Here is a 72,089-nt window from a genome sequence, read left to right on the forward strand (position 1 = left end):
GGTCCAAATAGAGAGAATTGAGTCTACTTCGTTCTTATAAACCACTGCATTTGGAAACTCTGCTTTATTTATGAGGATTTGCTACTCCTTTGGTTCATGCTTAAATCTACATCTCTCTCTTTAATTGTTTATAGTTTGAAATAGTATGAAATAGCAGTATGTTACAATTATTATTCTACGCAACTTAGTATTAAATAATTTTGTGTTAGGCAAAAAGCACTTTGAAGCTCTCTCTTCCAATCACAGAAAATTTCTTACACAATTTTTAAGCTCCTTCATATTCAAAGCGGTTGTTTCCAACTCATTATGATATTTAGCATTTATTAATTATTCCAGTTAATTCTATTCCAGCTGCTAGAAGGATCCTGGATTTATTTTCCTTTTAAGTCTTCCTTCAGAAACAGACTTCATGCTCTTCTGCCTTTACAGATAAGAACAGCCCAAGTTGTTCAGAGCTGGTAGTAAATGTTCAAGACCAAGGGCAAACATAAAACACAACAAGGCAGTCCCCTCCTCTGTAAGCACATGGTCAGGTACACCTACCACAGCTTGGAGAGATTCCAAGGATTGCCCATTACTGGAAATAAACAGCTGCCCTTACGCAGCAAAACTGACACACCAAGACAACAATAACCTGTGCACTTCCAGAACCTGAACTACAGAAGCATCACATGGGAGGTTAAATGGTGCTGTAGTTTCAATTTTAGTTTAGTTTTAGGAGGCTTTTTTGTGCTCTTTTAAATAAGGTACAGATCAATTTTCAGAATAGCAGGAAAAAAGCATGTCTGCATTCAAAAGGACTCCCATTCTTCCCAGGCTGCTGGAAGGGAAATGAAGGTCACTGCTGTGGGAAGGTGTGGCCTCTCAGAGACATCAGTAGATTATTACAAGTTAAAACCACTATAATTTGACCAAGGTCAGGCAGAAGAGCTTATTTTTTTTCAGTAGAAAAATATTTTATTTGTTGTGCTACATACCACACAGTTTAAATCTTTTCAACCTTATTCCAAGCGTATTTCTTTGGCCATATTTTCTATTGTAATACAGTTAGTTATAGAGATTTCTTTAAGAATAAAATGTCCTTGTCTTCTTCACAGAAAGATAACTTTCACTTAAAAAAAAAAAAAAAGCCCTTGGATATATTAAAAAAAGATATTTTCCCCCTTCAGATATTGTAAGACTACAACAAATGTTTCCTGTTTTAGCTTGTTTTAACTTATCAACAATAATTGATTAAGGAGAAAATATGAAGAACATTATTTTGTAGTTCTTTAACTCCCAGATGATGCTTTATGGAGTCCCATCTGACCTCTTTCTTTTTGTCAACAAAGTGAGCTCGTGTACATTGTGTTGGTTCGTGAGCATACATAAATTGCTCTGCACAGGGAATGACGAGAGAGTGCACTTTTTTAGGAACTAGCTGAAGAAACTGTGGGCCTTTAACACTTGAACAAAGAAACTCAGTTTCTGAGTCAGCACTACGTGAAGTGTGGATTCTTGGGTTTTACACAAGCCTTTAACTTGTGAGTTGCGGTGTAGCTCATGGAACTGAATTAGACTAAGATAAGGTTAAACGTAATTTTCTCATCCCTACAAACAGATTTGCTAAATCTGAGGACTAGGCAATGCCAAATCAGTGTTGTGTCCTTGGCAAGAAATGGTAACAGTAGGAACTGGATGTGAAATCATGTCATTTTTTGGTTTTACACCTGAGGCTGCCACCTGATTTCCCAGAGACTGCTTTGATGGAGGTGTGAAGGCTCCCCTCCCTGAGCATCTTCAGAGCAACTCCCCAGAGATTCGTATACATCTCCTACTTCTGTACATGGCAGCAGCACCAGCGCTCTTGCAGAGGTTTTGTGGTGGAAGAGTAGCCATGGGGGTCTCCTTGTTCCCTCCTCTGCTTCAGTCCAGCTTCCCTAATGACTGAAATTGCTTAATTTTAGAGGCCTGAGGACAGCTCTGCCTGATGGTGCCTGTCATCTTTGCATTATGAACAAAGAGCCGTGAATTCACCAATACAATGGTATCTGTGGGATCTCATTAGAGAATGTGTAAGCTGGTCGTTAGCTGAAAATAAGACCCCTAACAAATTATCCGTGGGAAAAATCATTATATTTTCTTGAGTTTTTTCTGAGTGCTAGAGCACTTTCCATATCATAACTGAAACTTTGTCGCAGATTCCTTTCACAAGAGATTTAACAATAACATAAGCTTCAGCTGAGCCCTTTTATGGCAGATATAAGGTGCTATACATAATCTTCTTAGGGAGCTTTGCATGCACTGCCTCATACAGGAAGCACAAAAATAAAAAAAATAATAATAAATACTCTGACTTGCTGGCCAAGAAGGAAAAGTCACTACAGCAAATTAAATATTCTCCTAAATAAGCCTTTAATTAGCAAAAGAAGATACAGTAGTAATTGTTGGTCAATTAAAGATGTAATAATTACTCACGATTAGTTGATGAGAACAGGATAAGTAGGCAATTACCATAAAAAGCTAAAATGCAACCAAAATCAGCTAAAGCATATATTGTGTGGAAATAAGTAAGGGTAACTGAAATGCACCATCAAGTCTTCTGTTCATCTTTTCTAGTACATGTTAAATTTTTAAAAAATAAAGTCATTATGAAATGATACGATGGAGCTTTTATTATAATACATAGATAAAGAATTTATATAATAATATAATATTATATTCCTAGTACAGAATAGTACAGAGCCTCTTTTCCCCTCACTCTCCACTTTCAGTTGTCCCAACTTTTGGAAAAACAAGATAAAAAAGTGGATTTCCAGATTGTGTCACATTCATCTCCTTGAGAAATTCAGGCTGTAATGGAGGTATATTTTATATAAAAAAAGATAAATTAATATTTATTAGAACCAAGGAAACAACTTACAAAAATTAACATATTCAAGAATGTCTGTTCTAATTCTGTTCATAAATTTTCAAACAGACTGAAAATAAGGAATTCATTCTTATTCAAAATTACTCAAAAAATAGATTGTGCAAAGGTAGACTAGCTGTTCATTACATCTTTTTATAATGCTTACTTAAATCATATTTCATTGTTCTTTTATTTTTATTAGATCATGAAAAAATTCATAAATCTGTAAAAAGCTCATCAAAGATTTTCTAGTGTTGAGTTCTTGAGGCTATCTCAGGGTCTAACAAATACATCCATTAATGAAAAATAAATTAGCAAATATTTAATCAAACATCACTGACAATAATTTAACCCTTCTCTTTGGACAGGAAATGATGCCTTGATTAGACAAAGTAATTTTTACAATATTTCAAATAATGAAACACTGACTCTGCACTGCACTGCAGTATATTTTTTGTCACTCAGCTGCTGTACAGAGATTACAAAATAAACTCCATCTGCTTTAAGGGATAGCTTTAAAGCATGTTCAGAAGTGAGTAAGTACTTTATACATCTTCTAAGGCTTGGTTTTCAGGGATCAGATTAGGGGTGAGTGGTCACAGCCAGAGCACTTTCACAGGCATCGGGGTCACGGTGCAGCCCACGCATGGCAGGTTTTGAGCTGCTGTCTCATTTAGATGAGGAGCATGGACTCTCCCAAGGAATGAATTCTCCCCTGGAGAAGGCTGCCACGTGAATATCTTTGGAGGCAATACTGGCTTAAATGTTCTTATCTCCAGCCACTGTCCCCTGCCCCTCTCGGTGCTGTAGTGGTACCACTGCATCCACAGCTTAGCAGTGAACTGGAGAGGGAAACTGATTCTTTTAAAAATCAGTCTTTTTTTTTTTTTGGTCAGGGGATCACTTGCCATTTTTTAACTTCCTTTTCTCTCTGCTCTAACATCTGAAAATAATGGATGCATATATTGCTTCCTATTCTTGGATGTAATTGTAATTCCATCATCATACAAACTTAAGTTATACATGCAAAAATATTTTCTAACTGTAGCCAAGTCTTCTTTTGAAATGAGGTTCAGCTCATTTTCTTATTTAATTATTCTTACTTTAATTCAAATGTTCAGCATAATTATGTAGATCAAATAATGACTGTGAACTTGTGAAATTATGGATTCTGAATTCAAACATCAGACACATCTATTGTTTTATTATTTTCAATTCACCACATGCACCTTAAGAGAGGAGACATTGATTATGCAGCTCTTTCAGTTCTCCAAGATGTTCATCCCTTTTCTTTGTGAAGAAGCAGCAACTCAGACCCAATATTGAATTTCTTCAGTCATTACCCACTGCCATGGGAATAGAGAACACCAGAGGCGAGTCCTTTGTAACGATTATCATTTTGTTGGTATAGGAGATGATGCATTATAGACATCATTGCATTAGATCCTGCCATTACTTATCACCTTCTTAAAATAATTATACCAAAGGGTTCTGGGAAAGCTAAACTAGTCAAAGGTCAGTATTGGGAGGAACTAATTTTATTTTCTTAACAGGAAATGGAAGGCTCTTTCATTCTGATGGTGCTAGGACAGAAAGTCATTCAATGATGCATTCATTACGTGCATAGCAATCACTTTGGGTAAGTATACACAAATTCATTTTGTTATTGTATTTTCTTCTTTTTTCCGGTTTTTGGGGTTTTTGTGTTTTTGGTTTTTTTTACTTAAGCATCTGACTTTCCTAAGTTTATAGGAGTCCAAAGCACAGACTCAAACATCTGCATGTCTTTTAGTGCTATTTTGCAATATTTGATTTCCTGTTGGCGAGAAATTTTACAATAGCAGGCTATTTTCTTTTAGTTTTGTAGCTTTGTTTCTTAATCATGTCTAAACCACAAATTTTATGAAAGCGGGATGACTATGAATTGAGAGTTTAGTCTATGTTCTGCTGCACCGGTAGAAATTCCTTCAACAATTGCTCAAGTTAATGACAGTAAAATCTAACCCTGTGAATTTGGAACCTCAGGAGAATAATATGAATTCATTGTATGCTCATTGGTATGTTTTAGAAACTGAGACCTTTTTTCTTCATTCATTCTCTCTACTGTAGCCAGTTTCTCTCATAAATTGTAATTTGAAATGAGAACCAGAAGATTGCTGATGTTTCTAATACATCTATTTCTTCAATGCATTTCCTTAACAGTTTTCAGAAATTTTTGAGGTGCAGTTTTTGTTATTTCATAACCCTAGAGATATGGATTATCTTGCCAATAGATCAATTCAGTTTTCATTCCAAAGAAACAAAAGGCATGTGTCCAAATATTTGGTAGAAATGGTTAATTCAATAGAGAGGTGACTATTTAAAACAGGGCCCATGCTTTTAGTGCAGAAGTCAGTGGATGAAACAGTGGATTACTCTAGCAGTGCTTAATTCTCTCCCCCAAAACAAAGACACTTCCAGCTCAATAGCTCTGCATCAACAGCAGTTTTTTTGGAGGAAGTTTGAGGACATAGAACTTTTTAAATAACTCCTAAAAAGGAAAAACCTTTTTAGGCTTCTGCAAGGTCTACCTGGACAATCTCAATCTGCTGTTGGCAGCTAAAATGAATTGGAATGACTTTTGTATTCCCCTGGCCTTTAACCATTAGATCAGCTGGCACCCAGCATTGCCAGGATCCAAGCTCACCACGCTCTTTTTTTCTGAGCAAACTTGGCTACAGTGGGTGAGAGCCTGGACCAATAAATCCTGACACAAGAAATCAATCCCTAATTCAGCAATAATACCTAATTAAACAGTGGTAATTTAAATAGAGGATGTAGGTATTAAGGAACATTTTCCTAATCAATGTATTGGCAAGAAAATTCTCTCAAGGAATGCCAGTTCTTTGTGTTTTGAAAGCATATTAAACATATATGTAATTTGTTAATGTGACTCCAGAGAAACTTAACATCACATGCTCTAGTAAAGCATTCTGCGCTGTAAAATCTTTAACCTAATGGAAGTTGGAGTACTTGAAAAACAAAAACAGATGGAGAAAACTGTAGGGAAGCCATGAAGAAAGGTACATTTAATTTCTATGGTTCCAGCAATTTAGAAATATTGGAAGACATTTAAATCTTCATAGCCTTAAAATCATATCCAACAATCCCAATATAACTGCTTTTTGAGAGTCAAAGTTATGTTGTTTAACTTTATATTTACTAAAAGACAAAAAGCCCATAGAAAACCACCCCTGACAAGTATATATGGCCATGGTTGTAGAAAGGTTAATGTGTCAGGAGTGAGATACTAAGTCTAATGATCTTCTAAGTGTTATAAAGCACAGTCATTTTGCATTTTTTTATTAAGTCAATAAGTGTATGACTATGTGAGCAGTTTTTTTGACACAAATACAATGTTTTCTTGTGCAACCTGGATTTTCCATAGTGGGGTCCAAGTCATAGAGCATATCTATTGCAATGCTACATAGAAGATTATTAAACTGTTTGCCTTCATCATCATCAATATTATTATTCCTATTAGCAGTAGATTAAGAACTCTGTAAGCTCAATTTATGCTATTACCAATAACTATTAAATAACATAGCAGTAAGGTTCTGCTATATTTTATTTTTTTGGACATTGCATGGTCTTTACCTGTGCTTTCCTGAAAAAACATGTATTCTAATGGTTGCAGTGGTCTGATCATTCATATAAAATTGGGAGCAGCATTCTTCTCAAACTCAGAGTTATGACACAAAATAAATTCTGTTTGTGTGCTCTTGCACAGAAAGAGGGACTTTGGCTAATGTTGCTGCTATTCTGTGGTTCCCAGTGGATTTTTCTGTAAGAAGAAAGGTTTGTGGAGTGATAGTCATGACAGCTACAGAGTGTTCTTGGATAACTCAGAGTTTTGTAGGAAGACCTGTCAAAAGCCAGACAGGTTGAAGTATTTCACAAGCTGTCCATGTTTAGTAGAGAACTTGGGAAGTAGTAGCAATAAAATTTCTGGTTGAGAAAGAGCAACCTGCTGTGTAGTCTCATGGCATTTCAGATCTAATCAAGGAAGAGAGACATTGTTTCCAGTTGTATTTTAAAGAGATGAGAAATCAATAAAATGAGCAGACAACTCCTTTCTTTTGCACTCTAAATTATCATATACTTTTGGGGGAAGGGAATATTAGAGAGAGAATGTGTGACTCTATTGTGTGTGTTAAGATTCCAAGAGCCACTGTAGCTCTTTCAGGTACAACACTGAAAGAAGCTGTGCAGAGATAGAGACATGGAAGTTTTTATTTTGTTTTTCCAGGTGGGTTTTTTTGGAGATGTTTTATCCAGCACCTGACTCAAAGCAATTTCAACCCTGATTCCACTCTGGAGTTCAATGAGGTTGCTCAGGGCCTGGCCCAGTAAAAATCTCCACTGCATATTCCAGCCTCTCCAGATAACCCCATGGCTCATCAACAACCAGACTGCAGAGGTGTGTGGGAATACTGAGCCCCAAGTGCAAGGCTCTGTGCTTTCCTGTGTTGAGCTTCATGAGGTTTTTCCAGCTTGCCAAGCTCCTTTTGAGTGGCAGTTTTACCCTGCAGCTTTTTAGCCTTTCTCCTGATTTAAATAATTCCATATTTCACCTTTCATTTAAAGCCTTCATAGAATATTTTATGAAGAAGGGAATCATAAGAAAGTTCAGGAAAAAGAGAAAAAGTAAGACAGAAATGTGGCATGAAATGTCCAAGGCGACTGAACTGTGGTAATTGTACTGCATAGTCAAAATGGAAATGAAAAACAGTTTCTTGTGTGTCTTTTGTGGTCACAGATTGTACTCGAAATGAGTACCTAGTTTCTGAACTTTTGGCTCCTAGGCAAAAACTCAATTCAAATATCACTGCTGAACAGTCAATGTCAAAATGTGCTAGTGAGGAGAAGGACTGTGGAACAGAGATCTATAATGGAAACCTGGGGAGGAACATGAGGGCTCAAGCTGCTTAGAAACTGTGTATTTACCGACTTTTAGACAATTATTGTCTAAGTGTCTTATTCATATTTATCACATTCTGTGTCCATGTCAGACTCCACTAATATGAACTATTTAAATAAGAGATAATATTTTAAAATTGAGCTACTTTTTTTTTTTTTTTTTTAGATACCCAAGAGTGCCTTAACTGCAGTGCAGCAACATCAAAAGAGATGATTTTCTCTGGGTGAGTGGCAGGTTTTTTAATATGTCAGTCCTTTTGACATTTTCTAGGCTGAGCAAGGCAAACATGTTTTGTTTTTTTTTTAATTAAAAATATAATTTTGTATGTAGCCCAGTATATTTATTTATCAGTATGCTTCTATTTCTACACAGACCTATAAGAAAGTCCTTTCTTTTGAGATTTGATTTTTAAAGCAACTGATAAGTGTTCTTTTTTAGATTCTCTTTTATACGGGACTGTTTTGGAAGGTTTACTACTAATCCAGTTAAAAATAATTAACAAACAGTAATTAAAAAGCAGTAGTGCTAACAGGCTAATCAAGAGTAAGCTAGTTACATTTAGGATGAAAAACTAAAAAGTGAAAAACTAAAAAGTAAAAAACTGCCAGTTTGATTATTGAATCATTTTAGGTCAAATTCTCCTGTGATAGATTTGATAGAAATGCATTGAATACTTAAACGTAAAATTTGAGGTGAACACCACAGCAACCAAAATAGCCATTAAGCATAACTTTTATGGAAGCTGAAGTACTCTTTAATTCTCTACAGACTTGTATGTAAGTGAATTCTGCAAATCTGTGCTGATCAGAGAAGGAAATGTACTATATTCCACAGCTGAAGTGCTTATGCAAATAGAGGTTGCAATATTGCATCTGGGAGACCTGATATTGCTGCAGGAGTTTTAATATATCACAGTAACATACATAGTCACATACACCACACATATTAGGGACCAATGTGTCATTAAAACATAAAAATGCTTCTATTAATGGTGCATTAATATGCTCTTGAAGAAAACGAAAACATAAGATTCATGGATATTAAATGTAGGAGGGAACATTATCTAATTTATTTTTAACTCTTCAATATCAGAGGTATTACATATCACCTACTTCCAGGTCTTTTGCCCAAAAACCAGAGATCCTGATTTGCATTTGTCTCACAGTTAATGTCCACTGCTTACAAATATATACATACACAAGCACATGATTACAGTTTCCAAAATCGCAATCTGAAGCCATAAAGTTTAAAATCACATCAGCTAGTGCCCCTCTCTGAGGCAATCATACATTTCTTTGCATGGTGCCCAGGTTTGGTGGACCTTTCTCCAATAAATACGAAAGAACCTTTCAAAATTCAGTATTTTCTTGTCTTTCACATAGAAGTCTATAAACAGGTTTTGCCCCATGCTTTGGCTGAAAACACCAGAGACTGAGACTTTTTCTCAATCTAAAAATTTTGTCTATTATTTTTGACTTGTTATTTTCATAATTTTTCAGCTGCTTTTTTTCAGTGTGGACATGAGATCAGAATAAAATATTCAAGCATCTATATCTCCAGTGCCATCTAAAGGATTATTACCACCTAACTGCTCCTGTCCATTATTTCTGAGTTTAGAAGACTGTAAAACGGCTTTATTTTAATTAATTTTTGTCCATATCTAAGTTTGTTTATCCAATATAATCTCCACAACAGATGTCTGTCCTTAGGAGCCTTAGCTGAGTCCCCTGTACCACAGGTAGGACTCCAATTCCTTTTTATTAAGATGAAAAGAACTGCATTTTCTTCTTTTAGAACTGATCTTGCTGTAATGAGCCCAGAGTATCAAGGGTGAAGGGATTTTAAGGAAGACACAGACGCTTTCTGCCAACACTCCAAACGCAGACAGCAGCAAAACAGGATCTGTGCAGTGAGAGCAGCGGGGATGTGAGCTCAATGAGCTAATGAACAGTGCTGAGAGTTCAAACACCCTGGTTAGGCTGCCTGCCTTTGAATTGGAGCCTCAGAGCACAGACAGACCCAGCACAAGCCATATAAATATCACATAAATATCACCATTGTAATCCAGATCAACCCCTATAAATGCAAGGCACGATTATAATTATTTACCACTCAACCAATCCTTGCCTCAGCCATACATTTTATCAGCAGTGATTTTGTGCTTACATCCAAATCATTGCACAAAATACTGAGATGCATCTGTCCCACAGCCATCACTTTGAACACTGCCCAATGTTTGGAGTGGATGAATCAAGTTACTTAAGAAATATGGAACAATAACTGAATAGAGGTTATAAGCCAATATATGTATTTATATATGGTTGTAAGCATTCTCTAAAAGGAAGAGAAGCTTGTAGACAACTATATATAATTTGCTCAATGATAAATTCAGACAAATCACATCTAAGAACCCTAATGACACTTTCCAAAAAATGTGTTGCCATTTTTGTCATTAAAAGACTGTGAAAAACAGGCTCCCAAACAAAGGACAAAGAGACACACTCAGAAAACAGAATTAAAATTCCTGTCCTGAAAGCAAAGAAGTCTGCATACGGGGTTATTTACAAATAGCAGCCTGGATTCTGCCATCCATTGGAGAGAATGAAAAGGAAAACATGAGATTATAAAATCCTAAAGATTATATATTCTTTATGATTCCTCTAATTTATGGTCTCAAGCAGTGATTGGATCTTTAGAAGAATGCCATCTACTTTGGTCACTCCTCCCCTCTCCCCCTGGACACTCATTTCATTGAGATAATTGAAATACTTGTTTACCACTCAGGTCTTCAATTATGGGGTCAGTATTCCCAGCTGGCCACTTAATCCAGTTTTGGGTTTGTTTTTACCAGTATTACAGCATAAAAGTACCTTTCATGCAGCTGGATCCTGAGTATATTTTTCAGAAAATCAATTAACTATTATTTGCTAATTTCATTACTGCTGTTTAACTGATGACTTTGCAATCTTGTTCTTTATAGTATATTAAGAATATGCACCAAAATCAAATCTCTGTCTGAATAAAGAAACCCACTGGCCTGAAATGTAGAAGGAAGAGTAATATGAAATAATAGCTGTTTTGTTTATTTTTAGTTGTACACATTTCTGTCTTTAAGTATCTACTTAGGAACTGTATTTTATCTTCAGATCTACCACCAATGAAGTATGGGGTAGTTTTCTTAGGGTAGCTCTTCCAACTTAACTTTTCTTGCACAGGTTTGGATTTTCAGCAGCAGTGGCTATAAGACATGGAAGGATAAGAATATCATTAGCTCAGTAATTCAGATCACATTAGAGTGACCTGGTTGTCCTAATTTTAAAGGTTATTTTAATTTTATGTAAATCTTTAGCTGCCAGTCACAAAAAATCTGCATAATGTGCCTTGCCATTTTAGTTTTACTTGTCATCCACTTTTGTACAGGAACATGAGTTAACTCATTTTTTTGTGTCTTTTGGTGCACCAGTGGTACTTCTGGTATCTCAACTGAAATTTGAAGAACTTAATTAAAACGGAAGAGGCTTTAATTCCCCCTCCTTACAAAACAAAAACTTGTAGTTTTCCATTCTTATTTCTTTTTTGTCTGCCAAATAATTTTCAAAGTTATGTGCAGGTAGAAGAGAAAAAAGCTGACTGTTTCAGATGTGGAAAAGAATAATCTGAACCCAAGAAAATATTCAAATGCTTAGGCTAGACTCTGACCCCAATACTCATATTAGTGAATTAGTGAAGGGTTATTCACCTTATTAAAACTAATCCCATGTTCATGTCACTACCTGCCCCAGAAGGTATTTCTTTATTTTAATATTTATTATATTCCATATTCTGTCTTTTTAATTAAATTTTATCTTTAATAAATCCCCTTTTGCTTTGTTTCACTCCCTTCTGTGATTCACTAGAGAAGCTGTGTGATAGGGACTCTAATTTCCTGATTGGTTAAGCCTACTGCCTACTCCCAGAACCAATCTCTAAAACTGAGTGACACATTTTTTTACGCCACCAGAAAGTGAAAGAGAAAATAATCAGCATAAAAAAAAATGCTCCCACCTCAACACCAGCAGATTATACCCTCTGCTCTCTGTACTTTCAAGCTATTTTTAATGTTTGGTGTTGGCATTGGCCTTGGCTGAAATAAACATCTAAGCGCAATCTCTGAAATTATCCACTACTCTTTTCCCTATTTGGTAAAATAAAGACTTTTCATGGGAAGACATGCAAATATGCAAAAAAAAAAAAAAAAACAAAAAAAAAACCACAAAAAAATCCAAAGCAAAACCAAAAACCAACAACAAAAAACAAACTAACAAAAAAAAAAAAAAAAAAAAAAAAAAAAACAACCATATGCTTTTTTGGTTTTAGACAGAGGAATGTAAGGAGGCATGGATTTTCACATGATACCATGCCACATGACAACAGGTATGAGATTCATGGCATCCAGCCTCAGCTATGTAAGGACTATACATCTACTTTTAATGAGCCTCCTGATAATGCAGAGAGGGTAATAAAGGGTAATGAAATAAGGCTGGAAGCCTCTATAAGATAATTGGGACAATCACTGTTTGTAGAACTCCGTCTGTCTTCAGTAGGGCTAAACATCCAAAATATTTTCCAGAAGAATAGAAGGACAATTAAATGAAGATCATTACTTTCTGTCACTAAAACAGTAAAATCAAGTATTACATCTTGTCAAAAACCTGAATTCCAAAAACTCCTCTCCAGGTGAGGACATGCACCTCAGATACTCAGACCAATAAATTCACCTTTCTGTCTATACAGCTGAGATCTTTCATTTAGTTTGAAAGTATCTGAATTTTAGTTGTTCCTGGATTTTAAATGTCCTGAAGCCCACAGCAATTTTCCCCTGACTGTGCTTATCTCATTTATTTTCACATCACACCCTAAATTTGTTAAACCTTCATCTCCCTTCACACCTTTGTTCTGACTAGAACATAGTGATAATGAACTCATCACAACAGCAGCATCATGTTAATCTTTTATCTCTTGCTGTTGATTCTGGACGCTACCATTTCATAGTCCTTTTTAGTTTAACTCTCACAATGAGTTTGTTCATTGTTCTCATTTCATGTTCAGCAAGGCTCATCAGGAGATGAAAAAACCTTGAAGCATGAGAAACATTACAGACTGTCAATTAATATCTCATTAATAAAGAAAACGACAACAAAATGAACAAATAAACAAGGAAAATAGGCTAAGTGGAGAGGTGTTAATTGAGGAAGATCTGAAAGGCTTGAAAGATCTAAACATGAAGAATTTAGAAAAGAGTGAGTTTTTAATGTGAATTCATCTGCTTAGAGGCTTGAATTGTTCCTGCATGGCTGTGATGTTGGGAAACAACATGAGGAAACAACATGAACAAGAGCAGGAGGATTGGAAATAAGCAAATGGACAGTCTGGAGTCAGGGTTAGCCCTGATGGAACAGGCACTTGGTCAAAATATTTCACATTTTTAGACATCATTAGATAAAAATATTCCAGTAATTTCTACCAGCTGAACACCAAACCAATGACCTGAGGCAAAGAAAAAATACTGAGAATTCAAGATTCCTGTTTTCCTTGAAGGACTGGCTGTGAGTGATGCATGGCACATATTGGATCCTTGGAACTCCCAGTCTCCCACAGTGGTCACTAAAAATTTTACATGGCTCTCTTGACCTAAAAAAAATGTTAAATGACAAAATATATGATCAAAATTAGTAGTCCTATTTAGTTGATTTTTTGGGGTTTGTGGGGGTTTCAATGGGTTTTTTGTTTGGTTGGTTGTTTGATAATTACTAGGAGAGTTGAGAATAAAGGAGGGGCAGGGAGGGAGAGACAGAATCCTTCACATGCAAGTCACGTATCAGCCACATCTATATAAAAAACAGTTAGGATAACCAGTGATAAATATGAATTCCTGTGTATTAACTTTCAAGAAACATGCTGATATCTCCATTGGAGATTACAGGCAAACAAAGAGTCAAACTAGACCTCTGGCAACTGTATTGTTTACCCTTGTTCAGTAGCTTAATTACTTAAAATATTTAATTTTCTTTTAAGAAACTTGTTTCACACTGTTTTTTAGGTCTAGCTGTGATTAAATAGAAAAAAAATAAAATATGAAGATATTTTCATGCATTATGATTAAGAGAAATTTTACTTTCAGCCTTCTGTATGATTTCTGTTAGCATAACCATCTAGTCATGTGTTATTTTTCCTCCTTCTTATTGTTACTGAGACAAACAAAAAAAGCAAAGATCTTGGGATGTTAGTATTTTTAAACCTTTTTAAGGGAGCTTTTTTAAGATGCAAAAGACTAGCTGACATTGGCACAGAGATGAGAAAAAAAGCATTATTGTTTTTAGAGTTGGTCTCTTGGGCGGGGTATGGGCATTTTAGCTGAATGGAGAAAATCTTGCAGTTCCAGTATCATTCTTTCTCTTTTTGAATAGTTTAATTTCTAAAAATGCCAAGTTAAACCATTTTATCAAAACTAAGTTGCACAAACTAAAAAAAAATAAAAGCAAAACAACAGCAAAAGCTAGATCTTCTTTATTAACCACAGTGAATAAGGTGTACAGTGTATTTTCCCCAAGACCAATTTATTCTGTGAACCATGCATGCAAGCTATCAAAAGCTGTAAATTAGTGGTCACCTCAGGCATTAGAAATAAGACCTCCTTTACAGGAGCTCCCATTGAGTCGGTCTTTTTCATCTTTGCTAATTAACACTTTTTTACCATTGCCTTGTAATAAATAATTGAAACTATCATGTAGGACATGATTCAGAAAAGGGAGAGCAACAACTCCAAACTAGATCATTTTCAAAGGAATCTTTCTCTGATTGGCTTCTTCAGTAAAACCTGGAATAATGGAAAATAAACTGCTTTCTGGCTTTAAGAAGTCTTTGAAACTTTCCCCTACGTGAACAACTATAAGTTATGCGCATACCAAACATCTTACTGGTGCTGAAATCTAAAGACTTAATTCCCTGAAAAATGCATGTGAGCCATAAAATACTCACAGAAGCACAGGACCACATCGGTGTACCCTGCAGTGTGCAAGAACGCTGCAGTACCATCAGATCTTCCACAATGAGGAAGAAACTTTTTGTATAAAAAAGAGGGACTTAATCTTAAAGCTTTTGGATTGGGTGGTTTTGATCCTGAATGAACAATTAGAACCCCAGCCTACCACACAGGAAAGGTTTTGCTCATCTTTCTCAATAGCTTCTAAAGCATCCCAAATTCATATTAATTCCAAGCTGGCATGAGCTCAAGCAGCACCAAAGGCAGCAGTTATTTGCATATTTTGAGCTACCTGTGGTAAGATGATCCCAAAAGAACATTTTTCAGCACTGGCTTTCACCTGCATATTTTGTGTGTTTCAAGTAACTGTGTAATAACTAAACACACATCTGCATAACCCTCATTTGCAAGAAAAAATTCTGCCATCCTGTGATTGTCACTATGAAAACTGGTTTGATTAAGCTGTGTTAAGCAAACATTAAATGTGCCTTTCTCAGGATTGGTTCATACAGCTTCACTGCAAGGAAATGCTCTATGAATAAAGGTAATTACAGAAAAGGAAAACCTAAAGGTAATTTGATAACCCTCTGCAGAACTTAGCAAGGTGTCTAAAAATGAAATGTTGACATTTCTATGGTTACTTTACATATAAAAGAGGTACCTTTCATGAAAAGCAAAGCACTTACTTAACATTCCTCAAAGGTGGAACTGGTATTCTTCATTAGCTAAGTTTCAATTGCCTTTGTCAAGCTTGTCTTCCCAGCAAAGGTCTCTGTCAACTGTGAAATCCACTTAAGGTAATTAGTATTCTGTTAGATGGAACAGTCTGTGAATTAGAACTGTAACAAAAGAGAACGTCTACTTGTTTCTTCATTATCAAACAAGTGGAGCTTCCAGCTCCTGTGGTGGCTGAACCTGACTCTTTTCCTTGACATACAGGCCACACTTAGCATAAGGATTAATAGCCCTGCTCAATAATTTGATTTTCAATTTTACCAGAATTTATATTTCTAGATGTTTCTATTCTAATTCATAATAAAATTAAACCTCATTAATTTTTACAGTGGGGAAACAGTTTCCTTCTAATCAGTGCAGCACTTGAAATTTTTTTGCAGATGTTCAGATTTTATTCAAGAATTTTTTTCTTTTGAGTTTTACTTATAATCTTCAGTCTTTTATGCATATATATATATATATATATATACACATCTATATATTTGATTATGTCACAGAAGCAGGGACCATGTACAAATGTACAATGGTTATAGACTTCTGAAACTCTGACATGAGACAACATCTGAAGTGTTCTAACGTATTCTTTATTTTTGACATCTGTCACTGACTGTTTGCCACTTATTGATAGGAATATTTTATATTTTCCAAGTCAAAACCAGGCTATTTTCTAAAAAAAAAAAAAAAAAAAAAGCGGCATACCGAAATAAACCAGGATGCTTTGTTAGCACCAAACTTGCACAGACTTGGAAAAAAGAATCCCAAGAAACTATAAGCAGATATAAAATCTGGTCAGTAATATAATCGAGGTAAAGACTGGGTTATTCATTGTAGAGTCATAGAAAAGATAAGAAGGAAGATATTGGATCAATTAGCTGAAAATCTCACTGTTTGCATGCTAGTGCCAGAAATAGGATGATTCCTCTGTCAGGAATCTGTTACCCCAAAGAGTGGCTCCTTTGCATTCCTCAGCAGCCCAAGGGTGTGTCCCCATCAGGTTTCTACTATATTACACTTACACAGGCAGGCTCTTCTCATTTCCCATGCTAGCTAAATTCAAACTAGAAGGGATGTCTGCACTGTCATCACACCTTCAGTACATTGTGTAGACATAGTTAGAGATTAAAGTGTTTTCTGTTTGTCTTGTAGTGACATGGTTTGACACTGAAGTATGAAATCTCTTCATTGCAACACAAATAAGAGACATTTTGATGCAGAAAATCTGCTTCAGTCACTAGGAAGGTTTTGTCTACACGAAGGCACTAGTGAGAAACTGGGAAGTGTGTGACTTGAGAAACAGCAGCTGCTGCAGACTCACTTGCTTTTTGAGAAGTCTTAGCAGCTACTTGCAGATTCTCTGTGATTTAGCCAAAGGCATTTAGAAAATGTTTTTAATATGTAGCAACAGACACACCAGGGCTTAGAATACATCCATGACCCAAGTCACTTCAGAAAACAGAGTTTAAGGAGAAAATTTTTCTCTTATTATGGATTAAACTCACAAGACCATGAAAACTTGGCAAAGTTCCATACTTTTAAGTACACAACTTTTAAGTGTAAGTCTGAAATTTTTAGTTTTTAAATTTTCCATTTCAGGTGTGATTTAATACGCTAAAAAAAAACCCCGAAAAACAAACTTACTAAAATAGCAGCCAGTGCTCCTCCAGGCAGAGCTTTCACATCCCCTGTTGTCCTGTGAATGTCCTTTGTACTGCTAAGTCACGCTCTTGCAGGGTACTGCTCAGGGAAGGAATTATTTTGGTCCATCTCATTTGAGTGTTCACGTAGCTGCCCTGTGGCACACTTACTACTGACAGAATTCTTCAGACAGCTTTCACATCTCTGCTGACATATGCATATAGCCTGCCTTACTATCTTATTTATGTATATGTTTTAGTTTTAAATATCCCTTTACTTTTTCCTAAGTACCTGCTATGGTTATGAATTGCTCAGGGAGTTTTCCAGAGCTGGGCTAATGGATACACATGGGGTGGGAGAGAAAGAGCAAGAGAGACGGAGTCTAGCTTGCCATCTTATTTATGTATTTATTTTCTTTTAAACATACCTATATTTTTTCTGAAGTGCCTGGAACAATATCTGCAATAAAAAATATTAATCAATAAATGTGCTCAAATCATTTGGTTCCTTCAGTTCAGTGCTGTGAAACAAATGTGAGAAACTAAATAGACCTTGTAGAGTGCCCTGTAGTTCAATAAATCCAAGGTCTGGCTGATCATGGAGACAAGGTAATTTTCACAATTGACATCTTCAGTACTCTCCCCCCTTTCCTTTTATCTTCAACTAGAGAATTATGGAACATTTTTTCCCCCTATTCAATTTTTTTTTAGCTGTTGGGACATGAAAAAAGAGGATAAATAGTTAAAAAGAAGTAAATAGAAAAGAGTCAAACAGTTTTAAGCCTAGTAGAGTACAAAGAGATTAATTTTTACTGAGTAAAAGAATCCTGGAGAAAGAGGAGAAGAATGAAAAAACACTTAATAAAAATATCAAGAAAATACTGAATTCCAGAAGAAAACTGGGGAAGAAGAGAGTTATACAAAAAGAAGGAAGTGCTAGGCAAAATTAAGTACGGCTGCAGGTCTGAAATGTTATTTTTTTTCCTAAGTGTACTTTCAGTTTTTCTATATACTTTATAAAGTTAAAATCTCTATTTAGTATTAGTAACTCTTATTCCTGTAAATCTGGGAAATAATATGAAAGCAATTTCATCTTGTCAAAAGCTGTGAACCAAAGACCAAATATTTTTTTTCAAAACCATGGCTATAACAAACACCAGTTACTATAAAAATAAATTATGCTGAGAATTTTCACTGTTTTAGGTCGTGAACTTAGCTGCTGAAGTTTCAGAATATTTAATGGAAAACCACCAGTGTCAAGAGATCCTTGTTGCAGGAAAATAAAGAAATTTACATAGACATTGTCTGTTTGGCATCTGCGTGGACTAATAAGAGTCCTGATACAACAGAGAAATTAAAATCTATAAAACAAAAACTCTAACAAGTGAGGGAGCTAGAAGTGATTATCAAGTTTAATTTTTATTACTCTTTTTTATATAGCAACTCTGACATCTCTTTAAAGAGTCTGAAGTTGACATTACATGAACTCATAGCTTCTGAAACATAGCTCCTTTGACAGTAGTTTTTAATTGAGTAATAGAAAGTGCAGACAATTTCTTTTTCTCAAAACATTTATGAATGCCAGCAGGGTGTCTGTGAATTTATGTGAGAAAGAGAACAGGAACGTGTATTTCTCTTATACTTACAAATCTATTTTCGCTACAATCATACCTACGTTTTTCCCTGTGTGTCAGCTATGGATATGATTTGTTCAGATTGGTTTCAAGTCTATGATAATAATTTCATATTTTCTTCATGGGGTTTTAGGGTAATAATCTTCAGGAGTCTCAGTCATGGATGTGATATCTTTGGGTTGAGAAATTTGTATAAGCCCAGACGAAATTACTGGGAATCCAAATAATCTGATTTTGCCCACACTTTCTTCTGTCCTTTGTTAAGTACATCTTTAAAAACTGCTTTTATCATTAGGTTTTGGAGTTAGAGTAATCCTTTTCTTTGCTGTGGCCTGATGATTTATTTAGTTTATGAAGGCTCTGCAGTTTCAAAGTATATGTATTATTATATGCCTGTTTAAACTGAAGACACTTTTGTTTGCAGAGGTTTTATTAGTAATTGAGTGATTGTACCAGAGACAATATGTTGCTCTGGCAAATCTATCTCCAGTATGTTTGCACACAGCTTGATATTCTTCTACAAGGTTTGTGTTTTAAAGCACTGCAGTCTAGATGCTTAGGTTGGTATCACATAAACAAAATGAAGAATGGAAAACCAAAGTGCCTGCTTATCCTCAGGGATGCCAGGACAAATTAGTGAAACAATCTGAAATTATAACAGTGTTTTCTGTTGTTATGACAGTCATCATATTTTAATTCTTTATAAGCTTTCACTGGGGCATTACCATCCAAATTCTTTGTACTAGCTGATTTGCTTTTGAGGTAAGCCTCCCCTATTCAGCACTTGTTTCGAGTGTGTGCCAGCCTGGTCCCCTGTGGATCAGTGCATCCAGAGAACCTCTCCATTTTCTAAGAGCCTGCCTGAGCTCCCGAGGCGCTCCTTTGGCAGCAGCTGATGATGGAGACGCTGCAGCCGTCCTTGCTCATCCCTGGCTGTGTGGCCATGCTGCAGAGAATAAAGCAACTCTGCACCACTTATGGATTAGTCAGGAAAGTCATCTGAGAGCTAGTTTTTAGGGGGCTGCAGCTGTTCTGTGCTTCCAGCATGAAAAGTGTCTATAGAACATTTGGAGCATGGGGTAGGGGGGATTGTGACTGTTCTTTTTGTATCCTATTCCAAGCTGTGAAGTAATGCTTCTGTTAATACTTGTCACCAACCTGAGTAGCTTCAGACTGAAAATCCGAAGGTAAAATGATATCTATCAATCCTAATCCCTGAGTCACTTCTGTTTTTAACTCTTAAAAGTACTATGAGTTGTTAAATTTGGCCTTTGGAAAGAGTTCTATAGATTTCATTTATTCTTTTAATTTAATAATTTAAAAAAAAAGGGAGAAAAAACAGTGAAGAGGTAAATAAACTATGTTTATTTTTAAGATAAAAACGCCATTAATAGCATTCAGGTGGTATAGATGACACTGTCCTGTATAGAAACATCCTGAATCCCCCTCCTCTAAAATAAATAAGAATAAACAAATAAAGCAGCAACACTCAATCTCACTCTGAGATCATGCACTGAGCAACTAATCTGCTCTTGCTAGGCAGAGGAAGCCTCTGCAGACTGAGAAAAGGTGTCATTAGCTCATTTTCATTCCAGGACCAAAACCAAATAAAGCTAGAGCTGAAAACAAACAAAAATGTATTAAGCTGACAAGAAAGTTTCCAGTGGGAAATGAAAGACAACTAGAAACAATGATAATAACATTTTCATGTGCTTTCATTACATGAGCAATTTGGGGGTGTGCTGAACAATTCAGAAATATTTCAAATTGCTGGGTATATGCCATAATTGCTGGTTTACAAATATGTCAGATCCTTTAATATGCAGGCTGCTTTTATCCACTGCAAACAATTCCAGATCAGATGTTTTCCATTCAAAAAATGGTTTCCTCTTTTCTGTTAGAAGAAAATAGAGCAATACAGAAATAGCATTAATTTTCACAGCTGCACTGATGAGGATTATTGAAGCACAATATCATCCTGGCATTTATCAATACATAATCTTAACTCCCATGGTGATCTCAATTAGTCTCACTCTATACTAAGTCTATAACATAGAATATACATGTTTACAAAACTAAGTATAAATCTCAGTAACTTGAGACAATAGCTGAAACGGACACTTGTAAAGATGCTAGAATTAAATAGCAATTACCTTTCTTTTAGGTTATCCAGTTTAATGTTAATACAAAAAATTGATTTGGAACATTTATTGGTGTTTGTATATATTGTAGCAGTAGGGACCCAATCTGAGGATTTTGCATAATAAGAAATCTCTTTAACTGCTTATTAAAATTAGAACAATTTTTATATCATTGTGACTTTCTAACTTTGAGGTGGTTACTTAGACACCATTATCACTCTTCTTTGTATGGTTTTACTCGGCCTGGAAGGTGAGAGAGAAGGAGAAAGGGAGAGAAAGGGAAGGGAGTGTGATTAGCATGGTTATACCTTAATTAATGTGCACTGAGCAGGTCTCACTGACTATTCACGAACCCTGCTTGGAACAAATAATTTTCATGTGTTCCTCACATTTTTCCAGATTCTCATCCACATGAAAACCAAATGTTGTTTCCAGGTGTAGTGAATTCCAGTGGACTATCCACCATCACTGAGCAGCCCTGGCATGCCATTCAGGCAGTGGCCAGTGGCTTTGGGATTACACAAAACCAATCTCCTGACGTACCTCTATTTAAGAATAAATTGGTTCAGCTGTGGAACAGCCTCAGAGATTGAGAAGGAACTTTGTGGGAACAAAGAGGGAAGATTCACACTCCAAGAGCTTGCCTGCTGCACTACACCAATCAAAGACTGCCCAGGGTGGGTATGAAGTAGCCCTCAAAAGCACAAAGTGAAGGCTTGGCACCAAATATTTGGTGCAGGTGTACTGCAGAATTTGCCCTGGTAACCGTTGCTTATAGCTTGTGGAATGGTAACCGAAAGAAGATTAGAACCAGAACATGTGGTCTTGGGATTTATTGTGTAAAAATCAGGGAACTTTCTGATTCCCTTCATCTCATCACAATCCTATTTTTAAAAAAAAATTGTTAAAAAAATGTGTTGGTGGCCCTGATGGATGTGATAAATTAATAGATACTTGTCTCTGAATTGTTATTAGAAATGAGCTTAAACAAGACTCTGAAAATTTTAATTTCTCACAATGTTAAAGTCATATATTGAAGAAAACATGGTGCAATATCTGAGTAAATATTTCCTATGAAAAGAGCATAAAGAATAATATTTTAATTGGAAAGTCATACATAGTAAGGGTTTTAGAAATTGAGTAGATTATAAAAACAAAGATTTGTTTGGGCTAGATTGTTTGCAGAAGATTTAAAAAACAAAGATGTTAGGAAAAAAATTAATATATTAATATTATTTTACTTCTCTCTTGTATTCTCTGTAAATAGCCTGGAAGCAGCATTCTCTTAACACAGGCATTTGGCGTAAAACAATTACTTTATTAAAATTTATGTTGTTGGTTTAAGGATGTCTGCTCAAACTGCCAAAGCTTCCCACTTGAATCTCTGTCCCTTTATGCTATTTAATGTGACATGAGTATCCTAATCAATTTTGAAATTCATATCTGGATATACAATGCACATATTTCTTACATACACAATTTCCATGAGATGGTATTGATATAACTTAATTACAAGAAGAATACAAACAAAATGCTTAACATGGCCAGAGCTGTCCAGTGCTGGAGAACTGCCAACCAGAAACACCAAAGATGCTTAGAACTCCAATATACAGCTTAGGCTTGACTCTTGCTGTAATGACATTTTCCTGTTTACTGTATCATTTTCAAATCTTCCTGCATGGATCTGAGAGGCTTACAAGATTAAGTGAATAAATTCAGAGAAGATTCTCTCGATCTGTGTCTATAAGTAATGTAGCACAAACTACAAAAAAGCAGTGAAACTAAGCTTATCAGCATGATACATTCAGGCCACCTAAATAATAAGAAATCTTTTATAGGCCAGAAACATCTCTTGCAGTTATTAGCTAATAGCAAGAATGCAGAAATAAGTTACTAAGCATCCAGGCCAGTAATCATATGACAGTGTTTACCTTTATGGTAAACAAGCAGGTGCCTTATGTTTGGGGAGTGAAACTAAATAAGCAAGCAAGAGTTTTCATGAAGGTGCAAACGGCAAGACTCGCAGCCAAGATCAAAGTCTGAGGTTTGTTCAAACTTTGAAGTATTTCAGACCTAGATTCTTGTATTTCATTTAATCCAAGAGCTGTTTATTAAGAACTGTTTGTATACATATATATATGCATATGTATATACACACCGACATATAAAACTTAACTAGAAAATAGTAATTATAATGTCTAAGTAAAGGAAGCATTTAATGTTGTCCATTTTTGGATTCCAGAGTCTGGGCCTCCCTATTGCATGTCACACAGTGCCATGAGTTCATGTGTCACTAGGCAATAAGGGTACATTGTCCTGTAATGTTATGTTAAAGTAATCTGCCAAACCCCAAATATTACGCAATAGAAAGAATATGCCACAGTGGAAAACTACAGGGAACACAGCATTAAACAGCAGTAACTACAATTTGAACCTCACCCTAGATAGCTCTTTCCAGGAAATGTTTAGTATCCTTTTAACCATGGTCAGTCTTAAAACTGTAAATTACATTTGTTCTGAGCAGTAATTCCATATTTATTGATATCAATGTGATAAAATTATCTGTGTGGAAAAAAGAGTTAAAAAATATTTTAAATGTAGGAAATACACTGACAAACACTATGTCACTGTAACCTTCAATACCATGACCCAAATTCAGAATATTAATCAGTAGTTTTGTTTACTTTTAACATTTGGTGATGTGCTTGTATACAAAACTGTATGTCTTTGATCGGTGGATACATGGTAGCAATATATTAAGAGCAACAATTCACAATTTCTTATATATCTGGAACATTTGGAGAATCATAACATTAAACTTAAAGTAAATAGATAAACAATGACTGTGGAGTGGTTTCTTTAAAAATTGAAATTTCCTTTCCCTTTTCTTTCTTTTGTAGAATGCTCTTCTTTTAAACTCTAATTTGAAAGGTTTATTTTATAGGCTTTCAGAAAAATGCAGAATGTGTTGGCAAATTAGACAAAAAGATCCAGAGTCTTCTCTATTATTTAAAACCATAGATAATGGTTTCTTAAGTAACCTATGGTAAATATGCTGAAGTACTTGCATTTTTAAAAATCAAATTGAATATGTAATGCAAATATAGTTATTAAGTGCTCAATAGTAACTAATGCATTTGAGTGTCTGTCAACACAGAAAAAATGTACAGGTTTTTTCAGTTTGAGTCTTTCTGTGATGTCGAGAGTGTTTTCTTTGAAATCTTGGTTTTAAAATTATGGCATTTATTATGCATACTAGAAAGTGCTGTTGTCTTGGAAGCCACATGGACACATCCTACACAGAGCAGCCACCATCTTGGTTTTTGTCCTGGTGGCTGTGTGGAACTAAGCCAAGGTGGTAAACACCTTTTTTTGTGGGTAAAACAACTTCTTTTTTTGTCTACTTGTGCTGTTGCTACTGTGCCTTTCTTATTTCATTGGTATTTGTTTCCAGTAAATTGTTTTCTCCGCCCACAGTGTCTGCTTTTGTCTCTCCCTCACCAAAACAGGTGGGGAAGGGGAGTGGTTTATTTGGAGTTTAATTTCCTGCTAAACCACCAAATGTAACACCTGAACTCAAGTGTGATGGGACTGTGGAGGCCAAGAAAAAAAAGGCTGAATAGTTTGCACACTCTGTGATAATTTCCATTCCAAATTCATGTTGAGCAGATGTGATTTGTAAGGAAATTTGTCCATAAAAAATAAGATCTTTCCATTAGAGCATTGTTTTTCTCAGATGGGTTAACTGTACAGTGTTACTTTGGTAATGTTTTAGGGAATGTGTTACACAGTGAGACAGCTCCCAAAACTACCATTCTGTAGCACTGACATTTACTAAGTGTGTTCTCTTCCTTACGGACAAAAGTTTTATGCCTAACAACAGTGGCTGAACTGTGGAAATTAGGCAAATTTGAAAAATTTGAGCATGTTCTCTTTGAGACTAAAAAATTTATTTAAGAAATGCTGGGAAGAGCTGCTGTTTTAAGTAAAGCCCACACCCATGACAGAGCATTTTTTGGAGCATAGAACATGAGGCTGTCAGTCTTTGCAGCAACAACACCAAGGCACGTTTCATGCCATCTTTGCTTGTCCTCTGGTGAGAGGAAGTCATAAAAAGCCACAAGTGTTTTATTACTAAAGACAGGGACTCCCATAGTATTGTGGCAACCTTGATTTTTAAGAGGAATCCTGGTATGCTTACGTTAGAGTTTTATTTAAAATATTGATCATTTGCAGTTGACACAGTTCTGGTAACTCCTAATTTTGTTTTGGATTTGCACTACTAGTTGGATATTGTGCTGATTCATAAACTGTCCTGCCCTTACTTGGCATGATTTGCTCCAGGTTCTTACGTTGCATTAAGACTCTGTAGCCCTGACATTTTCTGCAATGCTATTTTCAACTCCAGAGCTGAGTATTGTTGTCTCATTTGTCTCAGCCCTTCAGCACAAGCAGGAGGCAGAAAGTAATGCTAAAGCTCAGATCTGTATCCCAAAGTGCAGCTCAATATAATCAGAGAGATTGGTAGGCAGCATTTTCCCCCTAATGCTGAGGCAGGGAAAAGCCTGGGGCTGAGACAGAACTGAGAGGGACACAGAATGGGGATGGGAAAGGAAGAGAAGAGATTCACTGTCTGAAATAGAATATATAGAAAAAGGTTGGACTGCATGAAGATTCACAGATATGAAAAATATGCGGGTGAAGATTAAACTTTAGGAAAAAAAATAAAGCAGAATTGGGAAGAAATAGGCAAAAAAGAAGATGAGAAATCTCAAAGTGCAGAAGGTCTTTGAGGTGATGCTATAAATCTCATCAGTTCATCAAGAAAAGTAAAAAGACTTATATCCTCCAAAGAGAAAGAAATATTGCAGAAGAGTATTTATCTTTCTCCAGGAGTGCAGGTTGTCTTTTTCAAGACAGAATAGCAGAAAAAAGCCCAGAGGAATGCCTGTTCCATGGTACTCGCCAAGTATATGTCATCCACCCCAGGAAACAAGACGAAAGGGAAAAAAAGAAGAGGCCCTGTTCAGCCACAGTAGCACTCAAAATTATAAATGTTTAAATATTCCTTCAACTTTCACAGGTTCTATATTTAAACATGCCTTTTTAATTGAACCCTGGAATAATTTCAGTTTATATACAGCTTTTATAAGCCTGGGGCCTACCTGTCCAAGGCCTATTTGAAGATTTATCTATAGAAATCTTGTATGAAGAAAAGAGGGAGGATTTAATTTACAAAGGCCTAAATCCAAAAGCCTGTTCTGAAATTTTGCTTAATTATTGATGTGCAGTTACACAGGGATTTCCCACGCGACCTCCCAGTAGCATCACATTACCTTGAAGTTGCAGTAACCACTGTAACCTGAACAGGTCCCTTGTAAAGAGCAGAAATATAAGTCTGGATAGGAAAAAAAAATCTTTAATGCATTGCACACTGTCAGTCTTTGGCCCCACTAAAACTTCTCTTAAATTATGCAGACATTGGTCTTTGCTACTTCTGATCCTTTTCTTCGAGGAAGAGAATCTCACAGGTTTAACGAATGTGGAAAGAATGGGATTTTCTTGGTACAGTAAAATTACTTTGTGTAGCAATTGGATAGCTTCAGGCTGAGATTCTAGGATATGGAAAAGTCTTCTAAAGATAATCTGGAGTTGCATTTCCTTCTAAAGATCCTGAGAGGACTTCTAAAAGCATGCGAGGAGGAGTCCTCCACAGTATACTTGACATGCCATGCATGCTTGCCTTTCTGAGGCATTTTTGGATATTCACATTTAGCTTACAGTTCTTTCAGCTCTTTGGTGGGATCATTCTTATACCCATATGGCAAGACACCTACAATTTAAAGGCAATATTCTTGATGGTTGTCCTTGGAAAGACTCTGAACAGGTATGGAGTATGAATTGTCCTATTCTTTCCAGAGCATTCTTAATAGGACACTATGGGAAAGGTTTCTACATCATTACCCTTAAAGTGAGTGTGAACATGGGCATTCAAAAACAACACTTACCCAACATAAAACTTATATTTACCAACTTTCATCCAGAAAAAAAATTAACTTTGTTTTATGCATTTTGTCTTGTTTATAGGGATCAGTTAAGTCACCTCTGGGGCAAAATTGAGCAGCTGTTTAATACTGGCAGCAATGCTGCAGAACAGTTTTAGGGAATAAAGAATAGAAGAATAAGTTATCTAATTGAAATTGTGAGGGCAATTTAAGTAGGCAGAATCAAATTACTCAAGCTGGAATTTGGCCATTCAAATATTGAAGCCTTTAAAGAAATGTTAATAACTATTCACAGCTTTACAAATATATCATCAAATCACAATTTTAGTAAGAATAAAAAAGGGGAAAATACATTTAGCAGCTTATGCTAGGGAAATATTGTATTAACTTTAGAGGACAAAAATGAAGGTAAATATTTAAATACATCTGTTATCATGGGATAAGACTTTGATGTATCAATCCCATCTTCACCAAAGCCTCCTCCTGTAAAACTCCCACAATGAAGTGCTTCTGTTTTGCTTTTGCTATGATAAATAGCTATCACAAAAAAGGAAATTTGGCATAAAACATGGATAATAAAAGACACGATTTAAGTAAATAACTGTAGGCAATGGTTTTCATTACAAAAAGGTAGAAAAGATGGAGCAGAGCAGTGATTTGTTTTGCATAAACACATTAAAAATATTTTCTTTGTGATATATGGCTTGTATACTTGCTATTCCATTGTGTTAGAGATTGCTAGCTGGTGTGGTTATGCCTGATGATCAAATAAATATAAAGAGTTTAAGAGGTGGCTTTTTATATAATAAAAAATTATATCAGAAGTTAATTGCAGTGTCTGTTAAGTAGAACTAATTTACACTGATAATTTCTAGACAACTTAGTCTCCTTTAAAGTTTCACTGTGAAGGCTTATCTAGCCAAATTTATTACACCATCAGATTACCAGTAGTGATCAGAATTTTAGCAATCATCTTGATTTATTCTATTTTATTTAAAATAAAAAATTCAAGTCATTAAAAATGTGAGTAGCAATCTGTTCCTGTATGGTTGGTTAGCTGAAGTTTGGCCAGCTTACACAAGAATCTGCTGACAAGCTGACACAAAGGTCTCCACTAGCAGTGGAGGTCCTTCCTTCCTTCCTTCCTTCCTTCCTTCCTTCCTTCCTTCCTTCCTTCCTTCCTTCCTTCCTTCCTTCCTTCCTTCCTTCCTTCCTTCCTTCCTTCCTTCCTTCCTTCCTTCCTTCCTTCCTTCCTTCCTTCCTTCCTTCCTTCCTTCCTTCCTTCCTTCCTTCCTTCCTTCCTTCCTTCCTTCCTTCCTTCCTTCCTTCCTTCCTTCCTTCCTTCCTTCCTTCCTTCCTTCCTTCCTTCCTTCCTTCCTTCCTTCCTTCCTTCCTTCCTTCCTTCCTCCCTCCCTCCCTCCCTCCCTCCCTCCCTCCCTCCCTCCCTCCCTCCCTCCCTCCCTCCCTCCCTCCCTCCCTCCCTCCCTCCCTCCCTCCCTCCCTCCCTTCTGACACTTCCTTCTTTCCGACACTTCCGCCACTTTCTTTCTTCAGCCACTTCCTCCTGCCACTTCCTTCCTTCCGCCACTTCCGCCACTTCCTTTTCTTCTACTAAGTGGAAGCAGTGCCTGTTGTTACCAACCTTGTCCCTCACAGTGCCAAGCAATGCAGGTCTATGAAATGCTCCTAGAAATACAAGGTTATGCACACTGCTATGAACATCTCCACATGGTGCAGTGCGGAGCACTCCTGTGCAGCAGCTACTGGTTTGTCTTGATAGCATCACAGCTCTATTAGTGCAGTACTTTGTCTCAGCTTATTGTGGCTGTGCTGATGAGTTTTATTGCCATTGGTTTGGTCACAATGGGTTTAGAGATTGCTGCCTGGTGCTCCAAAACACATTGTAGGCAGACATCAGATTTATCTTTGGCTTGGATACAATTAAAAAACAATAACCAAAAAAAACCCACAAAAGGAAACCCACAGTGCAGAGGGACGGTTAAGCATTTGTGTTTGAAACTCAAAACAGCCAACACACTGAGCAAGGTTGGCTGCAGGATATAAAACTAATATGCTTTTTACACATTAGCTGAGTAGCTAATGACCAGAGTGCTGTTCCCTCCTCATGACAAAGATTTCAAATCTCATCTTTCCAGAGCCTGCCTGAGGCTAGTCTACCTGTTCCTGTTGAGTCTGGCACTAACTGTGCAAGGCGTATGAAGACCAGAGAAAAGGGCACACCTGTATTTGACATTGCAGTTTATGTGCTGAGTGTGGGTTTCTCCCTTGGGCCAAGCTGCCCTTTCCATCCTTCTGCCAGGTGAGAATCGTGTGCATTCTTCTACATAATCACGTTCACACCGTTTCTCAGTCTGAAATGAAAGTAAGTGAGAAAGGAAGTACTCAGGACAGTAAAAACAGTAGGGAAGGCTGAATGTCAGGTACTTTTTCAGCCTTGTTCCCCAGTTGTCATCAGATGGCAGTTATGCCTTTATTCTAGAGGCATTTGTTTGCCTCCCACATCCCCCAATAACTTCTGATAATTTCTGCACAGTTCATTGCAACAAGAGTTGTGGAAGGTGGAGGTCTCAGAAATAATTACACAGGTCTGAGTTTTGCAGCCACGGACAACCTGCACGATCTTACATAAATGCAGTATTGGACACCAAAGAATCCTCCCTACAGAGGTCTTCTGTAAAGATCATTACGTCAGGAAAATCTTTTATGGAGGCCAATTTTCTATCACACTAAACTTAGACAACCAAAAAAGAAAACCCCAAAACATGGTAAACTCAATTTCCTTTGTTCTACTGGTCACAGAAGAGCCTTTTGTTTTTAATATGGCTTAATCATCCGTAATTGTTGTAACAAGCCTCCCAAAAGGTAATAATGATATGCTATGACAAATTTTATACATTATGATACATGTCCTTTAGGCTTTATAAAGGCTCCTTGTGATGGTTTTGACAAGCTTCCCCAAGGCAACTGAGGCTCCTTTGCACAGTTCATTAGCTGAAGGCAGAAATGGGCTTCAAGGTGCTTAAAATAGATGAGTATTTTTTCAGTTCACTGTTCATGGGGAGAAGTGTATGTAGAATAATTCAGGGCCAAATTAAGCTTCAATGAGAAAAATATGTATTTTGGGGGGAAAAAAAATCAAAATATTTATAGCTGATTGCATAGATTGATAGATGACTGCTCATGAAACAGGATTTGGCTCAAACAAGACAACTGCTGTTCTTAGTTTTTAAACAGAAGTAGTTTGTCCTCCTCATGCCAGAAACTCCACACTTTCTTCTCCAAGATCATTGCTCACAACATTTATATCAGAGAACATTTATAATAAGCTAAGAGCATTTATAATAGGCTAACCTAGGACAGGATAATGAGTGTTTCTCAGTCACTCAGGGAGAGAGAAGTACAAAGACCTGACTCTCATCTTGAGCTACACTGCCTCGTGTATAGCTCAGCCATCAGCAAAGTCCTGTGCCTTAACATATTAGCATAACCTTTCCATGTATTGTAGGTCAGAGAAAACTCCCATTTAAAATCTCCCTCATTTGTCAAGACAATTTCTCTTTTGACATCATCCAGAAGGTAGTGGCTCTTATTGCTATATCTCTACTATTTTTGCTGGAAACAGGTTATTGGAGCAGAATCCATGCTCTTCCACATAATTACTTGCCTTCTACTTTACTACTAGTCTTGATTTTTTTGAGTGTGTCATTTAAAATGAACTCCCTGCTTTTCCCTCAATTGTAGGTCCTCCCCAGGAGTCTCCTCAGTGGCACTCATTACAATATATCAGACAACACTAATAAAATAAAAAAATGGTTTGATACCTTTTCTTATCTCTCTTGCAAGGTTGTGTTTATATACATATATATACATATGCATGTGTATATCTCCTAATTAGAATTTTATTCTTAATGCTTCAGGGCTTTGGAGGCAATATGACAGCCATATTGATTAACATCAGCTGTTGCTGATGTCAGTGTTCAGAGAGCTCAAGGAGATTTATTCTAAGCAGGGTTTACTGTATCTAGTAACATGCAGGATGTAGCAGCATGTATGTGACTCTGAAATTAACCAGTAGCAACCATAATGGCAATAAAAATAGCCCATGAATCTTATGTATTGACATGACTTATGAAAATATCCTGTACATATTAAGAGATCAAATCTTTAAAAAAAATAGAAATCTATGCACTAAATAACTGGCAATTTCACAACTGGGATTGTTTACATTTGTGTGACAATTAAAATGGCTTCGATAAATTATGATATTGTTAGATAAAATGTGAACCGTTCCTCTTCCTTTTCTACATATTTCTTCTGTTAGGGTTTGTTAAAGAGTTAAAATATTGTACAAAAAAAAAAACCCTTAGGAAACTTACAAGTTAAATTCTTATACTAGCAAGTATCTTTTATATTAATATCATTGTTGATACGCATTTATAATCATATATTTGTTTGGTCATTTCTCATAAAATCAGCACAGATATATGATGGAAAATATGTAAAGCTGGTCACACATTTTTATCCCTATCGCTACGAAATAAGTCAAGCCTAGTTAAAATCTGAATACATGCAGTTTATAACACAGACTAATACAGCCATGGCTTTTTGCATTCAGTGGGACTATCGTGCACCACGGATTATAGAACACTGCATAAATAGCTGTGTCAATGATTTATAGAGATCCTTTCTGTTATGTGTATTTGCATTTCAACCTAGGTTTCTATCAAAATAAAACTTTCAGTACCTTACTGTAGATCAGTGCCTATAATAAAGGAGGTCCTGGTGTTCATTTTTTTTTTCCCAATGGCAATTTTACATGGTTTAGTTTTAAAACTGATACAGCTAAAAAATTCTTCCTTATTCAGTATTTGAAAATGTCTACATACTGTTTGTTTCAGTCCCAAATGTAATAGTCTTTTAAGCACATCTGTACTACCATCTACTGGAAAGGTGAGTAACTATATATCAGCAATCACTGCTTCTATCTGGTACTGAAGCCAAAGTAAAATTAAAAAGAACCACACATTTCTCCCACAAAAATTACATCTTTGTGTGCACTTCAAGTTGTATTGACACTAGAAATCTCTCATTGCTACTCTTTTGTAGAGATCAGATTGAACCAAGGCTGGATAGTTTTCACGACGAAATATTTCAGCCAAACTGAGATATTTTTATCCTTCTCTTGTGATAAGAGACTGCACATCAATAGTTCCCTTTCAGTTTCTGAGCTAAACAGAGGGAGGAGAGCGAGAGTGTCTGTGTGTACAATTACAGGTCTCAGGCAAATAAGGGAGACAGAGCACTCAGCAAGGCAGAGCAGACACAGGTACTGTGCATGCCATTCTCTGTGCTTCTGCACTCCCGATGCCAGCTCTGTTTTCTCACAATTCTGTTATGCCTTTCTAGGATATCCTTAAATAGCTCTGCTAAGTCTGGAGAATTACATTCCTGTTTAGCAAGGTGAAGAAACATCTTCTGAAGGGAGATGGGATTTCTCTCTTTCATAGGCATGTAATAGCCTGCACCCTTCACTAAACCAGCTGTGAGCACACACACACGAACACAAATGCAAACACCGTAGGAGTTTTGCAAATTATACATCTGGATAAAATCAAGGGAACAGTCCCCAGCTCCCTGGCATGTTACCAGCTTCCTAGACTATTGCATCGCTTCTGCAACTGGCCACACACACAGACACACACACATTGTTACCTACTTCTAGGCAATTCAATAATATTTGATACCGATTGCAGACTCTTCCATTTTCGTTCTTCAAAAGCATTCCCAGGCAGATGCAGGGAGAGATGTGCAGGAGTGTAAGATAAGTGTACATAAATGAAAAGCAGAGGATGGCAGCAGAGTTACTGCTTTCTGGATATGAGGAAATGGCTGTTCTCTGTACATCTATTTAAAATTGTATTTAGAATACTGCATAGGAATTACTTTAAAGAAGGTCATTTTGTTTTTCATAGGCACATCAAGGACAGATAAAATAATTTCTTCATATAAAATTTAGTTGAGGAACTAATAACAATGTATACTCTTCTTAACATACATTATTTCAGCACATGTAAAGCAGTGAGAATGATTGCAGAGAAAACTTTAAAAATTACATTTGACACCTTAGAACAAGTCTGTAACAACTGGGATACAGCTTATCCTTTTCCTTTTGCCTTCTACCAGTGAGTGGAAGAAGGAACCTTGTCTCTCATTAGAAAGCCATACAAGAACCATTGTGCAGCATCAGAAATGAGTCTAGCAGCTCATTTTGTGTCTCTAAAAGCAGGGATAACTTATTTCCAGTAACACAGCATGCAGCCCTTCTAAGACAATGCAGACTGAATCGCTGAGTGCTTTCCACAAAGGCACCTTAACAACATCAGAACACATAGTGAATAATCTCCCTCAGTCAAAAAAAAGATTAAAATGAAAGAAAGAAAAAAGTAATTTGAAGGGAAAAATGAAACAAGACAAGCAAACACACTACTGTCTTTCACATGCTTTGAGTAATTCTTGAAGGATTTTCACCTGTTTTGCAGTGCCCTATCACACAGGGAGAGCACACCACAGTGATTAACATATTTCACTGTTTCATAGCCTTCCTTTGGCTTTAAAATTAGTGTTTTCATTCTTCTGTTCAGACATCTTTGATACGAGTTCTTTCTGTCTCTAACCTGAGACTTAAGAACTTTCTCTGATGCTAAAGAAAACACAGATGGCCATTCAGCCTCTTTACTCCTTTTACTTTCTGCGTGACATCTACCTCACCCTGTTTTGAATGTCATCCTTTCCTTTCTCCAAAAGGAACTTAACTTTTCTTGCTTCACTGGCTGCTTTCTGATACAGTTGTATGTTCTCTCCTGCTTTAGTATATTTAAAATTAGATTCTCTGCAATTTTTAGTCCTGCAAACTATTTCAAATCATGATGATTTCAAATCATCTTTCTTCATTGACTTTCTTTCTTCCCATACTTGTCATTCATATTAGAAAATGTTGCAAAAAAATCTTTACTTGCACTTGCTAAAATTCAGCTGCCTTTAACTTTCACCAGTTTTTATCATAAATATCCTATATTCCCTAAGGTTGAAGATACCAGACTTACTGGCAACAGAATTCACAGATGTAATACTGTTCCAACTGATAAAATCTCTAATATTGTAATTTTTCTTTGGCTGTATTATCTGTGCAGGATATGACTTAAAAATGTGATTTTTTTTTCCCCCTGATGTGATCTATAAAAATGATATCTCTTTCAAATACTCAAGACTCAACTCTGCCCTAAGGCCTACACAATTCTAGCTGTTAATCATATTGAGGGAAGTGATGGGATGGAACAGTAATTGCCTTCCTTATTTCTTTTTCTAATTAAACTCTCCATTACCCTCCCTCTAAGTGGAAAAAAAAAATCCCAACAACATATAATTAATAGTTATATCAGTTCTTTCCATTATTTACTTCAACATGTGAGCTCTATTTCTTACTTATCCATCTAATGCACCTTTCAAGACCATGAGGTCTGCATGCCCTCACTGGTTTGTACAGCTAGCACAACCAATCTCTAAACCTGAGGGAGCATGTGGAATACTGATATCACATAAAGGCAACATCTTTCCACTAGCTCACTGCTGTCAATTAGGCTAAGAACTACTCTACTTATTCCCTTAATTCAATGTTATGATGGAGGAAAAGGGAAAATTAGAGAGAGGAAGGGGAAGAACCTATCATTTTTATATCATTCTAAAATTCATGTCTAGTCATATGGGCTTGTTGTATCTGTTTAATCTGAATTATTTGACAAGACAAATTGTTTCTCTGATTTGCACAAGGGTTTGTAGAGGAATAAACTGAACTGCTGTCTGAGAATAGGATTAATTCCTCTGAGAAATTCCAATATATATGTAAATCTCAACGTGCTCGTTTCTACCATGTGAGTAGAAACATGTAAAGTAACATGCAGTTTTCAGATTTCACAGGCCGTAACTTCCAGACCCATACACACACACACATACACAAACATACATATATATATATATATATATATATATATATATATATATATATATCACAGATACATATACATATAAACATACCTCACATATACTTATAATCTAATATGGGAAAGTATTAATGCAGCAATGCAAGAAGCAGTAAAACCCCACCAATGTTCAGAACATTTCTTCCCTCAGGCATAGGTATGAAGTATACCACCACAACAACCAGCATGTTCCACCCACACAAAAAAAAGCACCTTCCAACAACAACCCTCCCCAATTTAAAGACTGGTAAATTCTAAAATGTGATTGTACTCTCTGGTTGAGCAGGGAACCCAGTAGGAGAAACAGGAGCAAAACAACACCCAACACCCACTCCTGGGCTGCTGCTGAATTCATGAATATTGCAGAAACATTTTAGCTTGATAAAAAGGAGAGTGAAAAAATCAAATAAAAACACAGAGTAGGAAAAGCAGTTTTCTAAGCCATTCACAGTGGGAGGAGAAAAATACAGTGAAAGTGAAGAAAGGTCCTTTTAGACTAGAGAACATTTGAGATTGGAATGACACGATTTCACTCTCACTCCATTCAATCCATTGTTTTTAAAAATAGCACATTTATACAGTTGTTTTTTGAAGCATTCATGTAAAAAAATGGGGAAAGCTTTTCTTTAGGTTACCTATTTCTGAATGCTAAATCCATCTTATTAATTGTTCTTTATGTGGCAGGTGTGAGTGAGTGGATCTAAGAGCGAAGAGTGCCACCATCAGGGCAACTGCCAAATGGAAGCAGTTTTCATGAAGGTTGGTTATCACCCCCCTTTGCCAAATTTAAAGTTTATCTGTGAAAACTGTCCAAACTTCTCTTAGCTAATCTTACCTGAGAAATCAAACAAAGCTGCCTAAGTGGGTTACTTACAGAAGGCGGAGAGTTCTCTGAAACCATGTGGTTTTTTTAGGTTTCACATTTTTCTGCTTGTCGTCTGTGGTCTTTTGGCTCTTTCCCACAATGGCAAATAAATCCTGGTCTTTTTTTAATTTTATTTTTAGTCCTTGGACAAAAAAATTTATTTTTAGTCCTTGGACAAAATTTTCTTTGGTTTCCTGTATTGATAATCAAGCGAGTATTAATAGTTCCTTCATTTAGTCTTGATGAAGATCAGACACACATGGCAAAACCCACCTTAACCTCTGAACTAACAACACATGGCAGGCTCATTCTTCACCTCTCATATTAGGACTTCTTGAACTCAGAGGAATTTAAACATGTTTTTGTTCTGTCATGAGATAAAAAAGACAAAAAAGTAAGTGGATGTAATTAAAAAGTTCATTAAAAGTGATGCATACTGCAACAAGCTGAGTACCAAACTAAATTTTGCCTTGGGCAACAAGCAGAATTTATTTACTTTTCCCCCTTTATCTTCCAACCCTCTTAAGTCAGACTGTGATGGATGAAGTTAAAAGAGTTTCTGTGCCAAAATCTGAATTCTCAGTAAATTGATGACAGCTGGTATCATTCCAAATTAGAGCTAGGCTATTACAAGAGATCTGTTTATGCCATGAATTTGGTCTTTTTGACTGCTCACAAATGATTTGTGAATTGTTGCTGCTTTTTCATGTGCATTTGTTTGTAGTTGATTTTTGTTTGAGATACTGTTAGTCAGGAGAAATGTTAATCATATGGGAAGCTTGTTCATTCCTGCGAGACCTTTATATATTTTTAATATATCTCCTCTTACTATTTTCATTCTAAATAAGAGGTTATTTTATACTTAGCATTGTGTCTCTAATGTATTTTCTGAGAATTTTTTGGTGGAAGATACAAATAATAACAGAGATGTGCAGTGTGAACCTTTCAACAAGGGGTGGTTTTGTGCAAGTGTGCTCAGCTCTGCTCCTGTAAAAATATTTCTGTGAAAGAAACTTATTTATCAAATGCTTTATGACTGGACAGTAGTGAAAAGTAAGAGGTCACAACAAGCTAAGTCAAAAGACATTTTGTTTGCAAGAACATTATGTAATTCTCATTCAGTTATCTCTTTTTCTTTATCAGATTCTTTCAGATTTGTCAGCTCACTAGACACTACCTGACGTACCAACAAATAAGAGAAATTATTAGATAGGTAAAAACAAAAGAGTACACCCGTTCCTTCTTTGTATCATTCCATCCTGATGGGATGTAGACTGTCTTTCACTTGATTTTTTCCAACAGACATCATTTAAAGAAGTACATAAGCAGTAAAAATCTTCATGGTATCTTTTCATAACTTGCATATTATTCAATCACCTTTGTCCTCTTGGCTCATTTTCTGAGGAGCAGGAAGTCCAGATATTTGATTTAATATTCTAAATCTCATGGTTCTCATTTCTGAACAAAAAAAAATAAATGAAAAGGAATGGAAGGCTGAACCAAATTGTGTTGTTCTGTGCTGTTGACATGATTATATAGACAAAAAGAGCCTTGCTGCAGTGATGGGAAAAATGAACTTGATTGTCTGGAAAATTTTGATACAGAGGAGAGACCTCCTTCTCGTTCTGCATGTTGCTTGAACCACTGCTTTTTCTCATTTATTTTAGGATATTTTGTTCAATGGGGTCTTTAAATGTTTGTGTGACGTCTTTATATTTCCTGCAGCACAGAATTCATGTACATCATTCCTGATCATGTTTATTAGTAGAAATAATCCTAGAATAAGTCTTCATCATTTATCATTGACTAAATTTTTTTTTCTCTCTTTCTTCTCCCCCTTCTGTCTTGATCAAGGATCAAAGATCTGTTCCCTATCTAGTTCACCAGAGGTAAAAGATATCAGAAATCTTAGGAGACATTTGTCTCACAAGAAGACAGGTTTGTATCAAAAGTGAATTCTATTTAAAATGGGCTTTAGTTTGTGGAGATTCACAAGCACATTCTAATCAAAATGGAGTAACTGCTGCACCAAGGCACCGTTCACACAGAATATACATTTCAATGCAGCTGAGCTTGAGAGGGAAGATTAAAATGATTTCAGAAAGGGATATGCATGATTCAACATTGAGTAAAGGAATAATCTTTAGAGAACGTGGAAAAGAGACTCTTCTCAGAAATATAATTTCAGCTGCATGCAAAATGCATTAACACGAGTAAAGAGTGTTGTGATGAAGTTCCATAATACTGAAGCTGCATTTGTTTGCTCTGATGCTCTCTGTGTGACATCAGTATTTACTGCATTACTGATTTGCATTATATGCCAATTGGCATTATATGCCAATATCCCCTCATTCTGGGCCTTCCCTGAATCCCATTGCTCCTTTCACTTCTCAGATGCCACAGTGCTAACTGGACTTGTGCTGCCCTCATCCAAGGCTGATAAATTCAGCCATAATAAGTCACCGTTGCTTTTCATTATAAATCCAAAAGGCCTTTCCTAATTAAAATTTAACTATGATTACAAAGGTACTTAGGACACTGATGCAGTTTTCATCCCCATGGAAACTGCACCCCTTTCAACACCCCACTGATAGAGAAATACTATTATTATTTTCATTTTAAAGACACAGGATAATAAGAGACAGACAAAATGACTTCTCCAAGGTTATACAGTAAGTCTACATTAAAACATGGGTTTATCTGAGATTTCTAAGCTTCAGGCTAGCACTATAACTATTGGACAAAAAAATATCTTCTTTTTAATGATATACTGTTTCTTAAATATAGGAATGAAAAAATCCTTAGAGGAAAGAAATTTAATCCAAAAGCATACATTTAAAATCTGTATATAACAGTATACCTGCCATACATTTCTGAGACTTTGTGTATCTAGCATCAGAATTAGATTCAGGTTCCAGTATTTTCTTTTTTTTCTCTCCCAAATAAAAAAATAAAGGAAAACAAAACCACAACAGGTCTCCAGTAAACTAGAGAATCACCTAAGTTCTCAAGACTTCAGACTGGCATTACAGATATCCATCTCCTTTCTGAGAACTTTCAGCACCCTGAACAGACAAGTGACAATAAACTATTGCAAATATGAAAACAAGAAGGTCTGTTGCTTAAATACTTTGCTGCATAGTACAGAGAAACATGAAAGCATTACATATTCATATACTTCAAGAGTGGTTGATCTGAGTTCAATGTAGACATCAGAAAAAGGGAAAACAGTATTACATGATGTTTTTATAAATTCTCTGGGTTGTTTTTTGTTTTTTGGTTTTTTTTTTCATTTCTGCATTAAGGGAAAAGAAGATTGCACTTATTTCAGTTTGTCCAAGAAGACTGGTTCTTAAAAATGCGATTGATAACTCCATTAATTTTATAAAATACTTTTTTCATTCTGGTTATGTAAATGGAAAGAGAACAGGACAAGAAAGAGGTGACATGCTTAAAAGCAGGTTAGATACTGCTTGAAAAAATCATCTAAAACACCCTCTAAGAGGCCAGTTTTATTTCTTCTTCACTTATTAGGAGCACTTGTGTCCTTCCTTTTAGCATAGTGGTCTTCTTGAGATAATGAAGGATTTGTAAACCAAAAATAAGAAAACAAGAGTGGCTAAAATGCACCTTTCTCTTTCAAAATCTAGGGCGGCTGTAACATAAGGGGCAGAAAATAATAAATTTAAAAAAAAAAAGGAGAAAAAAATCATTATGATACAGACATTTACAGACCATATCCAGAGATAGTCTAGTTTTGGGCATCCTTCTTTCTCATTTTTTTAATGTGACAATTGCATTTGCACATCAAGGTAAAATGTTTATTTTACACATAGTGTTCACTACTACACTTCGTTGATGTTGATGTTTTAGTGAAATCCTTAACATTATGTTAATGTAAATCTATATAAGACTCTACCCTTTGGAAGACAGAAGTGAAGACATACTTGAGGATATTTTTCTAGGATAGTTATATTCCCTGTTTCTGGCAAAAAATAATAAAAACCTGGTATAAATAATCAAACACCTGGTGTTATAAGGAAACAGAAATATTGCCTTTAAAAAAAAATTAGTGATTTGGCAATGATATTTGACTCTTGCCTTCCTTTGTTCCAGGACTTGACTTTACTCCTGGTTTTTCTGCCTCTTTCCCCCCAGCAGCACAGGGGACAGGGAATGGGGGTTGTGGTCAACCCACCCCCCATTGTGGGCTGACCACCCATTCAATCACCCACTGTCTCTGGACTCCTTCCTCCTCAGGGAGAAGAGTCCTCACCCTTCCCTCCCATTGGAAACAGCCCGCCACAAAGGTTTTGTTTCCCTTTTTAAGTACATTATCCAGGAGGCACCAGCACTGTTGTTGATGTCTCAGCCTTGGCCAGACTCGGAGCCGGCTGGCACTGTCTCCATTGGACTCAGGGGAAGCTCCTGGCAGCTTCCCACAGAAGCCACCCCTGTGGCCCCCACCACTACCAAACCCTTGCTACAAAACCCAATCCATCCATGCTGCAGGAAGTATTTTCACCACTGTTTTTTTGAGTGCATTTGAGTACATTCCTGTCTGCACAAGGAAAGTGGTATCCATGGGGAGAATGAATGGATGACAGCCCTGTGCAGGAGCAGCTCTCTGTCCGGTAGTGCTGCCTGTGCTTAGACTCATTGTAGCCTAATTGCTCAAGTGCCATGGGAAGCATCATGATCTTTTCTTGTTTACTTTCTGTCTTAAAGGGTTCTCTCTATGGTCCTTTTATTTGCATTGAGTAGAAGCTGAACATTGGAACACTGAACTGGAAAGCATCCAGAAGCTACATGTTAGAACAGTGAAAAGTCTTGGGATTTATCCTTGCTCACAGGACTACCACCAAGAAAATTAAAATGCACCCTTTTTTTTCTTTTTCCTCATCCCTTCCATTCACTTTTAAGTAGATTAATGCAGCTAAGTCATATAGATAACTGCATTTGTACAAAACATCTTCTATGAACACTTTATTTGCTAACAAACTTCAGGTAGACAGACATAAAATGTGTGGATCTCAAAGTTAAATTGCCTGAACAAACAACAGCAAATTTAACATTGTTGTCTCTCTTGCTGTCGTATTAATAAAATAAGAAAAACACAAGGCTATTTTTTCAAGTTTGGCTTTGTTTTTCAGCTTCAGAAATCCACCCATAAAGAAATTTGTGAGCGGTATCAATATTACAGTCTAAGACCAGACCTTTACCATCACTTTGGTTTAGGTATTCCATGAATTCAAAGCAAAGCATGAGGTTCAGGCTGAAGCAGCAGCAGCATACCACAAAGATCTGAACAACTTTTTTTTCTGATATTCCAAGTGAAGGTTTCAGCCACATGGCAGTTAGTAAAAGCCTTGATCATTGCTCAGCTGATATGATTCATTCAATAAGTTCTGTCCCTAAGCTTGTTGTAATGCATTGGATATCTCCAGAGCCTCTTTCTGAAAAAGCTACTTTCACTGAGGTAAAATGGGTTTTGCTAATAGCAAACTTTGCAAAACTGCATTTAGCTGGGTTATGGTGGAGATAATTGAAACTATGCTCTTCTTTTTAATTTTCCTTAGGGCAGCAGAGACATATCCCATCACTGTAATTAAGTCATTATAAATATACATTGATTATTCTGAAACCTGTGGTCTGATATAAAATCCCAGTATTACCGTGCTTGAAAACATCACTTTGATATATTACTTACTACTAAAGTATTGTACTCCAGCAAGTAAACTATTCAGTATAGTACTCTCAAGGGAATGGGGGAGGGAAGGGATGTAAAACCAAAACTTTGGTACCATATACTCTAGTATTGATTTCAGTAAAATGGTTTTGTGCTTTCTATGAAGGGCTAAAATATTGCCCTGCTTTGTTTTGGTTGTGAGAGTCAGATTTTTCATCTATCTAAACTACTGAGGTTAAATCTAAAATACAATTTAAATAGCATTTGCAACCCAGCCCTTTTAAAACACTTCTGTGCATTGTCAGAAGCTGAGATGTAAAAGGCAGAGATGTGAATAGCTGGCAACAAAATTAATAGTATAGGTGAATTTATATTGTGTATCATAGAATTGTGTATCACAATTTGTATGTTTCATCTGAGAATTTTGGCAGGCTATTACTATCTGAACATAAACTCTAAGAAGAGAAACTTTTTGCTTTCTGATAACTAGTGAACAAATCAATTCTACTCCTTTTTATTTCCGTAATGCAGCCTTACTGATTTTGCAAAATTGTTTTCCATTTTCTTGGTAACAAGAGAAATTTCTGTACTTTAAAATTCATCTCCGATAAAAAGAGGCCTAGAGCCCTAATGCTGAACACTTCAGAGACAGAGTTTTAGGATTAAGGTTGTTCTTGGAGTGCTTTTTCTATCTATTCAGTCTGACTGTCACCTTCAGAGACCTTGGCTCATTATGAAGTTGGTGATCTAGCTACATTTTGATGCTGTATTTATTATCATACAACTGCTCTGTAACTTCACAGCCTCACCCATCAGTGACTCTCAGTTATCTTAAACAATACAGTCCATTAAAAAAGCTAAACTTATCAGTCACATCATTTGCTTCCTAAGTGCGTAATGTAGGAAAGAAATAATGGTGTATAAATTATCACAATAGCACTGTACGGTGCAGTCACCACTACATATTAGTAGTGCTTGTCAATAGTGCTTTTGTTTATCATCTGGACTTGAAAAAGAGTTAATTTTCCTCTTCTTCAGATGTGTGACAACTTCTGTAACATACAAGCAGAGTGTAAACTTTCCTCAGGAGGATGCACTTGATCACCTGCTGGGAAATCAGTAATGTGTGATTCTGAGAGTGGCAAGATCTCTTAGTGCTGCTCGAAGCCATCCTGTCATTATCCAAAAAAAGCAGTCTGGCTGGTTGCTTTGCTTCAGCTCTGTGAAATAAAAAGGCAAGGAGGCACAGAGAAGCAAATTCTAAATCTTTTAGACCTGCACTCACTGCAACAGTAGCTTGAATTATTTCTTTTCCTTCTCTTCTCAGTCTTTTGCTGGAACCAGTAATTGCTTGGTGACATGAGTTCCTTCTACAGTCCTGTATCATTAGGAAGAGTTGGCTATTTGATAAGCATCACAGGATCACAGGAAAGATGTGGTCCACTAAATCAGAAGTCTTAGGATGTTCTGTCCTATTTGAAAGAAGTATAGAGGTGTAGGGATAGCTGCAGCATTGTTTAGTTCAGTCTTGGAAAACTGCAGGGCTAGGAAGCCCACAGCTGTTTGGGACAATGTGGTCTACACAGCTTTTTAGGGGAGAAGTTTTATCACTTTCCCAGTAAGAATGTTTTCCAAACATCCAGCCTAAATTTTCCAAACTATCCTCTGTTGCCATTTTGCCTCATTTTAGACTTAATGATCTTAAAGGTGTTTTCCACGCTAAATTTTTCTATGATTCCATGGTGTTACCTCCCATCACTACTGGGAAATATTTACCCTCTACAGCTTCTATGAGTTAAGTATTTGATACCAATCCATGCAATTTTTTTTTCATCTTTGTCAGCGATCTTACTGGCTTCTGATCAAGCCTAAATAGAAATTTTGCTTCCTTTGTTTTGGCAAATTGGACTCAGCAGAATTGAACAACAACATTAAATATAATTCATTGAACCATGCCTAGTTATAACACTGGCTTTGATTTGCAGCAAAGGAGGAATTTGAATGTTTCAAACCTTACATTTTGCAAATTAGTAGAGGATGACTGATCTTCTTTAGAGGTATAAGCATTTTCATTTTTTCACCTGTCATATGCAATTCTATGGTGAAGGTTAAAAAAAACCAACTTAGCTTCATGGCTAACTAGGTAATCCTACTAAAGTAATTTAATTCTGTGCTTTTAAAGCTGTGTATTGTACTGAAATGCTAGGACAGAAATTGCTTTAAATGGTCTTTATAAAGAAATAGGGTTATTTTCTGGTTTTAGCTGCAGAACAGCCAAATACACACTTAAAACACCAAAAGATGATTCTAATGTAGCAAACAGTTAAATGTGACCTTAATTCTAATGATGAATTTAATTCATAGTAATATCCAAAGGGTATTTAGTCCTTCAGTCCCAAGTACTGCTTTTATTTTTAGAGGGGCTTTGTTTCTTGATGTCTTTTTTATAATGCTGTTCTCACATTAACTTCAAATTTCTGACCTTTTCACTCACAGGTCTCACTATTTAGTATTCACTTATTATCTACAACAATAATGTCTTAATAATAATTCAAACTTAAAAGCTGATCTACATTGGACAATTTTATTAGTTATAGCTCTTTTTTTTTAAATTGGGATATAGCATCCAAAGCCAGGTCACTTACAGTTTTGATACTACTGCACAGAACTGAAGTTGGTGACATCTTTGTAGCTGACAATAAAAATAGCAAAACCACAAGTCACCAGAGAACTAAGCAGCTAGCTTAAAAGAACTGGATGGGGAAGATTTTAGGAATGATACTGACATTACATTTCAGTATTTTTCAGTACATTCATTTTTGTGTTCTTACATTAGTATGAATATTGAGAGAAGTTAATTTAATACAGTAAAATTGCATTTATACAGCGGAATACTATATCTTATCTCCAGACTTTCTGGAACTCCGGATCCTCATTTGAACAAACTTGACTGTCACATTCATCCTTCAAAGGTAAATTAATTTAATACTGTATAAACAACTTGGAGTTCTTACGGGAAGAAATAATAAACTTGTTTCTTTAACAGGGAGAGGAAAACTTTTAGTTCATCTTTGTAGTACTGGAGTGAAAAATTAGTAGAATTTTGTAAAAAATATTTCATCCAAGTAAGCCAATACTACTATCCCCCTATATGACCAACCTGTCAGTAAGAACGTTGCATGCTCCTGAGCTGTTGCAACCCATCCAAGTGATAAGTCATATTTTAACTTTGCTAGAGGCCTGCAGTTTCTGAAAATTATTGAAACCCTTTAGGTTAGAGGGTGCTATATAAACATTGTATGCTTCAAAATATTTTTTCCTGTCACTGCATGTGCACATTTTCAGACATGAAGCAAAGATTGCACGGGAATTTTGCAATACAGATGGGATAATGTCACTAGCATCACAGTAGTTATTGAATAGTATGCATACTAAGGAAGAAAACTGAGACCAGAGGTGATCTCAAGGCGAAATTCCAATCAGTTCATTGCAGCTCTTTCTGGGAACTGGAGGCATCCCATTATTTTGATCTGTACTGTCACCTGCAGTACAAGCATACCCTTCACTAGATCTTTCTAAAGCTGTTTATATTTACACAGTAAGATTCCCAGTCTAGTTTCTTTTGCAGCCCATTAAGGGAGCATCTGCTGCATGTGCAAATCTTTATGCTTTTTATTGGACTCTATGCATTTCCCCTTCTTTTTTTATTTTCTTTTTCCTTTGACTAAACTAATAATTTTTTAATAGGAGCTTCTTGAAGTAGAAGAAAGTCACTCTCTTTGTAAAGTTCTGACACAGAAGAATGAAGAAAAAATGAATGTTGGAAAAAGGTATTACTAGACATTGTCTAATTATTTCTATGCTTTATGAAAACTTCACAGATCTTGAAACCCAAAGAAATATCAATATAGTCATTACTGGCTTTATGTTTGTGGAGAAAATGGTAAACTTAACTCAACAAATCTATTTTCTTTCTCTTCTTACCCCCATGAAAATAAAATATATTATCAATTCAGCTTAAAAAAGATGTGTCTATTCTCCTAGAACAATGCCTAAGGAAATGTTCTGTTTCTAATCTAATTTTTCCTTTTTTCCACAGCAGATAGACATCTTCAAAAGTTATGAGAAAATGCTTTAAACTTTAAAAGATACATATTTAGCTATTGTGTTGGACTGTGCAGGGAGCTGCAAGATTTTTTTTTCTGTAGACTTTTCAATATTGCAGCCAGATCTTGCAGAATTATATTTTTTAGCAGACATAAATTAGAGGATGTTATAAAAATCTTAGTTTACCAGGAGATTTCAGACTAAAACTACAACCGGTATCTTTCTGTTAGGTCATCACTGAGTGGAGGAGCTTTTCATGCAGCATCTTAATGCTGAAACTATCACCAAGAGCTGGATTCACATCATTCCTCTGTTTGAGAACTCTTAATCCCATTTATCCCAACTGTCCAGAGAACCCTAATTATGCTGATCTGTAGCACAAAGGGAGCTCTCCTGCCTTTATTTTGCTGAAGTTGTTCTACTCCACTTAAAGGAATTCAAGACCTGTCAGGCAAAGATTATCAGCATTAGCTATACTGTGTAACCAACAAAAGCTGTCTTGATGCTCAGCCCTTATCTATTCACATCAAGTCTATTTCATATAAAAATACATGAAATTATTAAACTTGACTTTCTCTCAAATGAAATCTTTGTCACGAGGCAGGAGTTACATCAGAAAGCAGCCATGTCTAAATCATGCAGATTTCACAGGTGGTGTTCAGGCATTCACCCTGGAATTCAGCATTACAGCACCAGTTATCCTGTCCTTGAAGTATTAATTCACTGACATTATCTTTCTAGCTATCCTTGATTCATGATTTCCCTGTTAAGCCTCTGATTTTTTATGAAGATAAAAAGGAGAAAAATCCTGATGTAATCCTATAGTAAGCCTTAAGAGAAACAGCATGGGACTTTTTTATCATACTCTAAATTCTTGGGAATCAGACTAGCTGGGTTTTTTTTGGTTGGTGGTGGTAGTCTTTTTATCACTGAAATTGCCATTATTCTAGCTCACAGGAGGAGGTCCCTTGTGGTTATGAATTAGGAGTAAAATCTATACTCACACACTGACAGTGAATATTTTCAGGCAGGAACAGAAAAAAAAAAAACAAACAAAACCAAACTGGTTTATATATTATCCTCTAAATTTATTTCACACAAAATAAGCTTTTACAGCTTTAAGCACACAAACTTCTCTTTAACTTGATTTAATATTTTATATTTCATTTGATAGTCACTGAAATGTATTGCATTGTCTCAAAGTGGTACTAAATTCTGAGCTGCCTTCACCAACAGGACAGTCTTAATTTTTCCATCTGTATTATGAGAAGAGGGGAAAACTCAAAAATGAAGGAAGAATACTGTGCCAAGTGAAGGCTTCAAGAAGATAATTAGGTTTTTATTGTCACTGCTCAGTCAACAGTTTGCAACCTGGAGGAGTGAGAATTCAGTCATTGAATAGTGTGTCAACACAGGTATCTCATCTTTCACTGCGGCATTATCCTGCTGGTTTTACCATCTCAGAAGTGGACTTACTACTGAAACTTGGCATTGTATGAAAATCAGGATTATTTTGTAACAGCATTGTGAATCAAAGGTTTTTGCTGTGTAATTGCTTTTTTTTTTCTGTAAATCTTTGCATAATGACAATAGGCAGTGCACAGTCTTGACTTATAGCCTGAGGGGTTTTTTTGTTGGGTTGTTTGTTGGGTTTTTTGGTTTATTTGAGGTGGTGGGGTATTGTTTGGGATTTTTTTTAATACTCTTTTTTTTCTGATTTAGTGGGTCCTCTAAACACAGATAACACAGATCCTCCCCATATACTGAAGAGATAAATTATGGATTATTTTAAACTTTTCTTTCTTTTTTAAACTTTATACCAATTAGTAACAGTATGGTAGATAATTGACTTCCTAGTCCTCTCTTTGAAGTCATGTGAGAATGTTTGTAGTACTTGTGGGCCAAAGTGTCCTCCCCTAAAATTTGTGAGAGGCCAATAAGAGCTGAGCTGTAAGCTTCCCCACTGAGGCTAAGCATGGCATCTTTATCATATCCCCAGATGCATTCTCAGAGAAAAAAATATTTTTGACCATTGAAAGAACTGGGCCTTCGGGCACAGTGACAGTAGTGACACTGTGGTCACAGCAGTGACAGTGTAGTCAGTGGCATGGAAGATGAATGCAATGAATTCAGGTGAGGACTCAAACTTTAAAGCAAACAGGTATAAAAATTTCACAGATATAAAAATCTCACCAAGTATGCTATTTTTGTAGAATTCAGACTCAACAGAGCATTTTTCCTTTTCTTAAAGCAGGTGGGCTCTGTGCACAGGCAGTCAGAAACTGGCAGATTTTTATCCCAATTTACATGCAAATTCATCACAGGTGACTCATGTTGCTCACTGTACTTAAATTCTCATTTCCTAAAAGGGACATGTCAGAAAGTTATTTAGTGAAGGGAGTTTTACATCTGAATCAATTGTCTCTGGAGCAACATATTGAGGGAATACTATTGAGAGATTATCCTGTCGCACAGCAACAGTGCACGTTTTAAACTCATTGGAGGCCCAGGCACTGCCAGGTGGTCCCTGGCTCCCCACAGTTCCCAAGACAGTTTTGAATATCCCCTGCTTCCCTGTGAACTCCGGTTTCTCTCTAACCTTGGGACAGCACAATCAGTCCATGTAACAGAAGGGAGGGAGGGAGAGCAGAGGCAGCACACCTGGAGAATGCAAGTGGCTTTAGCCCGTAGCCACTTTTGTCCCTGATAATATTGCCTCTGCTGTGAGGGATTAGCTACCTCAGAGAGTTCTGTCAGGACTGCAAGGTTCTGAGCTTGAAAAAGCTGCCCAAATGGAGTGTTTGGCCTTGACTGAACCCAGACTATTGTTTTGTAATAAAAGTTATAAATTGAACTCCAGCAAACAGTCCTAGTGAATAAATGGTGCAGCTGATGCAGCAGCCTGAGTAGAGGCCTTATAGTTTCTGTCTCAAGAATGGCAGCTAACACATAACCAGAGGCATGCACCATTGACATCTTGCACCTTTATTCCTAATTTGCCAGATATTTTCTTCTGCTGACTGCTGTTCCTGTTGGTCTATGCCTGGGAGAGTATTTTCATTACTGAATACGGGAGGCATGGGAATTCAGACACCTCCTTCAGAACATAACAAGATTATAAGAGGAGTCATGAGACTGTTACCTCTGTTCATTGTTTGCATTAATTTAGACTTAGTAATGATGAAAATCCCTTTTCCCTGTTCAGTTACTGACTTCTTAAAGCTGTCAGCTTGCCCTGGTTGGAAACAGAATTTCAATAAAACTCTCCTCGAAAGACTGCAATAAATATTTCCTAAGCCAACTTATTGTCATTAAACATTTAGTAAGAAGATTCAGTTTAAAACATTGTGAGGTGGCCAACACTTCATTTAATTAACAGTGATTCTGAAAGCACAATATAAATTCTAGTGCTTTTTTTAATCACTCTATATTCCAGTTGCGCTGATTCTAAAGCTTATATGATTATAATCATCATTCTCAAAGTAAAAGGATTTTTTCCCATGTCTTCCATTCCTTAAATTGTTTTTAGATTTCCCAAGGGACACATATCATATAAGATTATGATGATAAAGATTTTAAGGCAATTATGTTTCTTTATTTGGAAGCTGAAGTTAATGTTTTTGAAGACTGCATTCCCAAGAGCTCCGGTAAAAAAAAGAAGCCATGATGCCCTTCCCTTTACATTTTATTCGACCAACTGGCACAAAAAAGGAAGAAAGGGTAGCCTATCTTTGTGAACCACAAGTCAATTTTTCACTTAATATATCTGCTTTTGGTTGACTAGAAGATGTATGTAACAGAACATTAACAAACACTGTAATTTGCTGGGGTCAGCTAGGTCTGTAGCTTTGCGACTCTGAGCCCTCTTAAATTATGCTATCAGCTTTCAAAACCTTATTAGGTTTAACCCATTTCGGCGCCACTGGCTTCTCGGAATCACCAATGCACCTCTAATCAGAAAACCTCAGAGAAACCAATCTGCTGCTATCAGAAACCTCAGTACAATTTTGTGTATTAATATTTCAGAAAGCATGTAGGAACACATGCTCCCTGCTGAGCATTACAACCAAGGAGGCTACAATAACAGCAGAGATTGATCGCCAGTAAACCTGGCCAGAGAAACGGCTGTCTCTTGTCTGGCTGTGGACATGGTAACCAAAGAAAGGAAAATGAAGTGGGTTATTTGGCTGGCGATTAATAAATTCCCATAAATGTCAAGCAAGACAACACACAGAAGTTGCATCTCTTACAGGAATAGAAAATACTCAAAATGGCGTCTAAGCACTAAAATTTTTACACCATTAACCTATGGCTGATGTTATTGATCTGTTTTTTCTTTCTCATCCCATCTCTGGAGGAAAGACATGCAGCATATCCTCAGACAGGAGCAGTTGTGCATCCCCAGCTGAGATCAGGCTGTGTCTGGGCTGGAAGCACAAATCCCTGGAAAGGTACAAAGTGAACAGGTTACCAAGGAGGAGAAACCCAACATCTTTCAAATCTGGCCCTGCTGACCTCGTATGGGGCAAGGCCACTCTTCAATCTGGTTCTGCTAAACTTTCAGCTCACCCCATTTTAAGCAAAATGAGATGTACTGAGCATGTTGACTATCTTACTAGTTGACTGTCTTACTTATATTTAAAACAACCCCATAAAATTCTTACAAAATCAGTGTTGTGATGTGACTCCTGTGATGTCAGGTGAGGTGTTATTTGTGTGGAGCAGCTGATTGAAATAAAGTCCCCATTGTGAAGCAAAATGAGATCTACTGAGAATGTTGACTATCCTAGCAGAACTTAAGTCTTACTTATATTTAAAAACAACCTCATAAAATTCTTACAAAATCAGTGTTGTGATGTGATGTCAGGTGAGGTATTATTTGTGTGGGGCAGGTGATTGAAATAAAGCATCAGCACTTATCAGGCCCTTTAACTCATTTACAAGTTATCCCTGAGAGCTTCCAAAGTAAGAAGCAGATTTAGAAACTAGAAAAATAGTATTTTATTGGGATCTGTACATACATCTGTACATACAGAATAGTGTTTAGCAGTTTTTTGTCATGCATGCATTTTTTTTGTGCCAAAGAGTAGAAGTTAACAATAATTTTATATTCTGTTACAAGATCAGCTTAAAGGGCCCTTCAGGACTGTCTCATCCCTTCAGGCTTTATTTTATTTTATTTTTTTAACTTTCTTCAGGCACAGAAAAGCTAGTTCACACTGCTTTTGTTCTTTGAGACCTTTGTACGTAAGCTATGAAAAGAACTGATTTTCAAATAGAGACATACCTGTTGGGCTCTGTAGGTTATGGAGACATACAGCAGAAACTAAAATACTAAGTCCATAATTACATTATAATCACTAAGCATTCCAAGGGTTATTTTGACTATAGGGAATCCAAATTTGAAATGTCATCAAAAGTCACAAAAGCTTATAAAGCAAACAAAGTTTTGTTTTGGGTTTTTTGGTGGGGTTTTTTTGGGTTTTTTTTTTGGTTGTTTTTTTTTGTTTGTTTGCTTGGTTTTGTTGTTTTTTTTTTTTGTTTTGTTTTTGTTTTTGTTTGTTTTGGGTTTGGTTTTGGTTTTTTTGTTTGTTTGTTTTTTTTACTTCCCTGCCCACACACCCCTCCTGTTTTGATGTTCATTATAATTTAAAGAGCAAATTTTGGCATTTCTCTGTACTTTATGCTTGAGCAGTGGATACTCTACCATATCAAAACCTAGGGGTTTTTTCTTTATTATTATTCTAGATCTGTAGGGTTTGTTAGATATTCTTCTCAACAGCAATGGTTCCTCCCTGCTTTCATATCCTGTTTTACCATGCTTTTTGCATCAAGGTACTCTGGTGTGTTCAGTCTTTGACTCTTCTACATTGTGTGACATATTATTACTGTTAGCAGGAGTGACAGATTTACCCTGATCTAGTAAGATAGATGGGAATTTGAACAGTTTATGCAGCATATGAGAGATCTCTAGTTCTCAGTAATATCCCTAACACATTTTAGTATTTGCACTTCTTTGCCTCTAAAAACAAGTGACTAGAACAATTGATGGAAAAAAAACAAACAAAAAACCCAACCTTTACGAACTACACTAAGTAATATAGATTGATGGATTTTGATCAATCAGTAATCTTCTGGGGATTTTTAGACCCCTTTTTACCTTCTGATCAGTATTTGCATCAATAGAGATATTTTATTTAATGAGTTAGCATAAGCAGTGTGTTTGCCCTTGCCCAGTCAGTCATTTGATAGGTCATGCATGTTCTGTGTGCTCTCAAAGCACTGCCAGCAGCTCTGAGCTTGTGTCAGCCAAATCCTTGTATATCCTAGAATGACATCCAAGATCAGATTATTTCAAAATTTATTCTTGCTGCCTAATTTCCTTTGTAGTTTTCAGAGTGATTGACGGTTCTGATGACCCTGGAAAATCACTTGTGGCTAAGCACGTCATTAAGAAGAAGAAAAGGAAGAAAAGTAGGGACATTGTGCAGCAGGAAACTATGTGGAGGAAGCTTAAAGAGATGTTAAACATCTCAGGCCAGAATGTACAGAGGTTTTATCATGTGTCCTTCTTCTGTAGCATAATTATATTAAGTTTTGTGCTATCCATGATATAGGTATTTTATACCACTTCTGCTTTTGAGAAAAGTAAATTATTAAGACTTAAAGGTTTTCCAAATAATTTTGAGGATGAGTGCTCAAGATTTAATATTTATTACATGTTTATTGATCCATTTAGCACTTTGTTTGATATTACTAAAGGAAGAAGCTTTTGAACACTAGTTTATAATATCAAAATGCAGAAATTCTCATGAAGAAAAGAAAAAAGCAACTGTGTCAATCAGCAACTATGACCACTTGGCATTAGTACTATTTTATTAGTTACAAGGAAAAAGTTACATGTAAACATTAAAAAGGAGCTTACCTGAAGATAACTCCTCTTTATGGTAGTAATGTGTTTCTAGCAATATTTTTTTTTTTCGGGGGGGGAGGAGTGGGGGGATACAAAAAATATTTGACTTAACGTTTTTCTAGAAACTTTTGCTCAACAAAGAAATTAACTTATAGGAATGTATTAATATTTAGGAATATAAAATTTTTTTTTTTACTGCTGATATCACATTTAAAAGGTAAAGTTGTAGCTACTAGCGCCATCCTTTTGGTGCATTGGAAAGGTAGGATTCTGTAGAGGAAAAGAGAAAGTTAATCTTTAATTCCATAGTTATTCCACAGCATTATGAAGATAACCATCTTAATGCCAATCTGACAAGGGAAAGAGGTAAAGCTGTCTTAAGGTATTACGATTTTATTTGTTAGAAGGATGCTGGGAGGGGGTACTGGCTACAGCGCCTCACTGATCAAAGCTAAACCATCTCCTAATCTTTTATGCATAGATTTTTATGACAAGATTATGGAAATCCCTAGCTCATCCAGTTGTCCAAGGCTGGATCATAGATATTCTCAAGCATGTGAGAAATGTTGCTAGCTATGATAATAATCATGGAACTCATTTCTTGAGTGAGTAATCCTAATACAAGCAAGTAAACCATTTTTTAATATTTTTTTCTACCCACCTAAGCACTCTGATCCCATTTTCTGTAATGGGACTGTTGGCATGAATATGGATTAAAAGATAAGAACAAATGATGAAATGTATGAAGTCTCTCATACCTGTTTTCTGGACAAGGCTTAACATGTCAAATTAATATTTCTGGAGAAATCCATTTCTATTTCCAGTCTGATCAGTATAGCTAAAATAATCCTCCTCTGATGTAGACTGCCTTGGAGGTCCTCCAAGAAAGGTCTAACACAACCCCCCCAGACCCCCACTTCTTTTTTGCAACTTAAAAGTCTTTGAAGTAGCAAATATATAGTTAAGAATAAAAGTTTTAAAAATAAGAAAGATCAGTACCACATGTGTGCACTTGATTGCAGAAATGTTGAGGAAATATGTTCTCCAGGGTGGGGGGATGGGATGAAGGAGGTACAGATGTCACTGGTGCTTATAGTAATTTCATATTTTCGTACACAAAAATTATCTTGATTTTATAGCAAGTTAGAAATTCCTAAAATAGTCTTCAGGTAGAAATCTTCATGCGATGTAATAAAATATTTTTTCTCAATTAAGGAAAACATTTGCATTGCTTTTTTTCCTAGCCAAAAAAAAGTTGGTTTGAGAGAAGCACAGTTTTATTACGCTTCCATGAGGATTCAGGAAAAAATTTGATTCTGCTGAATTAAACACCTAGGCAAGCTTCCTTTTGCCAAAAAGAGGTAAAGGCCTTCTTCCAGTTCTTGCTGGATCCTGGATGTCAGCACATCTATATGATGTGACCTGTGTGGGGGCCTTAAGTTTTTGCTTTGCCAGTAGTGTCTCATCCAGGAATCCTGGTTCACTTCTAACAGCTTTTTCTTGATGTGCTCCTTGGCTTTGTCTTTGCAGAACCAGAGTCAGCAGTACTGTCTCTTCCATCTCAGCCATGATTTTAATGTACATTTCAATGAATTACATTGTTGGGGTTTCTTCTTGCCCTCCTAAGTTGTGTTTTGACTCCATTTTCTTCCCCAAACAGAAACTATTCTGTTAAAGAATGACAGATTTCTCTCACTACTGATTGGATACTGTCTCACTACCTTGCTCCCAGCAATGCAAAACTGATGAAAATCAATAATGGTCTGGCACAGTTTTACACATTGTTTTCCTGTCACCTTTGTACAAGCCATCTTACCCTTACAATTTCATAATAATATACAACAGGTTCAGAATGGGTCTGTACTTGTCTTGGAGAATGTGGAGAAACTGCTGTCAGTGAAATAATGTTTGGCTGTGGCTTTGTGTAATGCAGTCATTACTTAAAAACATAAAAGCTTGTGTGGTGGTTGCACATACTTCCTTCTGAGTTATTAGCACTTTTTATAAGCTGAGGTATAATTCATGGAAAAAAACCTGATATACTGAGGAGCAGTCCACATGTGTGGGGCAGTACAGGTGCACACACATGCACAATGGTAATGAACTATGTGCTTTCTCTCTGTGCATCACTTATCAAGGGGTTTTTTGCCAAGTGTCAGCATAAATAAGTGCTTCTTGCAAAATTGCTTTAATTTCATCAGCATGACTGCAAGTTTCTGGGCCTCTAGCTGGCTTTTCTGCACCTTGTTCACACATCTCCCCTAATCACAAATCTGTAAAGTTAACTCTTGTTTACAGCATTTCTTGCCGACTGTTTTTCACAAATTAGGCCTGTTAACCTGTAGTGAAGTAAACATCCTGATGAAAGTGCATTTTTTATCAAGCTTCAGATATACTTGACTGTTGTTAACTCTGCTTGAAAACTGCTCTTACTTGGATGTCAAAAATATGTGGTGTTTAGCTATTGGGACAAAATGAGGGAGATTAAAGGAATAGTTTGCTGTAAACCTACCTTTTCAGATTTAATAAAATTAAAAGAGCTGAAAAATAGTGAGGTAGTAGTGGGGAGGTTTTGATCTTTGCAAACTTTAATAGCAGGTAACCTGATGGTGCATTACTGGGGTCTTATTATTGGTGTCAACACGTGATCAACAGTCTCTGTATATTTGGGAGGATGGAAACATGCATGCATGCATGCATATAAATTAGTACACATGCCCCAATTTAATGGGTTGCAAAGGGGTAGTGTGCAATGAAATCATACATTTATTTTAATGAGACTAAAAAGATTTGTGGGATGTACCAGTTCTTTCGTTAAACCCATTTCTGAAGAAGGACTGTATGTTCCCTTTCTTTAAAGAAAGCAATCGTTTTGAGGTAATGCATTCAGACTGCAGATAAGCATGATATTATTATTTGTTGTTTATGTGGACAAATTGTCTTTTACAAGGTCTGGAAGTCAGGAGTACTCCATAAAGCTTATGGAGCTTATAATTATGTTAATTTCTATAAAAATGGGATATTTCTGTATGACTGGTAAGTAAAAGCAATTTCAGGTGATTTCAGGTATTTTTTTTTCCCTGAAATAATCAGGCTGTCAAGAAAATTATTTTAGGTGTTAAGGGATTAGATTGACAAAATTGTCAAAGCCTTTTTTTATATTGTATACCGCAGTGCCTGACACACTTTCCTTATTGTTTTTTTGATACTGCATCTTAATTCTAGACTATAAAATTTTTAATTTCTTTAAAAAAATATATCAATACTTAGAGACATATTGGGCCTTTTGAAAGCTGTTGTATTTAAATATGTATGTAGGTATTTACAGTCTGCTTGTATCGTTACAGCCTAACTGTAGGAGGATGCAAATAATAAAAAAGACTACTCTCATTTTTGCTTTTCTTTCTCCTTAGTGTCTCCTACCCTTTTTCTTCTGTAGCTACAAAGCCTTCTGACAGAGTAGAGGTTAAGGTTCTTGCTTTGTAATTTGTCTTTGTGAAATACTTTCTTTATGATGAAGGACAATATTTAGTATAATATAACTTGCAGTGTATATGAGAAAACAGCACTGTGTCTGGTAAGATATTTTTCCTTTGAAATTTTTTTTTTTTTTTTTTTTTTTGATAGTTGCAAAATTTCAGCTGGATATAAAGTTTATAAGAACTTAAACCCTCACCTCCCTTCCCCTGATCAACAAAAGAATATATAGATATTAGTGTAGATTCTGTTAATTATGTAGTTAGTTGTATTAGTTAATAACACAGGCAGCTGTTAATTATTATTTTAATGGATTTTTCCTGTTTAAATATTCTTACAGAATGTAGCAGAACAAGAGCTTTTTGTCTTATTGAGGCTTCTTGCACATTGTTGACTTGCATTCGCATCAGAGGAAACTGAGTTGCATGTAATACTACAACAAAATTGTTCAGTATTATTCAGTATTACCTTAAAAGATAATATAACAAAATGTAGTATCTAGCCAAAGCCTGAATAACTGCTAATGGTATCCTGTCAGAGTGAATCAGAAACTCAATACTGGACAGAGCACTAAGTGTTACTCATTTTCAACATTGCCAGCAGAAATAACAGAACAAATGGGCAGATACAGCACTGTGAGTTTTCTGTGTAATTGGCACTACCTAAAGCTGACCTTTAGGTTTCCAAAGCATAATGTATGTCCTGGGTGCACAGCAAGAAGAGAAATAATGAAATTGACAGGCTGGACTCATCATTGAAAAAAATACATAATCCATTTTACGTTGTCACATAATTCTTTGAGATTCTGGAAGCCATCCAGAATCCATTTTAGTATTTTCAGACAAATGGCTGACACTTTAATGATCAGCTATTTAAGGTCAACAATTTAAAACAGAGTGTACTTGTTCCAAATGAAATTTAATGTTTGAAAAGGAGTTTAACTATCAGCTGTATATGCAGCATCTGAAAACATAAATTGACATCCTCGAAGGAAAATATCTACATATGTATCCATTTACACACACATCTTATAATGTAATAGTGTCATAAAAGTTGATCAGTTTGATTAAACACATTTATCAGTCTCTAGTAGTGTACACAGGGGCATGTACATAGGTTATAAAATGTTCTGTCTGCTGTGACATATTGAAAGACACATGGCATATATATCCAAATCACATATAAGACCTTGTTTTTCTAATTAATAAACATTGTGGCAAAATTTTGCTCTAGGCATGTTTTGACTTTTACGGCATATGTTTTAAAAAGATTGTTCCAAATGCTGGTCTGTCATGTTCCATTATTCTTTATTTCATAACTTAGTCATCACAACAGACTTTTGTAGGTGTACTGCCTGCTGAAAACCAGCATCTCGGTCAATACATCTTATTTAAATGAAAAGAAACCATTAGCTGTGTTAATATCATTTTCAGTATTACACAGAACTGAACCATTGCTTTATTATGTTCCAGCAGTGATATACAAAATAATACCTACAGCAGGATGAGGTATAGTTCAAAGAATTACAAAGTGCTTTTAACATGAATAAAGCTAAAGATTAAGAGAATTAATGGCAACATTGCATGTAGAGCACTTTGGATTATCTTTCTTGATCATTTGATTGAAAAAACACTTCCTACACATGCTTTCTCAATACAAGATTAGAATAATTACATCTGAGTAAATGCCTCAAAAAAACCCTCATGTGTTTACACTGAGTAAAACAATATGCTAAATTGCCCATGATTGCGCTTATACTTTCCCCTGCTTGCCCCAGCTGTTTTAATCAATGGCTTAATATGAAAAATGTGTGCAGAAAAAGCTGCTATCTCTAAGGGTTTTCAGTAATTGTTTTTGCAGATATCAGTCTTAAAAGACAGTTTTAATTGCTCAAGAAATATAACAATATTCTTGGACCAGTCATATTGTAGATGACATGGCACGTGTCCACTGCTAATTAAAGGTCATGGATACAAGCTGAGATGATGTCTCAAGTTCCAAGTGGCTGGGGGGTGTTATTCGATTGCCATCTGTTAGAGGTGGGGCAGTTATCTTCTGTTAATTGGGCCACCTGTTAAAACCAGGTGGGGCAGTTTGCTTTATCTCTTCCACAACCAATCCTCACTCCAGGAGATATCTGCTGTTAATGGGCCATGCGTGTCACTATATGGCTGATAAAATTACATCATCCAATTGGGGGGTACTCCACCCAGGGGGAGGAGCCAAACATTCCTACCTGGAGATAATCTGAGAACTGCAGCACCACAGACAGTCCTTTCCTACTGGATTCTCAGAGGAACAGCTTTCTTCTCTACTGGATTCCCAGAGGAAGACCAGGCCCATCTACAACATCACTGGATTTTCATAGGAAAACTACACTCTTTAACTGCTTTAACAGAACCACATCTGTCTTTCCAGTAGGACTTCAGACACCATTTTATCAGACTGATACCAACACCCTGTTAGCTTGTATCCTGACTCTGTCAGTGGTTTGTTTTCTTTTTTTGCACTACTGCATTTGTATTTTTAATTTTCCTAGTAAGGAGCTATTATTACTATTCCTGCATCTTTGCCTGAGAGCCCCTTATTTTCAAAATTATAATAATTTGGGGGAAGGGGGTTTACATTTTGCATTTCAAGGGAGGGTCCTGCCTTCCGTAGCACATGCCTGTCTTTTCAAACCAAGACAGATGACTTGGCAAATATTACCTAAGAGGGATAGCTAAAACTGGCTCCACAATCTTGGCCAACACAAAGTGAATTAAAGGTGAACAGGTCATCCACCTGGTTCCTCACACATGGTCAGACAGTGCTAGAGTTTCACTCAGAGCATGGATAAGGCATTGGTATCTCCATGGTGTACCCCTGCAATACTCACTCAGGCTGAAGTGATCATGCTCTGAGCAGAGGGCCAAGCCAGGGAACATAAAAATGTCCTTTATAAAGTAGATTATTGTCAGATTATGTCAGGATCAGCTTCCACCCCCACTAAGGCAAAATCACACTGGTGAATTTGTTTCATATTTCTGAATTTTTTTCCTCAGTTGCTGTCCAGTTGACTCAGAGATAAATACCCCTGATCAGCTCTGATACTGGTGGGACTCTCAAAGGTGTTCAGCTCGGCTTGCTTTTGTGGAAGCCACTTGCTTGAGCCAAACTGATTATCAACTTTTTGTTTTCAGATGTTGAATAACACATTAGTTGTCTTAGTATTACATACTTCCTCCAGCTGCTTTTACAAATCCAGAATTTCCTTATAATATCTTATTAGCAGTTCATCATCATCAAAGCCTTCATTGACTTTCAGAGTCTCCTTCATTCCTGTGGCTTTATTGGCAAATAAGAATATTCTCTCATGGGCAATAATTTAAAACTAAACATCTCAAAAATTTATCCTGTACCACATTTTCTGACAGAATTAAAGAGGCCCCAACTGACCAAAGGGATATTCCATACCTTATGATGTTGGAATGCATGAGATAGAAGCCTTTCTGAATCCCTCAGAGAGTGAAAGAAACATAAGGATTGAATTTGAACCTCTAGAGAAGCTGAAATATATTAAACCACACAGATATGAAATAGAAATGTAAGTCTTAGTTTTAAGTAAGTAGAAATATGTCTTAAGTGCCTAAAGAGACTCTGTTAACCAGTAAGGGCCCTTAAAACCTTAAAGTTCAGTAGTCTAGCTCCAGACATTGCTTGCATTGCTAGATAGACTAGATAGAACTATTCACGTAAATAGATAAAATTATATATGTAAACTTTGAGTAAAAAAAATAGATAATACCATTTGTGTAAATAGATGAAATTACATGCATAGGTTTGTGTAAGAAATTACACTACTTTCGTGCATTAGGAATTAAGCTTAGATTCGTGTAGAAAGAATGTTTTAGAATTGCATTTTTAGCTGATTGGATGATTTATGAATAAAATGCCCTTGTAACAGGGTGCAAGGAAAATGAAGAAAAAAATAAAAGAAAGAAGAAGAAAGGAGGGAGCTGCTGCTGCTTTTGCTTAGGACTTTATGCCAGAAAGCTTTTAGCATGTACTTTAATACTTTAACACAGACTTTAATACTCTGAACTCCTTATCTTCGAGACTGATGTATTCATGCAATAAACAATTTTACTACAATCTGCAACTGCCCTTGTGTCTTTGAAGACCCAAGACCCATGAAAAGCACAATGTGATGGTATCTTGCTCTTTATATAAAATGTAAGAAAGAAGGAGGAAAGGGGGAAATTTGTCTTCCCAAGGACTGTTGAATGTGATGGGGCCCTGCTCTCCTGGAGATGTCTGAACACCTGTCTGCCCACGGGAAGTAGTGAAAGAATTCCTTGTTTTCCTTTGCTTGTGTGTGCTACTTCTGCCTTACCTGTTGACTGTCTTTGTCTCAGCCCACAAGTTTTCTCACTTTTACCATTTTGATTATCTCCCAGATCCCACTGGTTGGGGGAGTGAGCAAGCAGCTGCCTGGGGCTTGGCTGCTGGCTGGGGTTAAACTACAACACATGGTCAGAAGGCAAATAAAATGCTTCAGTAGACAAACCCATCTGATTAGGCCTAGTTCTGCATGACCCCTGCTTTACAGGGAGTCATTCTCAAAGACCTTGTCTGTGTTAGCAGGGTACTGCTCTCCAATAGTCCTGTACTTGTGCCCATTTAATTCCTTAATTGCTCAGCTGGTGTGAGGTGGTAAACAGTTGTGCATGGAAGTGTGAAGGAGAAAGAGCTGCAGCTCAAGGCAGGAGGCACAGCCCTCCCTGGGAATGCTTCACGGCCATAAGGACAATGGGCCACATCTTCAGAGCTCTTTAAATTAAGGAGGGGTCCCTGCTAGGGTGAAGAATGCTAACAAAGGCTTAACAATAAGCTGTTTGCAACTTCCTGCATCTTGATCAAACAAGGAAATGAACAAGAGAGTATTAAGGGGTCCCTGCCCATTGAACAGAGCTGGAACTCGATGATCTTTAAGATCCCTTCCAACATCAACCATTATGATTTCTTTTTATGATATAGAATAAATATACAGGCAAATATACAACAGGCAAAATAATTGAAAAAAGTGACAACATTCAAGTTCAATTGAGAGATGTTACTACCATCGTTCTTCTTAGAGTTTTAATGGAACAAATAAAATCTCTATCAGTAAACATACAAAGATGATTATAAATAGAAATAAAACAATGTTCCTTTAGAATTTGTACAGTACATCTTTATCTTAAATACTATATTTTTGCCTTAATGATGTACAGTTTGTTTAACCTCTCAAGACATCGCACTAAAGATTCATGAAAAAAAAGGCTATTTACTATATTTGCCATAAGCTCATATCTTCTTCAGTTATTTACACCTATTCACAGAGGATGCAAACCAGTGTTAGATTGTAATTATCTCCTTGTGTGAAACCATGCTAGAGGTTTATCATTTACACTTTGCCTGGCTGTAAATTACACAGTCAGCCCCAGAACATTCTTCCCTGGAGTGGATTGCATGGAGAAAACTTGAGAATGAGGTCATCAAAGTAGTAAACTCTCAGTTCATCATTTGAGTGCCAGTGTCTTGCTTGTGAAGAAAATGGTGTTTATAGCTTCTTAAACTGTTATTGGGGTAAAATTTGAAAATTAGGGTCTTTATTTCAACTGCTGAAGGAAGTTACAAAGAAAGAATGAAATCATGTTTTTCAGTGTTTCTTGGTTTGCATCAGGCACAGATAGTTGGCTCTGTTCTTATGTTCCAGTCATGCTTTACAATTAATATTGTTTCACTTTGTGCATATGGAGCTACCTGAGTGCTCTACTGTCAACATGACTGGAAGCTGTAGTGAAATCCTGGAAGTCACAGGAGGTAATGTGTTAGTCTCACTGAATACATCAAGCACATCACAGGCTGAAGAGCAGGATGGTGCTTAATTACTTAATTATCGCCTTTTTTTTTCTATTCACCCAGACCCTGTTACAGTTCCACATTGCTAAGGGATTGCTTAGGGACAGACTGTACTAAGAAAAGGGCAGATGCTGTCCTATGCCAGTGCTGTAATTTCTGTTTTCACTTCTCACCTTATGTTGTGAGAATTAATAATTATTGCTTGAAGCACTTTTAGTATTTACTTTTATGTCACATCTTGGATTTTGATTTGAACAGTTCTGGATTTCAGAAAAGGGATTTTGCCACTCAACAGATAGTGATGTATAATTCTGCGATGTATTCAATAGTAACTTGTCCATGGGTAAACTGTGATGCTGTTGTAATCTCTCTGAATACACAAAAAAGGACTTTGGTATCACGGAGTTAACTAACATGCCCATACAGAAAGTGAGCACTTCTGCTTTTGGGAATAACTGAGGATGAAATAATTCTAAGACTTACTTCTTGAGGAGCTAGCTACAATTAAACATTTTAGTAGTTAAGGTGGAAATGGTTGTGAGAGCCAAGATAGCATATCTAGATAAATAAAAACTTTAGAACAATAAAAATTTGGATTAAAAAAAACCACTCTATGAAGTTAGTATTATTACTTGAAGTTAGGATCTCTTACGTGGTGTATGAAGAATTCTGTGAGGAAAACTTACTTGGAACCCTTAGCCAGGGTCCTAAGGCAGTTTTGGAAAGAGAGCACCCTAAAAGCAAACTAATGGCCTGTTTGGTACTGAAAAATAACATAAATAATCCCACATATATAATTTACCAGGGTTTTTGATGACCTGAAAATCAAAATGCAATTGGAGAGGAACATGGAAGTAGGTATTGTTTGGAATGGATATAAAATAGTAACATTATTTTTTTTTTATAAGAAATATTAAGATTTATGGAAATATTCTGAAATCACATTTAAAGACAGGGAAAGCTAAATCAAACTATCATTCCAGCACCTATCCAAGTGAATAAGGAAATAGTGGGTAAAAAATATGAGGCTGAAATGTTCTATGGTTTTCCTTTCTAATTTTTAAATTATTGGTGATCATGCGGTCACAGAGCAGTGTCTGTTAGGGCAATGAAAGTAACAGGTCTAGAATATTTAAATAAACTACACATCTAGATCAAGATAATGTGATGAAAATCATAGTGGGCAGAGGAGTTACCTGAAAAAAAATCTCTGAATTACTAGTATTTGAAAATGGTCATGATGCATAGTACTCTACATGAATGGAAGACATCTTAATGGCACACTTAAAATTAAAAAAATCAGAAAAAGTTAGACTAATGTTGATAACAAGGAAAGCTTTTAAATAAGTTCTGTGAATGAAAATAATGTTTATATTGGAGATCTTGCCAACACAGAATACACTTGGGGAATTTCCTTCTGTTATAAGAATACATGTGTTTCCTGTATTGCTTTTGACAAAAAAGAAACAAATGTTTTCCTTTATGTTTCATTATCTGTAATGCAGGACAGTAGAGAAATCTGCTTTGTTAAAGAAATTGCTAGTCATTGGTGTTAGACCTGGTATCTCAGTCAAGGCGAGACATTGGTGGTAGAGAGAGTGGTAGAGAACAAGAAGCGTAGAAAGAAAACCCATTTTCCTTCATCCCTGTACTGCAGTAGTTCCACTTCTTCCTTTACTCCCTTTGAAGTCCAGCTGCCCAACTATCCTTTCTCAGCCTTTTTCAAGGCTTGTCCTTGTAGCCCTTAATTAAGGGTAAACTTTTGCCTGGTTAGCAAGGATGTATGCTGTCATTAGGAACCCAGAAGACACAGCTGACTTTTGAAGTCACACCTGTCTTTTTATGCTGGAAGCATTTAATATGTAAGTATTTTCCCTTTATCAGTTTTTCAGGTTTCTACTGATTTTTCAGCAAGCGTGTAGAAACTTGGTCTTTTTGATATCTCTGTCCTTCTCTCAAAGTGGCTTAAAATTGACCAATAAATCATAGCGTCCTAAGGAAATTAAGCAGGACTTCAATTCCAGAAAAGTTTTGGGAAACTGGCTTTCAAACTGCAGTAAGCATCGATCCTGCAGCTCTGTTTTAAAACTGGTGGCAGAAAATCTGGAGAAGTTGGATAATTTCAGTTTACTGGATGGAAGCTGATAGATGAAAAGATTTTGCAAGTCTACAGCTAAAACTCTAAGTCAAAGCTGAGACCTGAAACTATGTGAAGATGTGTGATTGATAAATAGAGTGTACAAAGTGTAGCAGATAAATACCTGGTTTTCCTGTAGGAGATTGATTGTGCTTGAGAAGCAGATGAATCAGTTCTTTGCAACAAAATCTGATTCCATTTGTGTGAGCTTAAAACAAAAATGTATTATTAGTTGTTCAAATCAGGAAGGCTAAAGCAAAGAATATTTTACCCATCCCCCCAATTCCATGGGCATTGTCTCAGTCTCAGCCATGTGAAGAACAGAAGGGGCAAAAGTTCAAGCACAAAAATTCCTATATCCCATTATATGATAGGATAGAATCCCTTAAAATACTGCAAAGATGAGAAGTAATGATAAAAGCAGAAGGGAAAGAAATGAGAAAGAAAAAGACACTTCTAGCATTATAAAGAGGACTTAAGAGGGTACTTAAAAAATGAAGTGGAGCTGGGGAACCGTGATCAGTGCAGTTAAGATGGAGAGGTATCATAGAAGAGGTGTGCAGGAGAAAGGTATTTCTGTACTGAGTGGGTAAAACATGGGAAAAAGTTCTTCCCTTCCTCAAAAATAGCATTTCTTTTTCCACATCCATTTTCATGGATATGTACAATGCAAATGAGAAAAAATACTGGGGTTTGCCCCTGTAATTCTATAGCTTGTTGGCCTAAATATCTCACACTCATGCCACAAACATAAAGCTGTTTAGTTAATATTTCTTTGGCAAAACCCCAAAGCATTAATGAAATTTTAATTTGTTTTGGCAAGTTTTGCATGGAAAAATTATTTTCACTGGGGTCTTACATATTAATTTACATAAGCACTGGAAAATAGTGATAAATGACTTGCTAATTTTATATTTTTTTCTGCTTAAGTCTTCTGTATCTTGGGTAACTTTTATAATTTTTCCAGTGGAATAAAATCTATTTTTTACTATTTGCAACTGCAGTTTGTCTTTTCTTCTTCTGCCAAAATAATTGCCACTTGTGACTCCCAAGTTTTGCTGAATTGTAGGATTTCCTACCTTTACACATAATCAGCTTGTTTAATGCTCAGTCAGGTCATAGTTTAGTGGTGAACACAGCAGTGCTGGGCTAATGGTTGGACTCCATAATCCTGGACTCCTTTTTCAACCTTATGATTCTGTGATTCTATTTATTGCTCACATAAATTGCATCTCTTATCAAAGATGTGAGCTGACTTTCTATAGTCTCCAGATTCTGCCACTGATGAACTCAGTGCAGACACAAATATTATTAATTATATATTATTATTTATATATTAAGAAATATATATTGTTATAGTAATATATTCACACCTTTTCACTGTCACTAATGCCTCAGAATAAAATGGCAACAATGTGCAAAGGAATGTGCTCTTCATACATTTATTATTTATAAAACATTAAAGTGTATACCATGCAGCATGTCTGTGACATTACACTCTCACAGTGATTTGCCTGGGTATTTCATCATTAAGGAAGATAGTTACTCATTAGCTTTTTCATTTCATGGCTAACATGGCAGGCAAAGAACTTGCCCTTCCTCCTGCCCCTCCACTCATCATGTCGTACTGGTATGAGGACTGGGACATGACTTGGAGAATGCCTGCTAGGCACTGGTTGTGCTTAGAATGGGAAATATTACTGGTGACAAGAGAGGTTTATCTTAATAGAGGCAAAATAGCTCAGTGTCCTTTCCAATGCTTTGTGTAGTCTATTTTCATGCCACCTCTGCCAAGTCTGAGATTACAGTAAGGTTTTACTGAACCTGTCATAAGAGATATTAGTGGACAAACACTTAAGGTTTATTTCTGAAAATTGTTTGAACTCACCATCTCCTGACATAAATGAAAAAAGGATCTGTATCCCTTAAAGAAATTTATAAGTTTATAGTCTGGAATTTTAAATTTTCACTACAGCTATTCCAACCTTTAAGTAGTGTAAGATAGTTTGAGGAACAGAAAAAAACCTATCTTCAAAAAAAAGTCATCATATGGGTTTTTCTTCTTCCCTCTTCTTTTGTCTTAATTTTTGGTTACATAAGCTCAGAGCTTTAAAATCATTCTTTGCTAGAGAATTAAAACTTAAGCCAAATTGCCAGTTTAAATATTTGACATGAACTCTTACTTGCTGTAATAATAAGTTGTGATGAAGAATGGGTTACTTTTTGCAAGTGGAAATGCCTTATGTTGATGAACAATATATTAAGGCAGATTAATAGAAGTAGTAATATTATGATGAATCAGGTAAAACACCCAGTTTTCTGAAGAGGGCTTGTGTTTTAAGTTACTGTTTGAAAGGCAATATAAACTAAAGAAAATATTAAGTCTTTCCAAGCTGTCTTACTGTACTGACCAGCTGTGTTTCTTCTCAGGATATGGGAGCAAATTATTTTTGTTCTTATGTTTGAATAACACGATATCTCTCATAAAATGAAATACTGAAATTACTTAGGATAACTTTGTTCCCAGGCAAGTGGATTTTAACATCAAAATATTAAAGATATATAGGTTTCCATCTTAAAAAAAAATCTGGGATTAATTATTATGTACAATTTTGACTTTAATGTTCTAGGAGGTTTTTTTCATTATTTTATGGAAGGCAGACATACCCATGAGTTGCTGTAATTTTTGCTCATATGAGAAACTGAACGTTTTGTTAGTATCAAGTTGTATGAAGACATCTACAGGAGCTTCTAGATTTTTTTGAATATTTCAAAAGGCAAACAAAACACCTCTTTTGTCAAGTTTGAGTTACCAGATTATTCAGAGAGGCTCTTAAAGAGCTTCCAAAGAATGTAAAAATGTTTTTTATGAAGACCAAGTAGTTGTGTTTTGACACAACTATAAGCTTTACCACAGTGCTTTATCACTTCAAAGTTCAAATCCTCAGGGGGATTTTCATTTCATTTTCAAATCCTACATATTCCAGGATTAGTAGATCCTGAAATACACTAATCATTCAGGATCAGGAATCACAGACTCCTCACTGTTGTGGTGTGGCATTTTTGGTCACTGCAGCATGTTTCACTTCCCAGACTGTCCCTTACAGCCAAACACAGTGTGCACCACAAATAATAGTTTTTTTGTATGTATTCGATGTGTAAATGTTCTGGAGGCTCCTCAGCCACTGAGTTCAGGAACAGACTGTGATGAAGTTAGATGTTTAATTAAGCCTTGTTTAATGTAAAGAAATTGAAAGAGTTAAAAGCCTTTTTTGGTTTTTGGGTGTTTTTGGTGTTTGTTTTTTGGTTTTGTTTTTTTTCATGGTACAAATAGAGAACAATGAAAACCCAACCTGTATTTAAACAAATATTTGAATTAGCTCTGGTTTTTCAGTTCACTTTCCATTGTTTTTTTCCCAACCTTGTGATGTCAGGTCTCCCTCCTGAAAAGGAGTTGCAGTTTGGAGGATCCACACTTTTTAGTGTACACTTTGCATATCTTTCATCTCCTCTCTTCTAACAATGGCTCAGTCTTTAAAATTACAAGAAATCGGTTTCAACAGTTCCTTGCACTTAGCAGTGGAAGCATTAATATCCATCGGGCATTTGCAGATGCAGCTGTCATCTATCCAAGTGGGTTAACAACTAGGCAAGCCAAAAATGTGTCATGATTTTTAATAGGCCTGGACAATGCTCAGTAGCAAAGTAAAACAGCTCTGTGTGTTTCTGACAATTCACTTACACATAAAGATGGACACTACCAGTTGCCCCCAATACAGCCCCATAAACGGGATTAAGGTAAGCACTCCATTCCTGGCTGTCTTCAGGATGTGATGCTTGGTCACCAGCCATTTTGGGGTAGTACCAGGCCCGATTTCTGACTGATTTCTTGGGTGATATGGCACTACATTTACTGAAATTTTTAATTTTAAAACCACTTTCCTTAAATGATACTAATGACATGTTTGGGCTTAACAGTTGTAACTTTTGATGTTCTTTAATCACTTGAAATGCTAGTATGTTCAAAGTGTGCACTTAGAAGGATCTTCCATATATATATGTAACCTATGGTATAATTGCCAGTATGATTTTTCTGTAAGTGGTGGAATGTGATATTGAGAAGTGTAAGCCATTCAGGCAATAACTGTTTTTAAAACTGGAAAATGTTTCACTAGCTAAAGTTTCAAATTCATACAGTCTTGGACATATTAATTCACTGACCTGAAGTGTTTAGCCCTCCTTGTAGTAACCAATATGCAAAAACGAAACAAAACCAAACAAACCAAAAAAAAAATCACAAAAAACCCCCAAAACCCCAAAAAACAAAAACAAAACAAAAAAAACACCAACAAACAATCAAAAAAGAAAGCAAAAAACCAAAATGCCCCCCCCCCCCCAAAAAAACCCCAAAAAACGACAACAAAAAAAAACCCCACTAAAAACCAAACAACATAAATTATGGTGCTTCTGGTGCTTCTTTATTGTTGCTGTTGCTGTTTATGCATTAAAGGCTTTGAGACAGAAAAACACAAAATACCCCATTCACAGAAAATAGCAAACTTTACTCAATCTCTCCATACTCGGAACTGCTACCTTACTGCTTATTCTCTTTATCCATGGTGTAAAAAATAACATCATCTGGCCATTTTTTTTTTCTTTTGCCCCTCTACACATCTTCTCAATTTTCTGTAACTTGGATAAGGTAAACATAACTTCAAGAAGCACAAAGTCCTGCTTGAGCAAAAGCTGTCTTTCAAAGATGAAGGCCCTATTGAAAACTTTCCTTAGACAGAGACAGATTTCTGGGAGAAATTAATAACTAGAAACAAAGCTAAAACTGCAGTTACAACCCCCAAAGTCTTAGCTAAAATATAACAAATCTTTTTAAATGTACAATGAATAAGGAATTAAATACTATCAATATAAGCATATGTATAAAAATATTCAATTTAATAGACTAAATTACAAACAATATTTCAAGGCCTCCTTTTAACCTGGCTTTTCCTTAGCTTCTGCTTTTAGTTTTGTCACTCCTGTAGCTGCAACATCTGCTTCTGCTTGAGTTTCCTTTGCATTTAGTAGTGAATGTCAATGATTTAAAAAAGAATGACATCAACTTCTGTGATAAATACTGTTACTGAGTCAACTTCTGAGGTATTGAAAATCTTATTGAAATACAGATATTTTGTGATTTTGATATGTAACTGTTGTAGATGAGACTTTTGCATCTCAGGTTTGCAGCAGTGGAACAGTTGACTATGTATTCTGAGGAAAAGTGGATTTTCACACTGCGCTATTCAACTCTTCTATTAGGAATGATAAAAGCTTGAATATTAATAGTAGGATTGAATCTTGAAGTTTTCAGAAGAAAAATAAAAGGTTTTTTAATTCTTAATCCTTTTTAATTAGAATTCTTGAATAATTTATTTACACAGTACATGCCTAACTAATACAGAACATTTCTAACTAAAACTAATATTATTCAAGCTATCACTATAATTTGTTGGTTTTCTCTTGTTTGTTATAGTGAGTGAGTTAGAAACCTTCCATGATTTCTTCCTGAAGGCTTTGAAGTTCGCTTATTTTGTTGCTTAAGGTAACTGCAAATGTTTAAAATTGCCTGCTATCAAATATGTAGGTGGGAGTATAATTTTTTTTCATTTTAAACATGTTGAACTGAGGTTTCATCTAAACAGTTAACTGCTTTCAAAATTACAGTTGATAGATTTTCTCCTTATGAATTCTATTGGATATTTTACACTATTTCATCCATGTAAAAGCAAAATATTTAAGCAGTGATTTCTTCAGGAAAAAAGTGCTATAGAAAACTGAGTCTTTCAGTGCACATATAGGGTAATGGAATTCTCTAAAGGAGCAATAAACTCATGCCTAAACTAAAGAGCTTTCAAATGAGTAAGTTATTATTTCATGTAAAGACATACATAGAAAGATAAGACATAAATAGAAATAAAGTGGAAAATATAGAATTTGGGGTGGGAGGAGAAGAATGGTGTACTTGTTGTCCTTCACAATAAAAAAAAATAGATAAGACCTTTCAAAACTCTGAACTTAGCAATAGTATTTATTAAAAAAAAGGCAAGCGTTATATTTACAATGTGTTTTAGAAAGAAGTCTTGAAATGGATTTAAATTAAAGAAGCACAGACTTGAGACACTCAACCTTAACTCAGCCCTGCAGTGACACCAGGAGGAAAAAGAAAATCTAAGCCAGTACCTTGGTCTCTAAAAGGCTTTTATCATGTCTTCATGATTAATGCATAGAATCAGTAACAGGAGCAAGCTGATGCCTCTCATGTCTGCTCTTCCATGTCTGGAAATCTTCTACATTAATCTTACCTGGTTTTTAATATTTATGTACACTTTGTTTGACTCATTTCTTTAATATTGTCTTAATAGGTTACTTTTTAAATTATTTGTAATTGTAATGAAACCTTAAGTCTAGAAATGCCTTTGTATTGTGTGCAAGAACAGATATGCTTCCTGGTATGCCTTATGTATAGTAGATACCTACTTGTGTACGGGTAATTTTTTGCAGGAGAATAAAATATAATTTTTATATTGATAATAATCTTGCTTTACTTTCAGGAGGAAAAACAAACTAACTACTATTTGATATAAAATATTGTAGTTCAGTATGGTCACAAACAGGCATGAAAATATTGGGTTGAGGAAGAATACTGATTTTATTTTATACAGCAGGTCTTTGTTAAATCCAATAGAATGAGCCAAGTATGTGCTTGAATTCCACTTTGTGCTTGCAGTGCTGCTTCCAAACCTGAATACCTCCAGCGATATGAAGTCAAATGTATGAAAAAATGCTCAAATAGTTTAGAAGGACATAATGTTGCTCAGATACCATTAGTGCTTAATTTCCTAAGACACAGGAGTGGCCAAATGGTATTTGTCTGGACATCTTTGTCAGTATTATTCAAGAAGCTCTAAAATTTTTTTCCTCCTACAGACTGTGAGCTTCATATGCCTTATCTTTCAGGTTTTTTTTCCATAAAATTGGTTAGAGAAGAACAGGAAAGCATACTTGTCTGTCACTTGTCTGAGCAGGTAGAAGGTTTTAGTCACTTAGAGTTTCCTAGGCTTTTGTTCCTCAGATCTCACAACAGCAAGTAAGACTTTTGGGGGGCTTTTTTAGTCATTGCTAGAAATAGTTGAATTAGCAAAGATTAAAACCTCACAGCAGGAGCACACAATAAGGGGCTGGGTGCTTTCCTCTCTGTTCTGCAGTTGTGAGGGCCCAGAATCCTTTGCTGTGTTTTACCTTCTCCCTTCTTATCATCATCCTGAGGGCTCTGCTCTTCCCTTCTGCAGGATCCTTTGGCACTTCATAGCCACTGATACCATAGGCCTGCTGCCACAAAGCACAGGGCAGGAGAGGCTTTGGAAGGGGAAAAAGAACATTGGTTCAAATAGAATAATGTATAAATGCATGGGAGTTAGTGTATGGGTAAAATAACAAACAGACAAATGTCTGGTCTTGGGTACAGTCTAAAAAGCAGCTTCAAATGTATTTTTTTTAATGTAATGGTTGTTTTGGGGCATGCTATCTGCAGATCTGCAGTGTGCCTGCTTATTGTTTTTAAAATAGTTTGCTCCATAGATTGCATTTATGTAAAGTTGTGCTTGTGGGTAAAACTCTGCTTCTGGGTGCACATTTCAATAAGAAATTTCAGTAAATGTTGAGGCTGTTAGGTTTAAACACTGCTGAGCTCCTAAGGTGATATGTGTAGAACAGTTCTCCAGAAGAAATAGAAAATTTCATTGGAAAGCTGTGAGCTGACAAACATAACACAGCTCAGAGATTGCTGCCTCCCCCCTGTGCTTTATGAGGTGATGCAAAGTTATTTCCAAGATCTGTGAAGGAAGTCTAATAGATTGATAACAGCAATAGCTTTATTTCAGCAGA

The 72,089-nt window shown here is 36.1% G+C and overlaps 3 long non-coding RNA genes across 3 annotated transcripts; 2 read left to right on the forward strand and 1 right to left on the reverse strand.

The window, feature by feature from the left end:
- Positions 1–7,187: 7,187 nt before the first annotated feature.
- Positions 7,188–23,828, forward strand: LOC135299935 (uncharacterized). Its single transcript, XR_010361777.1, has 3 exons — positions 7,188–7,349; positions 8,016–8,073; positions 21,415–23,828. It is a non-coding gene; the product is annotated as an uncharacterized LOC135299935 (long non-coding RNA).
- Positions 20,282–32,869, reverse strand: LOC135299934 (uncharacterized). Its single transcript, XR_010361776.1, has 3 exons — positions 32,758–32,869; positions 29,262–29,392; positions 20,282–20,768 (listed from the first exon to the last, which is right to left on the reverse strand). It is a non-coding gene; the product is annotated as an uncharacterized LOC135299934 (long non-coding RNA).
- Positions 28,936–30,833, forward strand: LOC135299933 (uncharacterized). Its single transcript, XR_010361775.1, has 3 exons — positions 28,936–29,066; positions 29,177–29,340; positions 30,783–30,833. It is a non-coding gene; the product is annotated as an uncharacterized LOC135299933 (long non-coding RNA).
- Positions 32,870–72,089: the final 39,220 nt, after the last annotated feature.

This window comes from Passer domesticus, chromosome 4, assembly GCF_036417665.1.
Source record: "Passer domesticus isolate bPasDom1 chromosome 4, bPasDom1.hap1, whole genome shotgun sequence".
Classification (NCBI taxonomy): domain Eukaryota; kingdom Metazoa; phylum Chordata; class Aves; order Passeriformes; family Passeridae; genus Passer; species Passer domesticus.